The sequence below is a fragment of the Megalobrama amblycephala genome, linkage group LG20 (assembly GCF_018812025.1).
Source record: "Megalobrama amblycephala isolate DHTTF-2021 linkage group LG20, ASM1881202v1, whole genome shotgun sequence".
Lineage (NCBI taxonomy): Eukaryota > Metazoa > Chordata > Actinopteri > Cypriniformes > Xenocyprididae > Megalobrama > Megalobrama amblycephala.
The window spans coordinates 33,321,405-33,391,950 of record NC_063063.1 but is presented as its reverse complement, the minus strand read 5'-3'; the positions used below and the strand labels follow the sequence as shown (position 1 = coordinate 33,391,950).

Here is a 70,546-nt window from a genome sequence, read left to right as displayed (position 1 = left end):
ACCTGTTATAACAAGGACTCGTGACATAAGAGTGAAACTACGTGGAGAATCACTGTCTGTTGTCAAAAAAAACAACAAAAAAAACACCCACACATGACATATCTGATATTATCTGATAAATGTGCAAAATTTTTACAACGGACATAAATCTGGCACCTCTGCCCTGAGGCGATATACCTGCACACCTCACATTAAGCAAGAAACTACAGAAAAATGTGTCGCACTTTGCTGTAAAGACATTAGAGCGTATGACACAAACACTGATTTTGTTCTCTTTTCGAGAGTATCGTTTGCGGCTCCATTCAAAAACGGCATGTCAAAAACAGGAGAGAACATTAGAAACTTGCTGTTCCAGAAACTCTGTGCATTTGGAATAGACACGTCTCTGCTTGTTGGCCGTGTTGTGTTTGTGACTGATCATGGAGCCAACATAGTGCTGTGTGTGGAAACACCAGGCTGAACTGCAATGTACATATCATGAACGTCATCCTGTCCAGTGCATTTGCTCCAGATGTGTTGGTCAAGTGCTATTCATCAGTGCAAAAAAAAAAAAAAAAAAAGGTAAAATATTTCAAACATTCAAGACTGTAGAACAGTAAGAGTGAGAAGAGATTTGATAAGATGTCTCATAATGTCTCCTGAATCCTGATTGGAAAGCACACAGTATGTTTTGTTATATTTTGGTTATTGTTTATAATTTAAGGTACTGTGTGTATTGATATGTATTGATATTTTTAATAAGCTATGGGCTTAATCAAACAACATAATTGAAATTTGATTGTAATTTTTATTTAATTTCAGTTTTTTCAGGGTGTTCATTTGATGTTTGTGATGTTGACTGTCCCAACTCTTGAGAGGAAGACATTAAAATGGAAGGAATCGAAGAAATCAGTTGAAGCGTGTTTTTTCCTGTCACAGAGAAAAATATTAAGTTATAGAGGTGCCATGTCCTTATTTCTAAAAGGCATGTAATTTCTAGAGAATGCCATTCTCTTCTCCATGTACACACCATCCTGAATGCACTTTTCACATTCATGGTAACCTGTGTGCCACATTTTTTTAAAACGCACATGCAGGTGCGTCACAAACCATTGAGGTAAGCTGCATCTTAATCATCCAAACTTTTTTCTTAGGAACAAAATGACCGTAGTATAATAGCTACAACAAATGAAATACTGCCAAATTTAAATGTATCAATACCAATCATTAATTTGAATATAAAGCATGTGATATTATTCATTTAATGAGCTAGTGGTCACATGAGGATTTTCAAAATGTATTTCACGAGTTCACACTTGCAAATAAGTCAGATAAATAAATAGTATGCATATTTGGCGTGCTGTCCAAGGAGAGGGCTCCGAGCTCAGTGTTTGGCCCGAACCCAGAGTACTCCCCCCGTATTATGGTTAAGGAAGATAACCAGGCGAGTGTGAGATTTGGTTAGGAAGATAACCAGGCGAGTGAGAGATTTGGTTAGGAAGATAACCATGCGAGTGTGAGGAGATGGGGTCGTGGAGGGATGCTGAAAAACTGTCAAGGAACATGGGTGAGTCGACTGTGTATTTATAATGGTCTCCACTTATGCTGATTGGGTAGACTTGTTGATTACTGATTGCTGACAGCTGGTTGGAATGACGTGATGATTGAAAGGATCATTTGAAAGTGCTCCTCCCGAATTTTGTCAATGAAACATCATTTCACGAGTTGACACTTGCAAATAAGTCAGATAAATAAATAGTATGCATATTTGGCGTGCTGTCCGAGGAGAGGGCTCCGAGCTCGGTATTTGGCCCGAACCCAGAGTACTCCCCCCAAAAATTGCGACTAACTAGGGACAGCAGCCAGAAAATGATGTTGATAACCCCCAAAATTTGCAGAACGTGAAACTGGTCGCCTATGGGCAAGCTCCTGCCGGAGCGGTGGCTGTGGATCAAGACTTGGATGGAACAGAGCTCCTGCAGGAGCAGGGTAGGCGATGCTGCCATCCAATAAGCTAGTTGGATGAAGAATGAGCTCCTGATGGGGAGGTTGCGATGAAACTGCTGTGGCTGAGGAACTGAACTTGCTTCAAATTTGCTTTCCAATCATCCAGTGAATTGGTTGTACAGAGTCGTCTGTGAAGAGTGGGTCAGATGGGAATTTGGCCTGCGAGCTCCTGAAATGGAGGTAAGCTAAAAGGGATTGGTATGGCTGGATTGGTGATGAGAGGTTGAAAATGTAGATAAAATGGCCTTTCCTTGTTTGATCTGTCTTACTTTGTTTGATGAAATAAGAAATGGTGTCATCATCTAGCACTGATAAATCTGAAATTGTCGGGTGGACCTTTGTGAGCTCTGAGCATCTTAGAAACCCGAAGAAAGTTAATATGAACATTGCATCCAGTGTGCGGGCAGTATTGATAGAGTGGTAGCCTCGGCGGAGAATGGTGATACATCTGGTGAGTATGTCTAGTGTTATTGGTTGTCTGGGGTCTGGGCGGGTGGGTTGGTTTTTTTGGATGCCTTTAATCAACATAGATGTCTGTGAATTGGCTATTTCTGATGAGGGTGAACCAAAAATGAGTTTGTGAAAAAAATGAATTCCGCTTAGATAACCCTTGATGGAGCTGGCTTGGAGGTTCTTAATCCTGATGAGATAGGATATGAATAAAGTGATGGTGAGCAGTGAAAAATCAGGAAATGGCAGGTTGTTCGTGGAATGGAAAGACTTAAAACATTTCCAAGCGGTTAGGTAGGATTGGATGGTTCTGGGGGAAACGGCTTGGATAATGGAATTAAGAGAGGCGTCCAGCAGGGGTTTCAATGGGTGGTTTATGGGAACATCAGTTCTGAAAAGTGAGGTACTGGGGTTGGGAATAGGTCCGCCTCTGGTGCCAGCAATCTGAATTTCTGGAAAGCAAAACGGGAGAGCATCAGCTATTTGAATTTTTTGACCCAGGAACATGTTTTGCAGTTATGATGAATTGATCACAAGCTGAAATCCAAATGAGGCATCTTAGGAGAGGCATTAGTGCGGGGGAGTGAGAACGGCCTTTGTTAATGCAATGTACGGTTGCTTCATTGTCACAGTGCACTAAGATGCTGTTAGTGGACCATTCTTTCCCCCACAGGAAGGCTGCTACAACTAGTGGATACAATTCTAACAGCGCTGAGGTTGTTAATGACTGCGGTGAGTCTAATAGCTGGGGGGGCCACGTAGATGCGAACCAACGGCCTTGGTAGAATCCCCCGAAACCGACAGAGGGAGCTGCGTCAGTAAAGAGTTGAATATCCATGGGGAGAGAAACGAGAGTGTTATAGAAAAAGGACAGACTGTTCCATTGTTTAAGGAAATTTATCCATAAACTGAGCTCGTTGCAACATGAATTAGTTAGAGAGATTTGGTCCTTTAGTGCATGAACTAAAGACGCGAGGGTGAGGAGATGTGAGATGAAAGGGCGGCCTTGCGGGGTGATGCGCATTGCGAAGTTTAAGTGGCCAAGCAAAGATAGTAGCTCGCGTTTAGAACAATGTGGATTGTCTAGGAGGGTGGATGCTTCCAGAATAATCCTGTCGATTTTTTTCCTTGGGTAGTGAGGCTTGGAAATTAACTGTGTCCAAGTTAATGCCCAGAAATTTGATGGATGTGGCTGGACCCATGGTTTTATCCTGGGCGATTGGAATCCCGAGCTCGGAAATAACCTTTTGGACTGTGAGAAGATGAGCGGCTGGGATGGAGTCGGGAGGCGAGATGATTAAGAAATCATCTAAAAGGTGAATGACATAAGGAATTGCATAGTTTTTAAAGAGAATCCAGCAAATAGCTTCTGAAAGCTTGTCGAAAATCTTAGGGCTGCTTTTGCATCCAAAAGTTAGACGGACGGAAAAATAAAATTTTCCGTGCCAGCGTATGCCGAATAAATGCCAGGAATCTGGGTGGATGGGCATCACTTTGAAGGGAGAAGTGATGTCGACTTTGGCCAGCCAAGCGCCGCGACCCGCGTCTTTGATCAGGGTTATAGCTTGATCGATGTTGTGGTAATGAAGAGAAAATTCTTTAAGCGGGATAAGGCTGTTTATGCTTGGAAATGGGGAGTTGTGCGGTGCCGAGAGATCAATTATTAATCGTTTATTGCTTGAAAATATCCAGGTAGCCACTCCAATTGGGCTGATTCGATAAAATTCAAAAGGAGGAATGTTAAATGGGCCGATCATGAAACCTGACTCGATTTCTTTTTTAATTAGAAGGTCGACTGTATCAGGCTCAGTGAGAGCAGACTGGAGATTGTTACAAATAATGCTTTGCGATGGGAGGCTTTCAACACCGGGTTTGAAACCGTGTTCGAGACCAGACAGCAAATAGTCTGTAAAGTTAGTGTCGGGGTGGTGAGACAATTCAGTAGACAAACGAGAAATATTAACAGGAGTCAACAAGTCATTTTTAGAATCTTTATTTAAAGACCTTTTAACAGGGCATATCGTGTGGGCGTGAGCGCCGCCACAGAAGTTACAAATGTGCATGTAACGACAGCGCTGCCTTGCACATCTTCCTGAATTGAAATTATTGCACACTTGACTGTTTGAAGAAGTGGTACGACTTTTGAAATCTGAGTCAAAGTTGGTGTTTGCTGGCCGCGGGACATAACTGGTTGACTGGTTGAATCTGAGCAAGGAGGAATTGACGGGTTGATTAGGGGACAAGCTGTGGTAGAGTGAGTGACAGATCTACATACCGTGCAGGAGATGTTACGGCATCCTAAGAACACTCTGTTGTGTAACTCAGTGTCTAAAGCACCCCAGTAAGGGCACTGGTTCCACTGAGCCACGCGGACGTCACATTTGGCTGAAAAAAGTTTATGGTAAGTGTAAAAGTGTGTTCCTCCGTATGATAATGTGAGCTCTGCGATTATTGCGAGGTAGTCATTTAATTCTCGTCTCCTGTGGGGAAGTGCTGCGCAAATGATTTCGCTATAACGGCTGAAAGCAATGGAGAATTCAGAAAAAGAAAGAATGCGGGGAGAATTGAGCACTGGATTTTTAAGGGTAGGCTGCAGTGGACAGGTGGCCACTATCGGTGTGAAGCCCTCGTGGACTCTGGTGCCGAGGGAAATTTTATGGACATTAACTTTGCTCGCAAGTTCAACATCCCTGTGAAGTCACTGGCTCATCCTGTATCTGTCAATGCACTAGGTGGACACCCACTGTCATCTATCACTCATTTCACAGTGTTGGTGAGTCTTCTGGCAACCACACGGAGAAGATTACATTCTATCTCACTGACACAGCCTTGGTTCCAGTGGTACTGGGGCATCCTTGGCTAACACTCCATAACCCTCACATTAATTGGAGTCAGAGAACAGTCTTTGCGTGAGATGAGAAATGTCATGCGTCTTGTTTGGTGTCTGCTTGTTCTCCTGTTTCTTGTTCTTTGTTGCAGGATGAGTCGGTGAAAATGTCTAACGTGCCCGAGGAGCACCTCGACCTGAAGGGAGTGTTCAGTAAGTCCAGGGCTGCTTCTCTTCCTCCGCATCATCCCTATGACTGTGCAATAGACTTATTACCAGGTACATCTCCACCTAAGGGCAGGTTATACTCACTTTCTGCTCCAGAAAGGGAGGCCATGGAGAAATATATTTCTGACTCTTTGGCAGCCAGGCTCATCCGTCCTTCCTCTTCTCCCGCTGGGGCAGGATTTTTTTTTTGTGGGGAAGAAGGATGGTTCCCTGCGACTGTGTATTGATTACCGGGGGCTGAACAACATCACGGAAAAGAATACCTATCCTTTGCCGTTGATGTCTTCAGCCTTTGAGCGGTTGCAGGGAGCATCCATCTTCACTAAGTTAGATCTACGCAATGCCTATCATTTGGTCCGCATAAGAGAGGGGGATGAGTGGAAAACTGCATTTAACACCCCTAGAGGGCACTTTGAATATCTTGTTATGCCCTTTGGGCGTTCCAACTCCCCCACGGTTTTCCAAGCTCTCATTAATGACGTGCTGAGAGACATGGTCGATCAGTTCATATATGTCTACCTGGATGACATATTGATATTTTCCGCTTCTCTCCAAGAACATGTTCAGCACGTCAGGTGAGTGCTCTAGAGGCTGCTGGCCACTTTGTTTCAGCTCCCATTCTCATCGCCCTTGATCCTACACGTCAGTTTGTGGTGGAGGTCGATGCGTCAGAGGCGGGGGTAGGCGCGGTTCTTTCCCAGCGCTCTTCCTCGGATGACAAGATGCACCCTTGCGCATTTTTTCTCATAGATTGTCCGCTGAACATAACTATGACATTGGTAACAGAGAGTTGCTGGCAGTCAAGTTAGCATTGGAAGAGTGGCATCATTGGTTAGAGGGTTCGGGGGTACCCTTTATCGTCTAGACAGACCATAAGAATCTCGAGTACATCAGATCTGCTAAACGACTCAACTCCAGGCAGGCTCGGTGGGCACTTTTTTTCGGTCGTTTTGATTTTTCCCTTTCTTACCGTCCGGGGTCCAAGAACATCAAACCCGACGCCTTGTCTCGCATTTTTGACCATTCTGAACAACCGTCCACTCCCGAGTGCATTATACCTGAGAGACTAGTTGTCTCCTCACTCGTATGGGAGATCGAGTCGAAGGTCCTCACGGCCTTAGAAGGGCTAACGCCTCCACCCGCTTGCCCACCGAGTCATTTATTTGTGCCGGAAGGGTTACGGTCTGACATTATTTGATGGGGTCATTGTTCCAATGTCGCGAGTCATCCAGGAGTGAATTGTACCAGTTTTCTAGTTAAGCAACGGTTCTGGTGGCGCTCCATGGCTCGTGACATCCAAGATTTTGTTTTGGCCTGCTCAGTTTGTGCTCGGTTCAAGATTTCCAATCGCAATCCGGAGGGGTTACCCGCTGTCTGTCCCTTCGAGACCCTGGTCCCACATTGCACCTGATATCGTCACAGCCCTCCCACCATCCCAGGGCAATACAGTCATTTTGACTGTAGTGGACCGGTTCTCGAAGGTGGCTCATTTTATTCCCTTGCCCAAATTACCCTCTGCCAAGGAGACAGCGGTCACTGTCATTGAACACGTCTTTTGCATTCATGGCCTCCCGATGGACGTGGTTTCTGACAGGGGACCCCAATTTGTATCCAAATTTTAGAGAGAGTTTTGTTGTTTGCTGGGTGCGAGTGTCAGTCTGTCTTCTGGTTTTCATCCACAGAGTAATGGTCAAACTGAGCAGGCCAACCAGGACCTTGCCCAGTGGTAGTCCGCCTCAAACTTCCTCCGGCGTACAGGAGAATTCACCCCGCCTTTCATGTCTCTAAAATAAAGCTTGTTTTTCATTCTAACATTAATCCGCCTGTCCCGGTCGATGATTACAATCGACAGGTAAGTGCTCGTAGGAGGAGGGGTACTGTCACGGTTCATGGGTTCACTGACGCATTCTCACGCTGTCTATGTGTGTGTGTGTGTGTGTGTGTTTGTGTTGTGGTGCTGTCAGTGTCAGTTAGTCATTAGCGTTGCTAGGGTGATTAGCTACGCTGATCAGCTCACAGGTGCGTCTTGTTATCAGTCCTACATGTAGTCCTGTGTTTGCTGTGTTTCTTTGTCAGATTGTTTTGGTGTTCATCCCTGTGGTCTCGTGTCTCCAGCAGTTCTCCCTTTGTCCTGTGAGTAGTCTGTTCGAGTACGGATTCTCATCCAGCAGTGTGTCTCTAGGAACTGTCTGCAAGTGTGGATTATCATCCAGCAGTGTTTCTCTGGATTGCTATCCGCTGGGGTCCTGTCGCCACTCGAAGCCTGTTTCTGCAGTATTCTGCTTTATTCTTGTGGACTCAATAAATATTATTAACATTCTGAGGTCTGAGGGTATCGCCGGCGATACCACTGTGGTTTTTTTCTTATCAGTGTGAAAGAGACTCAAAATACTCCGTCAATGTTGCACATACAATTAAGAGTTATACACCATTTTAATCTGTGGAATATCTTCTTTCATTTGTGTACACTCAGAGTAAAAACAAAATGTTGTGCTTTTTGTAAAATAAAGAAAACTAACATGATGCGTGATCACTCGTCTCCCTCTGAACGAAGTCCAATCTGATAGTTCTTAGAAAATGAACTGTAACTTAGTGAATACTAATGACAAAAAAAGTACACTTATGTCTAAAAAAACGTTAAGATGTCAGGTTTTAAAACATATAAGTCAAATCGAAAACAAATTTCTCCAAATGTGTATGCTTTTAAGCATATTAAGAAATTATGGTCAATATAAGATTTTAAGAGTCAAAATGTGAAGATTGAGTCTTAGATATTTTTAATGATGTATAGTTTGTCAACTGCACATCAACATTTAGGCTCTATAATATAACAAATATAGTAGCCTATATGAAATGCCCTAGAGGTAGGAATGTTCAGACGCTTTGCATCACAGAAATACATTATATTTTAAAGTATATTAAAATAGAAAACCATTATTTGGTTAGAGACTTGAGACTTCTTTTAAAAACATTATAATGGCAATGTGTTCAATCTTTTGACTGGTAGTGTAATTTAACATAGGCCTATACAAAATTTTCTTCATATCATGTGCAATAATATGTGCATGCATGAGATCACAAAAATCATGTTTTTTTTTTTGTCCTGAGTGTACTTTAATCCTGTTATCAGCATGATCACAGAGGGTTTTTTCACAGCCTACCTGACTGAAAGGCCTCATTAATATGCAAGTCATTTCAGGTCATTATTATTCAATTCTTTTGTCTTCTCGGGTGAGAATCACCCATTATACATGAGGATTCACGCCTCCATGCATACTGTGTTTCTTGACCAAAAGTGTCTTAGAAAATTTAAATCTCTCTATTGTTTTATATGAAGGAGTAGGAAGGATAATTTTTACTTCATTCTGAAGCAAAAACTCTAGTCTACAACCTCCAATACCCAGAATTCTTGTGAACACAGTTTTAATATATTTTTTGGCCTTATTTCAGTGACTTAAGTTTTTTGTTTTTTCAATAACCACGCATAAACGTTATTCCTTCAAAAACACAAACATGTACATACATGTTCCTCACATATTATTGTAGCCTAGTTTGTGCTGAATACAGTGTAATGACACTTTTGTCATTAATATGTTTATGAACAACTGAAAAAAGCACAAATGTCAGGGCATGTCAAAACTTCTCCAGGGCTCCAAAAATCCTCAGACCCCTGAGGGTTAACTCTCGCTATTGGATCCAGTCTTCCGTGACATCATTTGTTTCGAATCAGTGGTTCAGAGTGACAAAATCACATGATTTCAGTAAATGAGGCTTCATTACGTCACAAGTGTTTTGATTCAAAACAAAAGATTTGTAAAGCTTCAAAGATTAATGAAGCAGTGTTCCCTTTTGAAGGGAACTTCAACTCTGCGTTGAAATCGCATTGGGGAACGTCACACGTGACCTGGTGTCTGAAAGCCAACTATCCAACAACTCCAATCCCTATTGGCCGGCGACAGCCTATGACGTAATATCCGAGTATGGGCTGGTTGAACATGCTGACATCAACATTTTCTGCATTTATTCTTAAATTTAAAGACTTTAGACCTTCAATCCAATCACTGCGCTGTAGTATGCATGAGATTATAAATACGGTATTATGCATGAGGAAGTATCCCTTCTCTTGCCTCGGTCTCTTGTCATTCAGAGACATGTCGTTGGTGTTCGTTTCCTCAGTGCTATAACACAATGTGTTTTCCTGCGACGCGACCAGAGCAGAGGTTTGTGTGCATGTGGATTGTTTTGCTGTAATCTACCAGCACAAATGGAAAAAATGTTTGCATGAGATCGCATTACAGCGGAGAATTCAAATGTCACAAAAGTGCTGTTCATTCAACCTCTGCCTGCTCTAGCTGCGTTCAAACACGCGTGCCGTAGACTGTTTCCCTCAGCACAGCAGCATATGAGGGTTGTTTGTATTTTGCCCACAATGTGGTCAGAACTGGAGTTTGAATACGAACACATGAAAAATACGACTGTTATGATATAGACACGGAGCGTGCATATGATCGTGTCAGCGGAGCTCCGTGATGAGTTTAACTCCCTCGGGTCGGCGGTCATGCCGGCGTGATCACCGCGTTTTTTTTCTAACCAGTGTGAAAGAGACTCAAAATACTCTGTCAATGTTGCACATACAATTAAGAGTTATACACCATTTTAATCTGTGGAATATCTTCTTTTATTTGTGTACACTCAGAGTAACAACAAAATGTTGTGCTTTTTGTAAAATAAAGAAAACTAACATGATGCGTGATCTCTCGTCTCCCTCTGAATGAAGTCCAATCTGATAGTTCTCAGAAAATGAACTGTAACTTAGTAAAAACTAATCACAAAAAAATTTGACTTATGTCTAAAAAAACGATGAAATGTCAGGTTTTAAATCGTGTAAGTCAAATCGAAAACAAATATTTTGTGTTTATGTAATCTGTATGAAAAGAGAGCCATGTCAGAAGTCTGTGATTCAGCTCATTATCCGCTAATGCGGCCACGCCCACAGAGCCAGCACTATTCAGACGCAAATTCAGTCAATACATGCATACATCGTCTCAATCGTGTATTTATTGTCTTGAAAAGTGTTTTTCTGTATGTTAAAGCGATCTCTGGCCTCTGTTAGTTTGGTTAGTTCCTGGATTGCCTATTCTTCTTTAGCAGGCATTTGTGGACAAAAGGGGCAGAGCGCCCTCCGGCTGCAAGTATGAATTGAAAACACAGTATCCAGCGCTCATAGTAATGACAATAAATCCTGAATAAATATTACTCCTCTGTATAGAAAATTGACAAACATATGAGAATCCATCAATATTTCTCTAAATGTGCATGCTTTTAAGCTAAAAGGCTATATGAAATGCCATAGAGGTAACATAACTGTTCAGACACTTTGCATCACAGAAATACATTATATTTTAAAGAATATAATAGAATACCATTGTTTTAAATTGTAATAATATTTCACAGTATTGCTGTTTTTTCTGTATGTTTGATATACACCACATGATCACAGAGGGTTTTTTCACAGCCTACCTGTCTGAAAGTGCTCATTATTTATGCAGGTCATTAGAGCTCTTTATGTGATTCTTTTGTCTTCTCAGGTGAGAATCGCCCATTATTCATGATGATTCTACAACCTCAAATACCCAGAAGTCTTGTGAACAAAGATTTAATATATATTTTTTGGCTTTATTTCAGTGACTTAAGTTTTTTGTTTTTTCAATTACCACGCATAAACGTTATTCCTTCAAAAACACAAACATGTACATACATGTTCCTCACATATTATGGTAGCCTAGTTTGTGCTGAATACAGTGTAATGACACTTTTGTCATTAATATGTTTATGAAAAACTGAAAAAAGCACAAATGTCAGGGCATGTCAAAACTTCTCCAGGCCCCAAATCAGCCTCAGACTCCAGGGGGTTAATGTTTGTTGCAGGAGAATGTGTGAAATTAAAACTTTAAACACGGATACTTTATTCTGTATGAGCTGATCCACTTGGCTAGTGTTGTTAACCAGCACGGTGTAGTTATGCACACATATTTCATCAAGTCTTCTTCAAATGAATTATATGTGCAAACTGGACACTGATACAGTGGTGTAGATTATTCTAATAGACAAAAGACTGATTTTGAGACTGCAGTGCTCGTAAACATAATCAAAGTAGCCTATTATTAAATATTCTTTTGCATTTCTCCCTTCTGCTTGGAAGTTTTATGATGTTTTATTAACAAAGTTTGGGAGAAGCATGTTCTGATAATTAACCTAATTAGAACAGGTGGAGATCATTCAGTTAATCAACTCAACCAATGTCAAAAGGTATAAATTCAGCAGGCTGACTTCTGTTCATCTGAGAGTTTATCAGCATCCCTCCTCCACCCCATCTCCTCACTTCTAGTTCTATCTACTTTTACCACACCAGGGGGAGTACTCTGGGTTCGGGCCAAAATTCTGAGCTCGGAGCCCTCTCCCCGGACAGCACGCCAAATATGCATAACTCTTACTGTACTTAATTATATGGATATGTGAACTCGTGAATTGTCATTTTCTCCGTGCTCATATATTAATATTCTTTATTCTGCATAATGAGTGTGTTCTATGTCTGTGCTTCACTGGCCCTTTAATTGTGCTTTCAGTATCTCTGTTGTTTGACATCACAATTATTTCAACAATGTGAAACAGTTTGTGTCTGTAGTGACAATATTCAGTTACACATTTAGACAATGATTTATTTCACAGTTCTTCATACAGATGTGGCCGTTACCATCACAGGGAAAGGGATCCCACGACCTGCTGTAGTGAAGTTCTCTGACACATGAAGTAGATTACCAGCAGGGGGCAGTTGTGTTTCATAAATTATATTGTTTATGTACAGCTCAAATAGAAATAAAATATTAATGATTCCGTTATGAATGTTTTTACATGCTTGTCATGGGCGTTTGAACATTACTGTAGAGCTTAAATTGTGACTGTTAAATTCATAGGATTATTTAAATTTTAGTCTGGTGAACACTACTAAGAACAAAAAACAGTGTTACAATAACTTGTTTAGCAACCTTAATTCACACATTGTGGAATTATTCTGTGAATTTAACACTATGGCCTACATGTTATCCTTTATTAAAGTTTTTATCAGTAGTATTTTACATAGCTATTGTTATTATTACACATTTGACCTAGGGATGTGACTGTGAGGAAATATTTCTACCTGTTAATCGACGTGTGACAGTGTAGTACTTCTGAAAATAAGTATAATAAAGATGAATAAAGAAAAATAAAACAAGAGCGCTGCAGTGACGGTGTAATTATTCTGAATGAATAATAAAAGCATATGCATATTAAGCTCAGTACATTACAGTATCAACACGTCACTTTTTTTTAATCAGGGTATATAATATAATATTCAACAGTGCTCATCGTTTACTCAACCAGTACGATTCTAGCGCTCGATCAGAAGTTCAGCTGTAGTATTAATGTAATGAAGAGACTCTCTAACATCTCACTGTCAGTGTCACTATTACCTGTATTTCTTTTGTCTTGTTGTTTCTGTTTTTCAGTTCCTGTGTTTCTGTTGCTCTTGTTAATTCCCATAGCAACCCTTGTTTGTAACCATGACAACTCATCACCATCAGTCTCTTGTTATCTAGTATATTTAAACCCTCAGTCATGTTCATTGTCGTGTGTTAATGTTTCCTGCTGGTGTTTATTGAATATAAGTGTTCATCTTCTTTCTGCGTCAAGCCTCTTACCTTGGATTTATGATTTATCAGTCACTGATTCATCATGAGCTCAAAGCATTATGGGTAGAATCTCTCTACCGTCTATTCTGATTCATCAACACAGTTTCACTGATGATTGAGACCAAGCCCCAAACCCAGGATAGAGCGGTTGAGTGAATGTGGTCTGGACTGTGTGGATGAGGATCATTGTGTCTCCAGAGACGCTGTAGAAGGACAGAGTTCCTGCACTGTGATCCACATACACTCCTATTCTCCTGCTGATGATGGGCTTTACAGGGAGTTCAGTCTGTATCTTATTGTGTCTGAATGAGTAACTGGAGGAAGAGCAGAACAAACTCCAGGACTGATCATTATATCCAAACAAACACTCATCACCCCATCCCTTCCTGCTGATGCTCTTATATGACACTGATATACACACACCATCATCTCCACTCCACTCAATCTCCCAGTAACAGCGTCCACACACACTCTCTCTACACAACACCTGCTCATAATAATCAAATCTGTCTGGATGATCAGGATACGACTGATCTGTGTTAGTGTGTATAATCTCTGTGTTCTCCTCAGACAGACGGAGGCGTTTATTCACTGTGTTCAGATCCAGATTGAGCTGATGGGAATCTGATGGAGATAAAACACATCAGAATCATTAATCTGATCTTTTTTTAATATTATTATTATTTTTTTTTTACTAATTTGTATTACAGAATCAAATCTGAAATTGATTTAGGATTCTTATCCATTCTTACAAAATCTCATTTTATCTGAAGTTCTGAAATCTTGAGTTCAGTACTCAACTCTGTTACCAAGCAACCAACAAACATGCGAGAGAGAGTGTGTATGTGAGTGTGTGTGTGTGTGTGTGAGTGAGTTAGTGTATACGTACATTTGCGTACTCCTGCTGTAATTCTGATCTCTCCTCCATGATCCACACTACAAAACACATACAGTGTCATAGTTAATCAGTAAATACACACACACACACACACACACACACACACACACACACACAGGTTTGTTTTTGTGAATTGTGGGGTCATTCCATAGGCGTAATGGTTTTTATACTGTACAAACTGTATTTTCTCTCCCCCTACACTACCCCTACCCCTAAACCTACCCATCACAGGAAACTGTGCACACTTTTACTTTCTCACAAAAACTTCTGTATGATTTATAAGCCTTTTGAAAAAGTGGGGACATGGGTAATGTCCTCATATTTCACCTCTTTTTGTAATACCCATGTCATTATACACATTTGTGTCCTGATATGTCACAAAAACAAGTACACACACACACACACACATCACACTTTAGTAGAAAGTGTTTCTCATCCTCACAGTGTCTACAGATCCTCTGCTCTCTCACTGTCCATGTTTGTCTATGTCTTCCTCTCTCTATTTCTAGATCATGGTCACTTAATCTAGATTTGGAAAGGATTTGTCTTTCTTTAAAGTCTGTGTGAACCAGAAGTTGCAAACAACTTTTCTCCAGTGTTGTGATGTATTTCCAAGTGAAACGGAATATTGAATAGAGGGCAGAGTTTTACTTTAAAGTCCCTGTAAAGTCATTTTAAAGTATGTGTTCTGAGTTTGTCACACCGCAGAAAAATGTGTTATTAACCACCCAGCCAGATCTGAATGATTAAAAATATCTGCAAGTAAATGAAATAAGTTATCAAAATCTCGAAAAAATAGGCAGCGCTCTCTGCTCTCAAACGCTGGGGGCGTGTCCGCTGTCGGCGCTGAAACCACGCCCACTCACGAGAGCTGCCGTCTCAACTTGTCTAATGAGTCAAACATACTGATGCATATAAAAAGAATCATTTAGAAGGTTGCAAATTTTAGTAGAGTTACTGTGGACTACCTACTAATTATAACATAAGCAAACTCGGCAACTTACACTCATTGGTGGGCACGTACTGCCGACTGTTGTCGAGTCGACAAATGACGGCGCCGCGAGACGGGAAGATGAAGGCCGGGACGGGAGAGACTCTGTCCGGCCCCATATATCATCGGTTATCGGTGGGACGGTAGGAAGGCCGAGGCGGGAGGGGGGGCCGAGGTCTGTTCAGTCACATTCACCAAAAAAAGCGGATTATCTGTGAATCCCAGCTGTCTGATTAAAGTTTCAAATTATCCGGTGTAGAACGAGCACTTTAGAATCCTTCATATCACCGTTTTAGGAAATTTAAATAAGGAGACCGAGCATATTGTATATTATAACAACCATGTAATATGCATTTGCGTGACAAAGGCATTACTAGTAAATGTGCAAAGGGCTGTATAACTGTAATGACACTCGAGATTGAGCGAGTGAGCTGCTGTAGAGTTAGAGGCGGCGCCACGCTCGGTGCGTCATCGACAGTTATATAGTGTTAGGGGCGGGGCTATGCTCGGGGGTCCAAGTGCGTCATCAGACCCCCGTTTTAGCTCCGCCCAAAAAATCCTGAGCAGAGACTTGGTGAAAAACTGTTTAACACTCTAACTTCACAATTAAGCATTACACAATTCACAGTCTTTGTAATGTGTTTCAGCAATACATTTGTAACATTTATAAAGTGTTTAGAAAGAATTCTCAGAATTGACTTTACAGGGACTTTAATGCTCCTCCTCTCCATCTCCCACGCTCCTCCTGGTGGAGTGGTTTACGTGTTTTCAACCCAAGCCGTTAAACTGACGTCATCAGAGAAGGAACGCCATTCCAGACCGGAAGTAACTTTTCAGATTTTGATTAAAGATTACCACGACAAACTATTTTGTTCTGTGTTTTAACTTGCACGGATTAATTGTTCACCACAAGACTAGTAATATGCACTAACAAAGTAAATAGGGTCGATCTGTACTTTAAATTTCATTAATAGATAATTTACCAATTTAGTGCTTCTACTTAGGGTTGAGTAACATTGGAGTTTATTTTGGAGTTTAAAATGTGCTTTTAGTGATTCATCATGAGAATCTTTTAGATTTTGTCAATTTCTTTAATTCACGTGTCAGTAAACAATCTATACAGTCTTTTAATACTCAAGAGTGATTTACTAAGCATATAAGAAGCTAGCTAATATGAAATTTACTTTTATTCAGAGACAAGTTTTGCTGAACTCTATTAAAAGAGGCTTTTCGCTTTGTATTCGCATATCAAACGAAGCTACAGCAATCATAGATTTTGTACAGCACAGTGTATAACAGATTCAGACTGCATGTTAGCAAACATCACCAGCAATAGATCGCTAGCAGATTTTGTGGTTAAGTAGACGCTGTGTTTGCTTACTATTTGCACCTTATGATTAAATGCAAACAATGTATTCACCTATTTACATAGCAGCTGCATTTAGTTGATTAAATCTGGGGCTGGGCATATACAATTTCATAACTATGGGACGAACAGTGATTTATGATAATGACGTATTTGTCAGCATATTTGTAGGCTTCACTTCTGTCATCTAATATTATTTCAACTTAGTGTGTGGCAGTTCCAAGTATTCTCAACGAAGCAAGAGCACAGTTGATGCTGTAATTATATAATTTTTGCAAACGTTTTTACTGGTTCTTTGGAGGGTGTTTCTATCAGATGTTCATTATATCAGTTAGTCACTTACTGCTCAAACACGGTGTTTTCCCATTTTAAACAGAAATGGGAGATTCATTGCATATATGGACCGTATTGATGGTATATCGGGACTCAAGCTCTGTTGCAGTTTTCAAAGCACTATCACACCAAAGCTATAGATATAGGAACTTTGATCACACGCTGTGCCGCTGCTTGAATATAGAAATATCAATACATGTAAGTTCATTGTGATAAAAGCTCCGAGTTTAGAAGCGTTTTTCTGAAAGATTTCATGAAAGCCTCAAACGCTTCAGAAAGTTGTTTTCCTATCACTAATTTTAATGGCTTATTGATGCAGCTGCACTTCCTTAGACCGCTTGGGCTGAGATTGAGCTAGGGGTCTTTGCACACTCTCGTGGCCATATGTAATTCATGAAATAAAGTGTTCATACTGACAGTCGGTTGCATGCTCCAGGGTTTTATAAGTGACCTCTACGTATACGTGGGATTTAATATCAAAATGCATGGACTGACATAACATTTGCAAGGGACAGAGATATGCCAAGTAGTAATGCATTAATGTTAACTCTGACAAATAGTACATTAGGCCTATAATAGAATATTAATTTCAGTAGCAGTTGCTTGCTCAATAGTATTTGCATTAGAGCACCCTCACTAAATTTGGGGAAAATTCTGGAATCCAGAACAGGGCTTGGCATTCACATCTAAACCTTTTCTTTTAATCTACAAATTATTAAACAAAGCTTTATTTGTTTTAAGGAGGGTGTTTACAGTTTTGCATAGAGGAGTAAAATACAAGCATATAACAGTAGTGCTACATATTAAGTTTATGCAGCAGCATCAAGCCATCTACGTAAATTACTGCGACTAAGCATAGTGGACATGAGATGTTTGGTGATGTGCTTTTTTATGTATAGACATTTACCGGGGCTCAACTATTTTCAAAGCCTTTTCCAATTGGCTGATATTTTCATTTAACCATGTGTTTTGGGCTGGTTTCAGCTGAATGAGTGTTGGACACATACTATAATCTGTCCAAATGACCTCCACATTTACAATAGGGATATAGAGGGTTTGTTGAAATTTTGTTTTAATGGTCAGTGGTTTGCTAGTGTATGGCAATGAGCTGCTATCCGTGCCTGCTATCACCTTGTCAACTGCTCTGTTGTAATTGAATTCATTGTGATAGCTGTATTCTGTGGGGAAAATGCTAGTCTAGAAACATTGATTTTGCAACAATGAGGAAACCGTTCATATTAATAAGGGACCCTCTTCAGTCCAGATTACAGATTTGAAGTTGCCTTATTGGTTCAGTCATGGTTAAATTCATATTTCAGGCTGCACACATCCCATGCTAAACACCCAATTGCTGATTCTGTGTTGAATTTCAGAAATTCCACCTCCTGTGTCTAGAGGCAGACTATGGTCTAGAGCAGGGATTCCCAAAGTGTGGTGCGCGCACCTCCAGGGGTACGCGAGCTACCACCAGGGGGTGCGCGAGAGGAAAAATGTAATGGCCATCTGTTTTTTTTAAGTGGGATTTTTCCATAAAAAAAAAAAAAAAACATGAACAGTAAACATTTCCTTTGTAATCGCTTTTATTTTAAATAAAAAACTATAATTCATGGGCATCGGAACCTGTATGTGGGTGGGACAAGACCCACCCACTTTTTAAGACAAATGATATTGGACCCACTCACTTTTACCGTTTCTAATTAAGCATTTGTCTGTTCATTTTTTCAGAGCGCGTCATATGTCAATGCCCTCTCAAAGCACAGAGCCCGATGATGAAATAACTTTATTAAACTGACTTGTTTCCAAAATTTCTAGTGCTTTCCTTGTTCAATGAATATTTTCCTTGTTTCTATTTTAATGCACTTTTAAAGACAGGATCACCATTTGTACAAAACAGACTTGCTTCTTGTGTCTGCTGCAAGTTTTGCGCATGAGCCACGCACCTTGCTTATCTATCTATCTATCTATCTATCTATCTATCTATCTATCTATCTATCTATCTATCTATCTATCTATCTATCTATCCCTGCTTCTGCTGAATTATTTTTATCCCCGGTGGGATAAAAAATATATATATATATCCCCAGTGATACTACTCCACACACCACCAACAGAGCATAAAAAATACCAAAAATAAAAATATTTTTTAAAACATTGACAAATAAAACGTTGCGTTTAAAAAGAAATGTCTCTTTACGACCATAGCAAAAGGGACACTTTTCAGACGCGCATTCCAACTTCACCTCAGACACAGGCAGTTGAACAACAGTGAACTGCGGTCAGATGAAATGTTGTCAGGCTATGTCAGTAAAACTCCAACCCGCCGTTAGGCTATAGCCTACTGTGCTCGAGGCGCGAACTCAAGAATTGCTTGCGCAAATGCGCCGGCGCGCGCTTCATAGATTATTATAGCTTAAAAGCGCAAAAGAAATTACAGGCATGCACCGTCGTTATTCTGTTGTAAATTAAGTAATGAAATGACCAAACATGTGATTAAAGCTGCCTCAAAACTGTGCATGAATGTATGTATTTGTTGACATGGTTTTAAAGTTATTGTTATCCAATTTGTTGTCCTTAAAACGTCTTAAAATGCACATTTGTACACCAAGGAAATCAAAATTTTGGGGGGAAGACCCACCCACATTTTTTTTGCTTCCGACGCCCATAATTTATTAGTTTTTGATAGAAACGTAGAAGAAGACAGCAGCTGGCTTCTTTTATGCACTGCAGGCTATGCTCTTTGTTACTTAATTATGTTGTGGATCATGTGTAGGCTAATTTTATTGTCGTACTTAAAAAGTTTCAGATTGATCCTCGTTTTTATTTATTTTATCTATTTCGGAGCTTATTCTCTTTAATGTTGTGGATCTTTTGTAACTTCATTGCAATTTAATTCAATGTACTGTCGTTCTAATTTCCATAACCGTTGTGTTATGATGATGATGATGCTAGCTCCACGGTCATTTAATAGGCCTAGCCTATTGCTGCAATGTTTCTTTTACGCGGCTGAAAATAACCGTGCTTTCTGTTACTGAGCCTGTGTCTGTCACTAGTCCTCTTAAAAGTGGAAGCTTGTGCGTAGCGTTGTTGCATTATATTGAAACTTTGTTGATGTTGTTATTGTCATGCGTGTTCTGGTTATTTGCGCATGATTAAACATGAGTCGATAAATGGCGATAAAACAAAGCTTTGTTGCTTTTTTTTTTTTTTTTTAGTGGGGTTTGGGGGTGCGCCAACCCGGTTGGGACATAGAAGGGGGTGCACAGGAAAAAAAGTTTGGGAACCGCTGGTCTAGAGGCAGTGCCATCAGCCTGGTCTGCACCCCTTTCAGCCAAACTGTACTCAGGGTATCCGCGGGTCCTTAAAAAGTCTTAAATATATTTTTCCTAATAAAAGTCCTTAAAAAGTCTTAAAGAGATTCAGATACGATAGGTCTTAAATATTTTTCGTTGCATTACCGCAAAAATTTCTATAGTCTGACAGACCCAGACACTGACTGATCATTGGACAGAAGATTTTTTTTTTCTCGCGGTAGTTATTGCGTTGCATCATCAGAGCGAATTGAGGTAGAAGCCAGGTAGCCGTAATAGGTAAGTGCAAATTTAATGATAAATGGCTTGAGAAAGATGAATTCTCCTGGTGGTTGAGGCCAGCACTGGTAAATGTCTACAAGGCAAACTGCGCCGTTTGTAGAAAATGTTTTAAACTGGGTACAATGGGCATCAAAGCGGTCGCACACGGCGAGCATCTGAATGCATCTTTTGCAGTAATGTGACGGAATATATCCGGAATTCCATTTTTTTAGGTCTAAAATCATGAGTCATGACGCATGTGAATCATGCAGATCAGTAAGATGTTTTATATGTTTTACGTATGTTATGTTTTATGTTTTCTAATAGGTAATTGACGGAATGGTCCAGCGCGGTGCCATCTGCAGGACAAAGGTCAGCAAAGATGTAGGAATATCTGATCAAAGCTACTGCAAGTGATTTTCCAAGCCGGAAATTCATATATCATTTGCTGAAACACAGAGACCGCAGCTCATGGTTTCGCTTAGTAACGGCAGACGCCACCTCAGCGCCAGAGCACTTTGGAAAGGAGAAAGTCAAGTTTCTATACAGAGGAGTAATATTTATTCTATATTTTTTGTCATCACTGTGAGCGCTGGATACTGTTTTCAATTCATACTTGCAGCCGGAGGGCGTTCTGTGCACCTTTAGTCCACAAATTAATCTAAAGAAGAACAGGATATTCCAGGAACTAACGGCATGTCTTCCAGAGGTTGCTAACCATGGCTTTAACATCCAGATAAACACTTTCAAAGACAATAAATACACGATTAAGATGATGTATACATGTATTGCCTCAGAATTTGCGTCTGAATATTGCTCGCTCCGTGGTCGTGGCCGCTTTAGCGGATAATGAGCTGAATCACGGGCGTCTGACATGTGTCCCTTTTCATACAGATTGCATAAACACAGATTTTTTGGTTTCAATTTGACTTACACGCTTTAAAACCTGACATTTCATCGTTTATTTAGACATAAGTCTCATTTTTGTGTCATTAGTATTCACTAAGTTACAGTTCATTTTCTGAGAACTATCAGATTGGACTTCCTTCGGAGAGTGTACACAAATAAAAGATATTCCACAGATTAAAATGGTGTATAACTCTTAATTATATGTGCAACATTGACAGAGTATTTTGGGTATCTTTCACACTGGTAAGATAAAAACCGAGGTGGTATCGACGGCGATACCTCCTACTCCAGAGCGTTAAAGGGATAGTTCACCCAAAAATGAAAATTTGATGTTTATCTGTGAATGGGAACTTCTACTATAAGAGTAAATTAAACTTGCTTAGACAAATCCAAATTAAACCCTGCAGCTTGTGACGACACATTGATGTCCTAAGACACGAAACGATCAGTTTGTGCGAGAAACCGAACAGTATTTATATAATTTTTTACCTCTAATACACCACTTTGTCTAACTGCGTTCAGCATTGGCTTAGTGAGGTCTGATCGCGCTCTGACAACGGCAGTGATGTCTAGCACTCACTGAAGTATATGTGCGAGACATCACTGCCGTTGTCAGAGCGCGATCAGACCTCACTAAGCCAATGCTGAACGCAGTTGGACATAGTGGGGTATTAGAGGTAAAACATTTAATTTAATACAATAGTTTATATGATCCTGTTATCGACATGTGCCTTTGACTCTCATTTATATTGTTAACTATATTCTAAATAAACTACTTTGTCCTGATGGTCTTTCTACCTCACATACCTGACTGAAAGGCTCATTATGTGGGTCTTTGTCTCCTCAGGCGTGAATTACAGCATTATTCATGATTAGTCACACCTCCACACATACTGTCTTTCTAAACAAAATATCTTACAAAATTTAAATCAATATATTTTCTCATGTGAATGAGTAGGCAAGATGATTTTCACATCATTTTGAAGCAAAAATGTTACTTTTTATACAAAAAATTTCAACTCTAGTTTTTGGAGTTGCTTAATCAAAACTCTTCCTGTTCTACATACTTTAGTTTATCCAGTCTGTATTTTGGATCCTTCAGCTTGGCATTGAGCAGCTTGACTCCTGAATCTCCTAGGTGATTGTAGCTCAGATCCAGCTCTTTCAGATGTGAGGGGTTTGAACTCAGTGCTGAAGACACATAACCACAGCCTTTCTCTGTCACCATACAGCAAGATAATCTACAAAGGCAAACAGCAAAAGTCCACATTACATTAGTTTGGCAATCAGATTAGTTACTATCACACACTGACCTGTGCTGTTTGTATTTGCAACTGTTATTTTCTGTAGATTCAGTCACAAAAGTAACAAAATGTCTGTGGGAGTGTACCAGAGTAAAATAATTCAATTACTTTTATAATTGTAGTTAAGTCATCAGACACATTTACATACTTATTTGTATTATAGAAATTGTAGTTGTTAATAAATTCTTTGTTTCCCTAAAATATCTTCAAATACTTTATTAAATAACTTTAAATTTAAAATAACTAAAGCTTATATTTTAACGTAACAGCTTATATTTTTAACATAGCTTGCTGAGGATTTCTGTTAAAATATTAACTAATGACAATAAAACACCAGTGACAACACCAGTGACCTAATTGTTGAGAAGAATTATAAACAATTCTCATTACAAAATTGGGAAAATATTTGGCACAAGTTGGATTTTCAGAACCATGTTATGAGTGGCCCAAACTCACTTGCAGGAGTTCATGTGGAGTAGCATTTACTGCAATAGACTCAAACTTAGCTCCTGGAGGGCCACAGCCCTGCTGAGTTTAGCTCCACCCTAATTAGGCATATCTGATTTAGCTAATCAAAGTCATCAGGATTACTACAAACTTCCAGGTAGGTGTTTTGGAGCTGGCTGGATCTAAACTTCTTCGTATGCCGTTAGCTTGATTACCTGGATTTGACTGATGAAGATTTGGCATGATCTTGGATTGTTTGGTTCTTTGACTCTCATCCTGGACTTGCTGCCATAGCAACAGGTCTGTAAGCTTAAACCTGCTCGTGAGCAGGCTTATTTCATGTAAACAGGATTAGATTAAATCTTTTTAAGCAGAATTGAAGCTCTGTCCCAGCCACTGCTAATTTATTTCAAGAGTACTCTACTTATCCAGGGACAATAATTTAAAATAATAATAATTTACAAATTAATTAAAAAAAAATATTATAATGTTGTGTAGTCTATAACACTATAGACAGCCAGTTTTACTCATTGAAAAATTTATTTGTGATGGAATAATAACTTTACAGTTGTTTTATGAGTCTTAGACACATGCTGTACAATTATTCTGAGCTGTGCATTAATTTGAATGGTGACGCTATTATGGGAGTGGCTTGATGCAGCGCAGGAGATGCAGATAACTTGATTTTGACTTTAATTAATTATTAATTAATTTTTAATTAATGCCGTTATGTAACAAATCTGCTTTAAAAATAAAATTGAATGAATTGCAAATTACAACACAGAAATAAAAATGACTGTATAGATGCTCATGAATCTAAATAATTGTGAATCATGTAAAAAAATGCACATTTCATTTATCTATTATAACATGTATGTTGTTCTTTGTTGTTGTTCTATGTTGTTCTTGTTGTTCTATGTTGTTTTTTGTCAGGTGTCTTTTCTAATTATATTATTTCATTACGTTGCTGCCTTGCCACCAGCCAATCGCTGCATTGCTGATCGTGGTTTCGAGTATCGATACATCTGCCCTTCTTAAGGAACTTGAGAATGTGCAGAGATCTCAGACAACTTAATCCTGATATTTTAATCCAATCCACAAATTTGTTTGAATAGCCAAATTAGCCAGAAAACAGTTATTATGATTAAAAGATCTAGCATCTGTCAAATCATCTCAGATGTATTAAGCGAGGTACGAATAACGGGCCCCAGGACAGACTGAGTTTAAAACCACTGATTTGTTGTGAACTGAGCCACCCTCACACAAAGGATCATGAGTTGCTTCACAAGTTTTACAATTTGATATTCATACTAAGCCATATCCTGTTCTCTTAAACATACATTGTTAGAATTCATAAAAAAAAATTACCCAGCCAACTGACAAGTAATACCATTTCATTTAATGGCCTTTTGGTGTGTGGTGTTAATTTTGAACCTGATCTGGCTGAAATGCTAGGGTGCCCTGCACACAGCCACTAGATGGCTAGATGTTTTACATACCAAAGTGTTACCCCACAAAATATTTACCTATATCACCATGCATGTTATTTTCTTTTGCAATTTTTTTTTTTATTTTACAGTTTGTAAGGTTCTGACATCCTAACGTATGTAACACTAAGCAATGTAAAATGAAGTAAGCCTAAAACAAATTCTGTTAAGAAATTATTGTATGTATATTGTGTATATTCTACTTTCTCCTATCTGCATTTCACCTCTGCTCTAGCTTGTTCACTTCTAATAATCCTGACATTATATAGGCTCTGTGATAAACTGTTTGTCATGTTGCTAGATTCATCCATGCTGATGGCCTGCACTCCTGTCAAAGAAAATCTCAGGCTAAAAACCATATGACTAGTAAGCCCTAGTGAAAAAAAAGTATACTAAGTATACTTGCAGCAAGACTAATTATTAGTATATTTCAAGTGTGTTAATGATTAGTTCATTTAAAGTGTGTTATTTTGAAACAACTAATTTTGTACTAAGTATATTTAAGTTGAAATTAAGTAGTATTAAAATACAACTTTAAGTATATTTAGTATACTTATGTGTACTAAATTGGAACAACTTCAAGTATACTTAGTACACTTTAAGTATATGTCTGTGTAGGGACTAATTACATGCTTGATTAGTGATATTAAAGTGTACTTAATTTGTGTTATAAGTATACTTTATTTGTGTTATAAGTATATATTTTTTGTTACAATATAAGTTGCATTATAAATATACTTTATTTCTGTTATAAGTATACTTTTATTTGTGTTATAAGTATACTTTATTTCTGTTATGAGTACACTTTGTGTTATAAGTACACTTTATTTGTGATTTAAGTACATTACAAAATAATTATGAGTGTCTTCACCTTTGGCTTATTCCAAATACTAAAAATTACACACTTTAGTCAATAACAATACACTTTGTTATTACTTATACTTTGTATAATATAGTCAACATTTAAAGCGGATCAAAACCTTTAATCAAAGTTGTCCTAACTTTTTTGATCCACTTCAAATGTTGACTACTGTACTTTGAATTACATAATCTCACACAATACAGTTGTGCTACTATTTAAACAGTTTAACACATTTTCCCAAAGTTGAATGCATTTGTTTTCAAGGCCATTCAATTAAATAAAATATAAGAACATCACTAATGAAGAGACATATTTCATTGACAAATCCAATAGTTTTTATTTAAACTTAATATAGATTCAGCATAACTTACCATGTTTTTCATTAAAGAAAAAACAAATATTGGACCATGGTGACCCTCTGTACACAAATACAAATTACACATTATATTTCATTTTCTGATGAGCTTCTCATTGTGTCTGATGGCGTGAAGAACAGCATCTGTTGACAGAATATACAAAGATATAAGACAGCATGTTCAACTCTTTATTCACGTTTACAATAGTCTGTCTAAATCCTACATTGAACCAATACTATTTTTGAACAGTAAATGAGGATTAGCAGCTGGGAACTGTATCAGAATGGCATGTCGATATTTTAGGTACATAGTCAAGCATAAAACACTTTATGAATTAATATCGTACAGAATACGGGCCGATTTGACCAATCATATGAATGTTTTGGTGCTGCATTCAAACATGTTCCATAAACCACCACACACAAACTCAAAAAGGAGATATCAAGCCGAAATATCGCTCTCAGTTTGTTAAAGAAAACAAAATAAAGTTTGTTAACTGGTAGACTACAACTCACCTCCCAATAGCAGCACTTTTCTCCGGTTCTTTCAGGATCGCGTAGGCCATTAGATTAGCCGGTTGTCGCCATCACGGTCAGTCTGTGATGTCACTTGATTGAACTGGTCAGAATCCCCAAGATTGAGCGATGTATTACGCTCTCAGTGTTTTATTAAATAAATTATACATTGCGACATTATACTTCACCTGAGTGACTGAGCGAGCGATTCAGACGACGACCGTGACGTCAGCAGCTCTGATTGGCTGAAGGCAGTGAGCAACAAAATCTGATTGGTCACAGACCAAGTTGAAGAGACATTTGAATTCCGACAAGTTTAACCACTCGACATATTTTTTCGCAAGTAACATTACTTGTGCTGCTGGTGTGTTGTTTAATATAGATTTGTGTGTACGACTGTAAAATGATTCTGCCAGTGTAAACTTATTAAACATTTACACATATTTGGAAATTGTATAGGCTACACTGCATTTACTAAATGGGCTTAATGCATTCATACTGAAATAAATAAGCACAAGTATTATAATGAATTCCAAGGATGAATAAGTAAACTTAAAAAATATACTCAAATTTAACTTTAGATACACTACAACTTCAGGATATTAAATAATGTATTTTTTAAATATACTTCCAGTGCATTGTTACAATGATCATTTTCAGCACACTGTTAAAATATACCTCAAATATATTTTTATAAAGTGCAAATAAATACACTTTTAAAAAATAAACTGAACTTACACTTCAAGTATATTTTTCTAAAATATATTTTTTAGAAAATATACTAAAGTACAATTATTTCAAAGTGTGTTAAAAGTTGCATTGTGAAAATATGATACTAATATACTTTTTATATATTTAATGATAGTACATTTTTTGTTAGTATATTTGCAGTGTACTATAGAAAAAGGGAATATATTTAAAATACAATAAAGTATACTTTTTTTTCACTAGGGAGCACAACATCAAACATACACTATTGTACACTATTGTCTCACATTTTAAAATCATTAACCCCAAGTTGTTTCAGTGAGACTGTCTGTGAGAAGTCTTTAGGGTAAATAATCAGAAAAATGAGTTGAGTTGACAAATTTAATGTTGTATTTATGATAAACTATTGTGATAAAAGGATGTCATGGTCATTAATATATTTTCTCTAGGTCTGTTTTGAGTTTCTTAGACACCATACTACAGTGTTCCACTCAAAGTTATTTATTTGTATGTATTTTTTACTGATACATTCTTAAATACTTTTTACTTAATACTTGGTAACACTTGACAATAAGGCTTATTAGTTAAACATTAGTTAGTTACAGTATTTACTAATCTTAAGGATTTACAGCTTTGCAACGCCCACATATCAGCCAGAGAGCATTCCTGATCAGATGCCAACGTCTGCGACATTTTCCCAATTAGCAAACACTCCCTGAGCTATATCTTGGCAATGGAACTTTGTGCATTGGATCAACAACGGCCCGATGTACGTGTGTTATCTGGGTAGTTAATTATTTTAAAACCATTTACCTCAATATCTCCAGCTGACAGTTTGAACTCTTCAGTCCATCAGAAAGAAGCTTCACTCCAGAATCCTGCAAGTCATTGTTACTCAGGTCCAGCTCTCTCAGGACAGAGTTTGAGGATTGTAAAACTAAAGACAAATGTTCACAGGACTGAGCAGTGAGATTACAGTACTGTAGCCTGTGTAGAGAACAAAAACAGAAGCAGTAATGCTTATTATGAAGCATTTGTAATCAGGAAAATCCTTTGAATGTAGTGATGTAAGCAAAGCTAAAACAATTTTCTCTTCATAAAACCTTGAACCTGTAGTTATATCATCACACAAATAACATTTATTCATTTTTCTCAACAGTCTAGGCCAACAAGTCAACAATGTAAAATGAAGGCCCAATTACAAAAGACCAACAGTGTATATAAATGAATTTAAAGAAGACTCTTACAGTCCTCTTCTGGTGTTTTTGATCACTGGCAGCAGTCTCATCAGTGCTTCATCAGATCTTTTGTATTTCTGCAGTTCAAACTTTTCTTGAGTCTCTTCTAAAATCAAAAGCACAAATACAAGACCAGACCACTGAGCAGAGGACAGCTTCTGTGCTGAAAGATTTCCTGAGCTAAGATTCTCCTGGATTTCCTCCACAAAGTCATCTTTCAGCTCACTCAGACAGTAGAAGAGATTGATGGTTCTCTCTACTGATTTCTCCTTCTGTATCTTCTTTTTGATATAGTCAATAGTGTTTTTAACACTCTCTGTTTTTAGTTCCAGTTTTGGCAGTAGTTCCTTCAGGTCACTCTGATTGCACTCCAGTGAGAGTCCCAGTAGGAACCGGAGGAAAAGGTCCAGGTGTCCGTTCTCGCTTTGTAAAGCCTTCTTCACTGCAGTTTTATGAAACTGAAACAGTGGCTTTTTGGACAGTTTCCATGTGAGTTTTTCTCTCCAAGATAGAAGAAATAGGTCAGCTTTCTCATCTTTGCCCATCAAAAATGCATAAAGAGCAGCAAGGAATTCCTGTACACTGAGATGTACGAAGCTGTAAACGTTTCTTGCCTTTTCCTCCTGAAACATTCGAGTGCATAACCCAGAGTACACTGACCCTTCCCTGACATCTAGTCCACATTTCTCAAGATCTTCTTTGTAGAAAATTAGGTTTCCTTTCTGCAGCTGTTGAAAGGCCAGTTTTCCAAGCTTCAGAATAATCTCATCAAAGGACCTTGCATTGGCTTTAGGTTCAGGGTCATCACAGTATTTTTCTTCCATCTGTTGCTGCTGAGAAATTAAGAAGCTTGTGTACATCCCTGTAAGAGTTGTGGGAGTTTTGTCATAGTTCTCTTGAGCCAGTAGAGGCTGAAGAACAGTGAGAGAGATCCAGCAGAAGACAGGGATATGGCACATGATGTACAGACTCCTGGATTTCTTTATATGACTGATGATTTTTTCAGAGACCTCAGTAGTGCTGTTATTTTTGAAGTATTGCTCTTTCTGCTCATCCTTAAATCCTCGCACCTCCGTCACTTGATCAATGTAGTTTCGGGGTATCAGACTGGCTGCTGCCGGTCTGGATGTGATCCAGATGAGAGCAGAGGGAACCAGATGTCTTTTGATAAGGTTTATTATTATCTTACTCACTGTTGTTTTTTCATTCACATTTGTAAACATCTCATCTTTGTTAAAGCTCAAAGGAAAGCGACATTCATCCAGCCCATCAAAGATGAACATGACCTTACCGTCACCTTCAGGAAGAGAGGGCAGCTCTTTAGGACTACTAAAGAAGTATTTGTTAAGCAGTCCCATGAGACTGTACTCTTCTTTAATCAAATTCAATCTACGGAATGGAAGTGGAAATATGAAGACTATATCCTGATTTTCTCTTCCCTCAGCCCAGTCAAATATGAATTTATTGACAGAGACAGTTTTTCCCACTCCTGCGATTCCCATTGTCAGCACTTTTCTTTTTCGTCGACCCCTATCACACTGGACTTTAAACATGTCATTACACTTGATTGGCTTCTCCTTGGCAGTCAATCGGTTGTGGTTTGATTCAATCTGTATCACCTCATGGTCATTCACTCTTCCTCCAGTCTCATTATCGACCACATATAAATCAGTGTAGATATCAATCAGGTATTTCTGATGACCCCTCTGTGAATTACCAACCAATATCTGCTCATAGTCCTGTTTCAATTTTTCCTTCAGATCAAGTCTGGTCTTTGTGTAATCATGGAGAGTAGCTTGAATGTCATCTGCAGCTGAGCCTTTAAAAAATAGCAGAAAAACTAAGAGATCATGTTTTTCATAAGTTCATGCTTCTACTATATTCAAATTAATCACACTCTTACTGCATGTTGCACATCTTACACTGATTATGCTGAGGTTTTTAATATATGGTGATGGAACTGCCTTGACTAATGCAGACTCAAATGCAATTGGCTTCAATATTAACATTTAATGATAACTTTCTTTTTCTAATTCCTTCCAGGTCATTTATTAGTTTGTCACTATTAGACTCGGATCAACTTAAGGCCATGCTGACCAAAATTATTAAAAACTTTTTGATCAAACCGTTGACCCTCTAGCACACCACACAATACATGAGACTGTATAAGGCTTAGGTTAGGGTTATTGCAATGGCCCTTCATATGTGGAAGTTGTTAGTGTAACAGATGTAGGCTAGTGAGAGCTGTGCATGTAATCCTTACTTCCTTGATCTAAAGAGGTGCTCTAGCGACTGACGCTAGAGACCAGTCTTTAGCCTCCTTGCTAGAGCTCCCGCTTCCCATGTAGATGGGCCCGGGTTTGAGTCCCACTTAGAGCAGGTGGTTCGAACTGGAGGGGCTACACTTGCAGAAGTTTTAATTCAGGGTGTAAGACACTTGTGAACAATTTGTAAAATCATGGCTAGACACTCTGTTCTATTAAATGTACATGTATAAGATCTCTCACTGTTCTGTAGTTGTTGCTTGTTATATTTTATTTTGTTCCCATGCACAGGCATTGATTGTTATTTACCCCGTATCTCTTTTGAATGAGCTCCAACCGTGGAAGATGTCTTCATATTGCCTTCATCCTGATCTGCATGTGAGAGAGAAAGAGGATCACTCAATGGAAAACATAAATCACAAAATAACATCAGCAGAGCAAAGAGCAAATATTAAGTCAAACCATCACACTGGCCAACAGTCAATTACAGTCACAGTGAATTAAACATTACCTTGCTTGTGATTGTTCTCCAGCTGCTCAGCTAGATTATTTTGGTTAATCTTCCTCATGATCTCCACCATGATCTTCACAGCTTCTTCTGGTCCAAAACATGCTACCATCTTATCCACTGTGTCTAACCTATCTGTATTCTCCATATCAGAATTTGATATACACCTATGTTTTTTTAAGTGCCACTGAAACTTCTTCAGTTCAGCTTTATTCAGTTCATTCAGTGATTTCTCAAGAAGTTCTTCAACAGATGCCATCGCCCTTCAGAGATTCACAGCTGCAGGAAAAAAAGAAAAAGATCTGAAGTAGTTTCACTCTTAACATGCTAACAATGAGAACCCCAGCAACCATCCCAGAATGCCCTAGCAACAAATAAGCAACCATTTAGCAACACCCTAGCAAGTTAGCTGCTGCTCCCCACCTCCTTTTCCAGAAGTGTTTCCTCGGATACTCTGCCAACAGCTAATAAAACATTAGCTTGTATTCTTTGGAACTTAAACCTGTTACACCAAAACTTTTTCACAAAACTAATAGAACCAGTTTTCAAAAGGACTCATGACACAAGAGTGAAACTGTGGAAAATCACTGTGTTGTCAAAAGACCCACAAACAATATATCTAAATTGACAGGATATAGATTTCCATGAAATAGTTTCAAGTCCCAGAATTAACGCTCCAGATAAATTATTTGTTATTAAAGCCTCTATGTTCATAAACCACTGTCAATTTCAACATGAAAGCAAGCATTACTGTATGTGTGATTTGGCATGGCAGTCAAAACAAATAATAATTAACAACTGCCTTACCTAATGCAGCAAAATCCTGCTTTTTGACAAGGCCTGGTTGCAGAATCAAAACGGCTGCTTCTGAAATTAGTGAGGGTATTTCTCATCCTTTTCTATATGATGATTATTGTGTCAGTCATCGCAATTTTGAGAGTGAATCCTGTATTTATATGGGACTATGCTTGTAGAGCATGGAAAACAAGTTTTATCCAAATTTGGAATATTAATTATTATACAGTGGGTACGGAAAGTATTCAGACCCCCTTAAATTTTTCACTCTTTGTTATATTGCAGCCATTTGCTAAAATCATTTAAGTTAATTTTTTTTCCTCATTAATGTACACACAGCACCCCATACTGACAGAAAAACACAGAATTGTTGACATTTTTGCAGATTTATTAAAAAAGAAAAACTGAAATATCACATGGTCCTAAGTATTCAGACCCTTTGCTGTGACACTCATATATTTAACTCAGGTGCTGTCCATTTCTTCTGATCATCCTTGAGATGGTTCTACACCTTCATTTGAGTCCAGCTGTGTTTGATTATACTGATTGGACTTGATTAGGAAAGCCACACACCTGTCTATGTAAGACCTTACAGCTCACAGTGCATGTCAGAGCAAATGAGAATCATGAGGTCAAAGGAACTGCCTGAAGCGCTCAGTGACAGAATTGTGGCAAGGCACAGATCTGGCCAAGGTTACAAAAAAATTCTGCTGCACTTAAGGTTCCTAAGAGCACAGTGGCCTCCATAATCCTTAAATGGAAGACGTTTGGGGCGACCAGAACCCTTCCTAGAGCTGGCCATCCGGCCAAACTGAGCTATCGGGGGAGAAGAGCCTTGGTGAGAGAGGTAAAGAAGAACCCAAAGATCACTGTGGCTGAGCTCCAGAGATGCAGTCGGGAGATGGGAGAAAGTTGTAGAAAGTCAACCATCACTGCAGCCCTCCACCAGTCGGGGCTTTATGGCAGAGTGGCCCGACGGAAGCCTCTCCTCAGTGCAAGACACATGAAAGCCTGCATGGAGTTTGCCAAGATGGTGAGAAATAAGATTCTCTGGTCTGATGAGACCAAGATAGAACTTTTTGGCCTTAATTCTAAGCGGTATGTGTGGAGGAAACCACGCACTGCTCATCACCTGTCCAATATAGTCCCAACAGTGAAGCATGGTGGCGGCAGCATCATGCTGTGGGGGTGTTTTTCAGCTGCAGGGACAGGACAACTGGTTGCAATCGAGGGAAAGATGAATGCGGCCAAGTACAGGGATATCCTGGACGAAAACCTTCTCCAGAGTGCTCAGGACCTCAGACTGGGCCAAAGGTTTACCTTCCAACAAGACAATGACCCTAAGCACACAGCTAAAATAATGAAGGAGTGGCTTCACAACAACTCCATGACTGTTCTTGAATGGCCCAGCCAGAGCCCTGACTTAAACCCAATTGAGCATCTCTGGAGAGACCTAAAAATGGCTGTCCACCAACGTTTACCATCCAACCTGACAGAATTGGAGAGGATCTGCAAGGAGGAATGGCAGAGGATCCCCAAATCCAGGTGTGAAAAATTAAATGATTTGACACAGATATGTACTGGATCATTTGCCAACTCTTTTTCTCTAATAATAATATATTATTATGAAGAAAACAGATCCTAGACCAGCAGTTATGGATAGTTTTTCCCTCTAAAAGCAACCAGAAGCAGCAGCAGGCAGTGGTTCGTTTGAGTGAGAAAACTATCAAGTCTGTCTCCCTCTGTCTGTAGGGGGGCACAGGGATGTCCGTGGAGGGGCCATGCCTCCCTGGTCCCCCCTCTGGCCCAATTCCAAAAAGTTTTCTTATATGAAGGAGAAAACAATGGAAAAACTACTGCTTCACAACATTGTGCTGTGACATTAAAAACACTGAAATGGAGAAATCTCCTTATCTCTAACTTGTGAAGACAAACATCCCTTCAAACCACACAATCATAAGATTAAACAACAAAAGAAAGCATTGCAAGAGCTAGGAATATTAATTTTAATATTATTAAATGATCAAATGAATAAATGATATAAATGTAATCAGTCTTAGTAACCTGCTCCGAGCAGGACTCAAAGTGTGGTTTCTGGCATGGGATTCGGGCGCTCTAACGAGGAGGCTAAAGACTACAGTCTCTCGCATCAGTTGCTAGAGCACCTCTTGTGATCAGGGGAGTGACACACACAGCTCTGACTGACCTCATCTTGAATGCTGCCCATCCCTGAGCATAGATATATTTTCACTCACTGAACACTCTGACTGAGGGCTTGAGAGTTTTGCTCCATCAAGTGATTTACTATTTCAGTTCAGCTCAATGCACAAGCGTCCCTGTATTTGATGTACTGCAAACTCTAGTGTGAAGCCGCATGACTCGCCATAACTTTACTGAGAGCACTGTGTTTCTCACACACAAGCAAAGAGAGAGAGAGAGAGAGGCCATCTCAATTTGAAGGATCCTTGGAAGGCAGCCTTCATTTCTTGTCCTTCATTCGGCCTGTTTTGAAGGATGAGTCTGGCAGACCGCAGACGATTGTCATTTACTGTATTACATTAATAAAAAACCCAGTTAATGTAAAGATTTGTAATACAAAGTACCTTTCCAAAATTAAGTTTTAATAGTATTTTTGTGACGTGACTGCAGAGGCGGAAACATTTCTGGCGCAGCCATGCACACTTACTAGACCTGAAATCTCATTCTAGCGTTTAATTGCTGAAGAGAACACTAGCCTACAAACCTCAGAAGGACTGGACTAGAAAGAACACAGTCTCAGTAGGATGCACCCTTTTGTTTGAGAAACACACTAAAGGCAAGTCAAATTTGGACACGATTTGGTTGTCTGAGACAAATTTTGCCAATCCTAAAAGATTCCTTTAATCCTAGCCTAAAGTCTTTGATCGCTAGTTTAACTTGTTCACCGACAGCCAATTAATGACCGACAGTGTCAGAAGATTTGGCACACAGTCCTCCAGTGTGACTTCTCCTATGACAAGCAACAAATTGCCTTCTTTTTTCAAGATAAGCTGTGATCGAAATTAACGCTATTGATGTCTTTGTTAGCCACCATTTCAGTCCCGTGTGTAATGCAGCTCACAGACACCGACCGCGTGTGGGTTGATGATGTAAAAATTTTTATGCGCGTGTCCGTTTTTAACTGTCGTACAGTCTGAATAAATGACAGCTAAGATCCCACAGTGTGACATGAGGATCTTGAACGTACAGTCTGACAAGCAACCATTGTAAAGGACTGTTATAAATCGCACAGTGTGCACCCGACTTTAGTTTGTATTCATCAGTTCCTGTTTTCCTTTGTTCAGTTTTCCCGCTACTTCTTTGTTGTCATGGTTAGTATTTTTTTATTGTAACAACTTACAAGCAAACAAACAAACAAGGTACATAATCAATTCACTGAATATCACAACATATGATCATCCATAGCAAATAACCAACAGAGATCACAATAAAACAAACTGACAAAAAAAATCAAATAATAAATAAATAAACAAAATAATATATATGTTAAAAAAATTAGATAAATCAACTTGAGGGCTTTCTTGTTTTTGTTTTTTATCAATTCTAAAGATTTGCACAAGAGTTTAACTTCAATTATCCATTGGTTAAAGTATGGTTACTAATATCACAACGTTCACTTGTGTTACCCTCATTATTGTATATTAGTTCTTGTGTTTTCAGTGTTCTTTGTCCAGTCTCGTTAATGCTATGTGACGTCTGTTTGTAAATACAGCTTCATCAGCAGCTGCATGTTCAAATCTATAGCAGCAGCAAACTTTAATATTATACAGCGACTAAATATGAGGATGTTCAGAGTAATGGGCTTCTTGCATATACACCTTCAACAGGGCTTATTATTTGCTCAACTCCAACACACTTCCAAGGCTGATTTCAGTTATCCTAGTGTGTTCGGGCTGGTTCAGCCGAAGCGCGTTAGAATTTTGCTCCATTATCTCTGTGTTCTAATGACATCAATTTCACACAAAGGTTTTAACCAATGGTTCAGCTGAAGGACAACTGTCACTCAAGACTGTCACCAAGGGAATGGTGGCATGTCCTGATATTGCGGAGTTAGACGCGTTCCTGGGTCAACATATTTTGTTGATCCTGGAACAACATTCTAGTCTGAAAATTTAGTCTTAACCCTATTCCTACCCCTAAACCTAACCCTACCCATAAGTTATCCCAAAAATCAGAGGGAAATGATAGATGAATAACACTGATGTAGAAGTACCAATTCATGATTTTAAGCCTAAACTTGACATAATCTGTAAACTTGTCCCTCAAATCTGATTGGTTGATTTGAATGTTGTTCCAGGATCCACAAAAGTGTTGACCCAGGAACATGTTGAACTCAGCAATATCAGGTTATGCGGAACGGTGACCATTCCACAGCATTGGTTTAGCGTATGGGTCTGTAACGTGATTAAGGAACGACTCAAAAACCCGAAAGACTCAAGAAATGAACTAATCAATTCTCTTTCTGGCTCAGACTGCATTGACTGAAACAGGTGATCTCCTACTAGCAGTACAGAACCTACAGAATATTACACATGCGCGACTGAACGAATCAGTTCAGTTGTCTGTAGACAACTTTATTGATTTTAATGGAGTGTTGTGTGAGGCCTTGAACTGAGATGAGTGACAGCTTTTTAGTGATTATAAATTGAGCGCTCTTTATATAGCTATAATCCATTGAATAAATGTACTGTTTTTCATGCTGCTAAAAGAACTGATGGCCACTAAATTTTGAAAATAACTAAATATAAAAACAGGATTCACTCTCAAAATTGCAATGATACTAGCAGGGGACAAAAATATGGCATGTCAAAATCGATACACGCAATGTAAGCTAAATGCAGACTAATAGTTTACTAGAAAAATATTAGTATCAATGTATTTTTAAAAATTCTATTTCAATTATTGGTAAAAGCAATGACATACAAATGATTTTAAATATCTCACGGTACAGTGCTGTTGTTACGGAGCTGTGGCTTACACATTACATCTGCACTAATTTCAGATGATATAATAAATAATCGGAATAAATTTAATGTTAGACAGGATATCATGACTACAGTGTATCGGTCACTTGTAGAATCTGTCATGACGTTTAATATTGTTTCTTGGTATAGTCTACTTTCAGCTGGAAATAAGGAAAAATTATCAAGAATTATTAAGCAGGCATCAAAGATTATTGGGGTCTCACAGCTTCAGCTTTCAAATCTTTATTATGTGGCAGTTAAGAGGAAAGCTGTTTATATTATCTCAGATTGTACACATCCTCTTTATGAGGCTTTTCAGTTACTTCCATCAGGATGCCAGTTTAGAATTCCTTTGGCTAGGAAGAAGGCTTCCAGGAATTCGTTTGTGCCCAATGCAGTAACTATTTTAAATAAGGTTAAGTGATTGTGTGTGGGTTGTTTTTTAATTCTAGGGTGTTTTGTTTTAAAATGAACTGTGTGTTGTGGATTGTATGTATGTAGTATGTTGTATTGTATGAGAGCCTATTAACCAAAGAAAAATTTCTATCATTGTTGATAGACAATAAAGATTCTCTGAACTCTGAACTCTATGATTTTATTTATAATTGTCCATCTCACAGTAAAATTAAAATTTTAAGTTTTAGTAACTTTAAGCTAAAGTTCAGGTAAATGTTTAATTATCCATCTGATTAATAAAATAAAAATGTAAAAATTAACTCTGCAAATCCATTAAACTATAACAACTGCAAACAACAAATGAATTTTTATTGCAACATGTTATTTATCATGATACATAAAATTTAATTTTAACAAAGAAAATTAATAAACAGACAGTGACAACAATAATGTGCATAATTCTGATTTAACGTCTTAACATAATATAACTTATTCTTAATCATAATATAGTTAGTTTCAATTAATATTGAAGGCTATATGTTAAATATGTAGCTCTGTTGGACTCATTGACTAAGGAGTCCTTGCCCTGAAAAACTTTGAAGTTTGATATGTGCTGCTGACCACTGATTCAAAACAAATGACTCGCAAAAGTTTCAAAGTTTCACAAAGCAGTGATTCGTAAGCGCTCATCACTAGAGTCAGGGCTGCCAACTCTCAGACATTCAGTGAGACTCACACAACTGACACTGTTCTTACGCCACACATCCATTATTCTCACACAGTGAAAACTTGCAAAGCAAAGACGAGACTGGCACCGACAGACAAGACAGAGCAGGTTACTATGATATGAAACAAAGTCTAAGCTTTCAAATTCTGTCAGTTTTATTTCAAATTTAAACAATAAATACCATTTTGCCACTCTTAAATGTGACATAACAGATCAAGCAGCACATGAACCAATCATCTCTTCTTTACTACTAGATAAAGTCCCAGTGAACCGGAAGTTGCAAACGACTTCAGCGCTCCATCTCTCGCTCATAGCAGACTATCGGTTGGAGAGGAGAGGTTTAAGTGTTTTCAACACAAGCTGTCAAATGGACCTCATCGGAGAAGGAACGCCATTCCAGACCGGAAGTAACTTTTCAGATTTTGATTAAAGATTACCACAACAAAACATTTTTTGTGTGTATTAACTGTTCACCACAAGACTAATAATATGCACTAAGTAAATAGCTAGCTAGAAAAATTAACTATAGAGAGGAGCATTTTGTTAAATATCTGCACTATATTACATATTTATTATATTTTTACTCATATCATAAAAACTTCATTATATTAATTTGAGTTACTAATTTTAAGCTTTAATAATAATACCAGCTGACAGGATCAGAATTCTTCCTTGAGAAAAATTAACATGTAGGTACCGTACTTGATATTTATCCAAATTAAATCTGAGCTGAGAGACATATCTGCCCAGCAAATAATTACTTTGAGTTCTGTTAACAATCAAAAAAGTAATAACATTGTGTCAATACTGTATGTTAAGTCTCGATCAATGTGAATAAATACATGATACTTTGAAATATATATATATATGTCAGTATTTTATGAAGTAGCATGTACTAACCATGAATAATGACGATGTAGATGTTTCTTGTTCCTCCATTGAACTTGTGTCTTCAGTAGAAGTTATTATGAAACTCCTGTCAATTTTACATTTACATAAAAGACTGTGCAGGGTGGAGTTTTCTCCAGAACTTAAACATGTTATAACAGATCTTTCTCTCAAAAGAACTTGTGACATAAATCTGGCACCTCTGCCCTGAGGCGATATACCTACACACCTCTGTGGTCAAAGCAAGCTCTCATTCCCCCTTAAAGCACTTCCTGCTCACGTTAAGCAAGAAACTACAGAAAAATGTGTCGTACTTTTCTGTAAAAACCATATGACTTTGTTGCTGGGAAAGGCTTTGTTGACATAGTTCAGCACTCTGTTAACGTTACATTTCATGTGAGAGATGTTCTGCCACATCCAACCACTGTGTCTCGACATATTGAGGGAAAAGCACAAGCCCTGCAGTCATCTGTGGCACTGGAGATAAAGCCCCTCATTGAGACGCATGAGTGTGCCATTACAGCAGATATATATGAACTGAGAATTACCATGAAACTTCATTCATGTCCAGCACCATTCATTACACAAACAATGATTTTGTTCTCGTTTCGAGAGTATAGTTTGCGGCTCCATTCAAAAACGGCATGTCAAAACAGGAGAGAACATTAGAAACTTGCTGTTCCAGAAACTCTTGGAATAGACACGTCTCTGCTTGTTGGGCGTGTTGTGTTTGTGACTGATTGCAGAGCCAACATAGTGCTGTGTGTGGGTATGAGGTTCCATTTGTGCCAAAATTATGTCGACATGCTGTCCGTCTATGCTATGTGTCGTCTCCGCTTACTCCTGTCATCGGTCCTTGTCGTTTGACTTTGTCGTCTTGCGTGTCAATGCTGCATGTGTTATGACTATGTGTCGTCTTCCATGTCGTTGCTATGCGTCGTTTCCCTCTGTCGTTACTGTGTCGTTGCTATGCGTCGTTACCCTCTGTCGTTACTATGTGTCGTCTTCCATGTCGTTGCTATGCGTCGTTTCCCTCTGTCGTTACTATGTGTCGTTACTATGTGTCATCTTCCATGTCGTTACTATGCGTCGTTACTATGTGTCGTCTTCCATGTCGTTACTATGCGTCGTTACTATGTGTCGTCTTCCATGTCGTTACTATGCGTCGTCCCATACAGAAGTCACATAGATCGAAATATATTTAAAATAAATACATTTATATATATTGAAATATCTTACATTTAACGACACATAGTAATGACATGGAAGACGACACAGTAATGACAGAGGGTATCGACGCATAGCAACGACATGGAAGACGACACATAGTAACGACATGGAAGACGACACATAGTAACGACAGAGGGTAACGACGCATAGCAACAACATGGAAGACGACACATAGTAACGACAGAGGGTAACGACGCATAGCAACAACATGGAAGACGACACATAGCAACGACATGGAAGACGACACATAGCAACGACATGGAAGACGACACATAGTAACGACGCATAGCAACGACATGGAAGACGACACATAGTAACGACATGGAAGACGACACATAGTAACGACATGGAAGACGACACATAGTAACGACAGAGGGAAACGATGCATAGCAACAACATGGAAGACGACACATAGCAACGACATGGAAGACGACACATAGTAACGACATGGAAGACGACACATAGTAACGACAGAGGGAAACGATGCATAGCAACAACATGGAAGACGACACATAGCAACGACATGGAAGACGACACATAGTAACGACATGGAAGACGACACATAGTAACGACATGGAAGACGACACATAGTAACGACAGAGGGTAACGACGCATAGCAACAACATGGAAGACGACACATAGCAACGACATGGAAGACGACACAGTAATGACAGAGGGTAACGACGCATAGCAACGACATGGAAGACGACACATAGTCATAACACATGCAGCATTGACACGCAAGACGACAAAGTCAAACGACAAGGACCGATGACAGGAGTAAGCGGAGACGACACATAGCATAGACGGACAGCATGTCGACATAATTTTGGCACAAATGGAACCTCATATGTGGGAACACCAGGCTGAACTGCAATGTGCATGTATCCTGAACGTAATCCTGTCCAGTGCATTTGCTTTCCTAAAAGTGTTTCTATTTTTACTTAGAATAGATTTTATATAAATTACATAACAGGAAAAAAAAATATGAGCAGTTCTACCTATTAAAGCCATAACGGTCATATTGACCGCTCTAAATCTCGCGCAATTCTATTGTTCTTTCCCGCGGTTTATTGTCTCTGTCAGAGTCTCCAGTACTATTAGCATATGCTCATTTGATTATAAATACAAATTCTTGAACTACAAATTATTATTGCCTTTTAAAAAATAGATTTATAAAGAGTTTATAGGGAGCCTTTAGAAAATGTCTAATACAAATAATAGAATGAAGAGAAATATGACTTTTGCCGAGGCCTTGGAAATGCTTCACAATCTGGACAGTGATGACTCTGATGCAGGGGCGCTGTCTGAGGTGGAAAGTGACAGCGACCTTTCCTGGGTGCAAGACAACAGTTCATCCTCATCAGAGAGTGAGTCAGAGTCCGTAAAAAGGAAAAAGCAGCGGCTACCTTCCTCGGAGATTAGGGAACCAGATGTTCCGTTCACAGCTGACGTTCCAGGTAAACTTGGATGCCCATATTTACTATTTCTGCTGTTCATATTATTTGTTCTGCTCCAAGTTTACTTGTCACTTGTATAGTATGTATAGTTATGTAGTTTTGGTGCCCCCCAGTGGCAGTTCTCCAGAAAAATAAGTGACTACATTTCTCATGCAGTCAATATATATATGTATATATATATATATATATATATATATATATATATATATATGTATATATATATTATATATATAGCCATATATAAATGAAATTAGGAAAACATGGAGTCATAATTATATGTTATGCGTGTCTATCATATCGTAATAATGCTTTGCGTACTGTAGGTTTTGGCATGAAAATTGATGAGCTTGCCAAGCCAAGAAGATGCCCCTGGAAGAAAAGCATTGTTAAATCACCTTTACTGGTGTGGAGACTTTTCATCATCAGGGAATTTCACAAATGATTTAAGTTTTGTGTTGTGTCAGGTTTCAGATCAGGGACGTAACCATTGAGGGGGACAGTGGTCATCAATGTCAAAATGAGATCAAAGAAGGCGGGCCTTAGAAGACAAGTGTGAATTCTAATTTGGTTGGCAGACCTTGCTCCTGTTGAATTAAGGTCTTTATGGTTTTATCTTTATAATTAATCTTCAGTTCAGTTTTTCCGCTTGCAAATTCCGCCATGTAAACTGCGAATCCGCCATGGTGCAAGCACAGCTGGCTTTTAAAGGCAATGAGAGATGAGACTCTGACTGGTTTATTTCACATTACGCCAAAAACAAACCTGTTACTCATTAAGAGAATAGGGACAACCCTTTTAGACCATGCAGCGGGCGTGCCGGACGTGCCGACTGTTTTTCCTGTCCTTAAACTAGCAAAAGTGGATTTGGACATGCACTAAGCGCACTTGCGCTGTACACTTTAGACCAAAGACCACTTCGTTTTGAGTTTATACACAGTTACAGTGGTGAATTTGAGTAGTGTTATCTGTGATATAAGTTGACTGATACTGAATTATCATGTGTTACCATTCATTTTAAATCACTGAAGATCACAACAAAGAAATTTTAAACAATTGACAATTGAGTTAATAGAATAAATAAATTAAGCAAATCTAAAATGTGGTTCAGTGTCAATTGATTTATTCTGTTAACTGGCAAAACATTTATAAAAAATTGTAATCATTTTCCTTTGATTTGTGGTATTTGTTGTTGATTGCAACATTCGGTTTTTAAAGGATTAATTCACTTTCAAATGAAAATTAGCCCAAGCTTTACTCACCCTCAAGCCATAATAGGTGTATATGACTTTCTTATTTCTGATGAACACAATCTGAGTTATATTATTAAACATCCTGACCTCCTTCAGTCTTTGCCTGATATGTCCTTTTGACCATATGGTTCCATTGTTTATTATTACTTTTTAAATCAATCTTTCTCATTCATTTGCAAGGGTTATGTAAACGTAAGAGCTTAATTTTCACCCAGCATTTTTAATAGGTAAATCAATGACCTACACGAAGAGCTGTGAGGGCTGGGATGTCTGTCAAGAAGTGTGTCATCATCATGGACTGCTTCTGGGCTTCTGCAAACTTTTCCAAAAACTCAAAACGGTTCATGTCTGCGAAAAGGCATTACTCAGAACTGTTAGTTCATACAAACAGCAAAATCCTCAAAGCAAACGAGGACTTGGACAAGGGGTCCGTTCTCCGTACGTCGCTCAATACATCCGAGATGATTTGACAGATGCCAGATCTTCTAATTGTGATAACTGATCTCTGGCTAATTTGGTTAAAATATCTGGATTAAGTTGTCTGAGATTGCTGCGTATTCTTGTGTTCATTGGAATATAGCCTATCGATACCTAGCGGCAGGACAGCAACGTAATGACATCATGTTAAAAAAGATATAATATCATTGCGCCTGCTGCAGCCATGATACGGCAGCAAAGTTCCTTGATTATTACGCCAGAATGAGAGTATAGTTCTTAGCCATATCAGCCTAGAAAATCGCAACTTTTCATTTTCCGTCGGTCTTAGTACACGATTTAACTACAGAAGAGTCAAGTTTTAAATAGGAAAAATATCGAAACTCTTTGGTCATTTTTAAGCGCGATGCTAACGGTCTAATCAGATTCAATGAACTATGCTAAGCTATGCTAAAAGTGGTACCGCCAGAACCGGAGATTGGCTGAATGGATTCGAAAATGGTAAAACTCAACTGTTTAACTCTAGGGGAGTTGGAAAATGAGCCTATTTTCAAAAAAAGTGGAGTGTTCCTTTAAAGGTGCGTTTCATTTCGCTTTCTTATATCGTGAATCAGTTTATCATAAACACGAATTCAGTTACTGTCCCGAGTAATGATGGAGTTTCCAAAAGCTCCGTTTCACCGAGTCAACTGAATCGCTTCGGAAAATGATTCAGTGATTCATAGCGTTCTGTTTCTTTTATAACCCGATTTCTAAAATCATTAAATAACCAAACTGTATAGTGTCTGTTTAATTCGTGTTCTTTTATTAAATTGTACCGCTAATTTTGATTGTGTTTTGTCTAATCAGTCAGATCATTCAAGTCCATTAACTCTGACTGACTCTCTTACCAGTGCACTGAACTACTGAACTAGATCTGATTGAGACACAGAGATTTAGATTGGATGTGTTTTCTTTTCTGTTAATTATTCTCATTTTAAACAGAAAAACCCCTGGTGAAGCGACTGAGATCCATGTGACACACTATAATAAAGTTGGCGTTTATTAAAGTGGATAGTGAAGACCTGAAGATTGAAGATGTATTCAGTTTGAAACAAGATACTGAGAAACAAAGATGGAGTTTAAAGAGGAGAGTGAAGATATGAAGATTGAAGAAGTTTTCAGTTTAAAACAAGAAAAAACTGAGGAACAAACTAAGATGCCGTTTAAAGAGGACAGTGAAGATGTGAAGATTGAAGAAACATTCAGAGTCAAACATGAAGAAACTGAGGAACAAACAGGTTTGTTTCATTCTCAAAGCTGAACTCAATCATTTGATCCTTATTAAAATGTCCAGCTCTACAGAAATGAATGATAATTTTGAAGGATGTCAATTAATGCACTCTTATTTGACATGGAGCAGGTTGCCTCATGGACAGACATTCTTAAAAGCTCTTTATTAACATAAGATACTTGAACATAAACAGGTCTGTGCTGTCATTTTCATAACAAACCAAAAATATTTTAAGTCTTAAAAGTCAATTCATCTTCATTTATATAGTGCTTTTTACAATACAGATTGTTTCAAAGCAGCTTCACAGTGATAATAAGAAAAGTAATGGGCAGATTGTTTAGTCTACAGGTATGTGTGTTTGAATATGTATGTGTGCAGACGCTTAGTCTTTCTTTACAAAGTGATATCACTAAATTGCTTGTCTGGTCTGCGTAATGCAGAATTATTAGTCGTTTCCGCGGATCCATGTGAACTGGAATCACTGTGATTTTTATCTATACATAGGGAAAGAAAAAGGAAGTTTAGTTGACACTTCGGTGTTGTCTTCGTGTCTAGGCAAAGGTCCTTCATCTCAACTGGATACGGCCTGGATCTGGCAGGCTACGGTAAACCTCGGGATAAACAGAGAGAGACTATTATTAACGTAGACGCCATTATGGGAAGTGTTCCTGGTTCCAGCTGTTTATATGCAACAATTTACATGATTTGAATTATAGAAGTAGATAATGTGTTATGTGTATGCCAGGTTAAAGAGATGTGTTTTTAGTCTAGATTTCTCTTTCACACTGGTTCGAAAAAAAAACGCGGTGATCACGCCGGTGTGACCGCCGACCCCAGAGTGTTAAAGTCCACATGAGAACTCACACTGGAGAGAACACCTACAATTGACAACAGTGTGGAAAGAGTTTCGAACAACTTTAGAAAAAAAAAAAAATCAACAAGCAATTTACATTTTGGACACAAAAAAAAAGTGTTCCCTACTGACGTTTCATTTCATTTCATTTACTAGTGGCCAGACGTTCGTCAACATTTCTGTGCCAAGAAGACTGCTATGGAGATTGTCTAACTAAAATTATGGTTTTCTTTTTCTGTTTGTGTACTCTGTTAATTATAATAATAAAGAGTGTGCTGTCTGCGAATGTCATTTCTGTGTGACACATGACTTGTGTGAACAGCAAGACATGCGTACCAGTATTGAGTTACCGTGATTTTGCCAAGACACGTTCCTGGATCAACATCTTTGTTGATCCTGGAACAACATTCCAATCAACCAGATGATTCCAATCAGATTTGAGATTTGACAAGTTTACCATTTATGTCAAGTTTAGGTGCTTCTACATCAGTGTTATTCATCTATCTTTCCCCTCTGATTTTAGGGATAAGTTATAGGTAGGATTAGGTTTAGGGCTAGGAATAGGGTTAGATTTAGGGATAGGAATAGGGTTAAGATTAAATTTTCAGACTGGAATGTTGTTCCAGGATCAACAAAATGTGTTGATCCAGGAACATGTCTTACTTGGCAAAATCATGGTGACCAGTTGGCAGCAATCTCTCTTCAGGAAATAACTCTTTATATATTTGTCTGTGCTGATACTTTTCTTTCTAATTATGCAATGGACTCATCATTGTGAACTGGGACAACAAGAAGTTCTACAACAGGGGTGTCCAACTCTGCTCCTGGAGGGCTACCATCCTGCAGATTTCAGCTCCAACCCCAATCAAACACACCTGAACTTACTAATCAAGGTGTTCAGGGTTGCTTGATAATTGCAGAGAGGTGTGTTGGAACAGGGTTGGAAAGTAAGTCTGCAGGATGTTAGCTCTTCAGGAGCAGGGTCGGACACCCCCCTATTCTACAATATCTTTCAGGTCCAAGAGAATCTGCCATGCATGCTCATGTTCAGGAAACTGAAAATCAATTAGAAGTAGAAGCAAATGTAACAAGCTCCAGTTCTCATGAGCTTTACCTCCTATTGTTTTTCATCTTGAGGCAAAACATGAGGCTTATTGATCTTATTTGTCCATTTGTTTGGGAAATTGATTTGTGGTTTTCATTCAAAGTAATGTACTTTTTTTGATATTATGAATGTGAGACACTGTGCGAGCTCAACAGGTACAATACCCTCAAAAATATCATGGGCAAAGTCTGGAGGGCATCCAGCTAGAATATCATGAGAAAGCTTTTTTCACTCATACTACGTACATCTCGGAGACGTCTATTTGATGTGCGTGTTTACGTCTGGAAGACGTATTATTTAGGGTGTTTGCTCATCTGAAATACGTCTATAGGACGTATCCTGTCAGATGTCAAATAGACGTTTAGAATTTTTAAACTTTAAGATGTTTATGATTTAGAATGTATGTAAAACTGACATCTTAAAGACGTCTATTAGATGTTTGTAAACAGCAGATGCTTTCCAGATGAAGTGATCTTTAACAGACGTCTTGCAGACGTACGTGTGCTATGCTGGTTATCTTCAGCTGGTTTCACATGAGCTATGTGGAGATCTTTTGTTCTGAGTTTGAAAGCACCTGTTCTTAACTCTTTTGACTGAATGTCTAGTTTGCTTGCAGTACAAAATCGACAAATATAATGCCTGGAAAACTTTCATTAGTCTGCTAAACCATGAGCTCCTAAATTGTATGCAGCAACATTATCAACTGTACCCTTTAGTGTTTTTCCTAGCTGTGGTAAGCAAATTCCATTTTCTTTCAAGGATTTGAGGTCTTTTAGGAGTGGTTCTAACACTACGTATAGCCATATGTTTTAACATCATCAGTTTTACATAGTAGGGCCAAGTATATGGAGGACCATGATGAATTGGACCCTGGAGGTAGGTTATTCAGCACCCAATAGACTGCACAAAGCTTGTGTTTTTTGCAGGGATGTCCCCAGGGGGTTGCAGAGCTCAAAATCATCTATATATTTTAATCCACAAAGTCTTAACTCCTGTCCTGAGAAGAAGTTATTTTGCTTCAATTGAAGACCATCTTTAAAGACTGATACAGACGTTTCTTGTGTTTTCAGATTCTGGAAATATAACGCCTTCTGATTTATTTTATTTTTAGAAGAAAAATAAACAAATATTAATTGTCTTTTAATTGTCTCATTAATTTGCATCCAGTTTAAGGGTTATCTAACCCTTTAATTAACATTTGACTAAATTATCGATTTTAGATTTTTCTAATTCTTCCAGGTGAAAATAGAAGAACCGTGCCACATGTTGGTGCAAATGGAAGCCAGTGATTTTCTTGTGTGTAGAAGTCAATTCTTGATTGTCCTGAGAAGATCCAATGGGGGAATGCTGTCTGCACTGGTAATAAATGCCAGCATCTCCTGACAGGTTACTGTTGATTGTTTTTCTGTAAAAATTAAGAAAAAAGGGTGTAAAAAATGTGTTAAGAGGAAGCAACCACAAAATTGTACATATTGCACATATGCATGTCATAACTAAACAGCAGTTGAATCAGTTAGTTGTATTGAATCTGATTTACCCTTTCAAACTAACTGGCAATATTGTGTCTAAAATGTTAGTCAAAATTATATTTTATTGAAGCTTATTGAACTGCTATATAAAAGGCAATATCACACAACCGTGCTGTTATTCTGAATATCAGAACAGCTGTGGCATTTTGTGCCTACAGCAGAATTAAAGCCATGCTAATATTCAGAATAACAGCACGACAGTGATATTGCACAACAGCATAATAATAAAATGACAACAGTCAAAATTAACCCAGTCTAATTACCCTGAATTGCATTCAGCAGGAGCTCCCAGCAAAAAAAAGTAAAAAAAAAAAAAGTGTCTTTCTCCATTTATCCGAGGTTGCTTCCATCTTCACTCCAGCAAATTGTGAACAGGGCTCTGGATTCATCTCTGGTTAGTTTGTTCTGCTCATTTGTAAACGAGGGAAGGAAGAACTTACAGTTTTGTTCAACAAGTTGCCATAGGAGTTCATCCCATCCTTAAATTGAGCGATCATGTCTGCTGTTCTAAAATAAATAGTTTCTAAGAAATGTCTGTCACAGTCTGTTCTGTTCAGTTTCAGTTACCATAGTATAGTGATGTTACGGTCTGTGCCGAGGCTTCGGAGCGTGTGTCGAGAAATCCCGGAAGCTTTCAGTGAAGCGCGTATCGAGGCTTGTATCGCTTTAGATCAGTGACGTCATTGACGTTCGAAGCCTCGCTTCTGCCTGACTGGTTCGAATGGTTCGACTGGATGCGGTTCAAATCTTGATAGCCCCATTCATTTGAAGCCAATACGTTTATTACACAGTTATGTTATACAATCATTAGGGTATATACAACCAGAAAATACACATTACATTCAAATAAATATATAAGTCTTTGTGGAAATTGATTTTTTCTTCACCGTTATTTCTAGGCCATAACTGCCGCAAAATACTGTACAGTGTATCACAGATCACATCGGGTCATCTGTAATGTATCTGCTTGTTTTACACTCTTTGACCACCAGGTGGTATTGAGAGCAAATGAAGCCTCGAGAAATGAACCTTTTTGTGAACCACTTGGCTGAAAAGCTTCAATGCTTCATGAGGCTTCATCTCGCCATCACTACCATAGCGTATATTATATATAATTATTAATAAAAAAAAAAACAAACAAAAAAAAAAACAATATGTAGGCCTACTCACAATCCATATAATATGAGCATGTAAAAATCCTTTGAATAATTTTAATATACAGCTACACCAAATAAATATCTGGACATGAAGTACTGATTTAACTTTAAAATTGTTTTTATAAAATTATCTGTTAATCTTAAATCTTATGCTAAGAAAAAAAAGTCAAGCAAAAAGAGGAACACTGCCACAATATTACAGTAATATTAATGTTGTAGTACTCTGAGGTCATATTTAAAGCCATATTCAGTAATAATTAATTGATAATTGAAACACAATTGTAGTGTGACACAAGACACATAAAAGAAGCGCCATTTCAGTTACCGGATGAGTGGATAATGGCATCCGGTGGGGGCTTGATGGATTCACTGGTATATTTTACTGATATTAGAGATGATTATTAGAAAACCTCACAGTCTTTAATAGTTTACCAGTATTTTCAGCACAACGTGTATTTCACCAATTCATTAAACTCTGAATTTCTCGTTTGTTATTTGTATTTATATTGTGATTGTAGACAGCAGTGTGTCAACAGGACTTTTATTTTGGTCTGGTGGTGTGACGTCATAAGTCTGCTCCTGCATCTGTTGTGATTCTGCTGAAGAAGGTTTGTGTTTTAAGTGTTTAAACCGATAGAAATTTAAGCTTTAGAATTTAAGAGATGCAGAATTAATTATTTATTATGCAACATTGCATTGGTTTATCTAACATAACGTTGCGTGAGGAAAGTAAGGAAACGTTAATGAAAACACACGAGTAACATTAAAGGTGCGTCTCATTTCGCTCCCTATATCGTGAATCAGTTGATCCTAAACACGAAATAAAGAAACGGAGCTTTTGGAAACTCCGAGTCAATTGAATCAATTGCTCAGAAAATGATTCACTGATTCAAAGCGTTCTTTTTCTTTTTCTATCTCTATCTCGATTTCTGTGATCACTAAATACCTAAAGTATAATTTGTGTACCAGTGCACTGAACAACTTAACTAGATCTGATTGAGACAAACTCAGAGACTTAGATTGCATTTATTTATTTTTTTATTTCTGTTCATTTCTATAATCCTACACAGGACAAACACACAGAAAAACTCCTGGTGAAGCGAATGAGATCCACGTGACACTATTATAAAGATGGAGTTTATTAAAGAGGAGAGTGAAGACGTGAAGATTGAAGAAACATTCAGAGTCAAACATGAAGAAACTGAGGAACAAACAGGTTGGTTTCATTCTCAAAGCTGAACTCAGTCATTTGATCCTCATTAAAATGTCCAGCTCTTCAGAAATGAATGATATTTTTGAAGATTGTCTTAAGAGTGTCCTAATTAAAGCACTGTATTTGACATGGAGCAGGTTGCCTCATGGACAGACATCCTTAAAAGTGCTGTATTAACATAAGATACCTGAACATAAACAGGTCTGTGCTGTGATTTTCATAACAAACCAAAAATATTTGAGGTCTTCTTATGATAGCATCAAAATTATTTAAAGGAACACTCCACTTTTTTTGAAAATAGGCTCATTTTCCAACTCCCCTAGAGTTAAACAGTTGAGTTTTACCGTTTTTGAATCCATTCAGCCGATCTCCGGTTCTGGTGGTACCACTTTTAGCATAGCTTAGCATAGTTCATTGAATCTGATTAGACCGTTAGCATCTCGCTTAAAAATGACCAAAGAGTTTCGATATTTCCCATATTTAACACTTGACTCTTCCGTAGTTAAATCATTGGAAAATGAGCCTATTTTCAAAAAAAGTGGAGTGTTCCTTTAATGTTGTTTTGAACCATTATTTGGCATGGTGTCTGTCAAATGGAGTAAAATCGAATGCACAATATGCTTTTTTGGCCTTATCAGATCGTGACACACTGGGATTGAATTAAATCAGTTTGTTTGCGCTGCATGTTTCAAAGCGAAGCACACTCTTTGCTCTCGCGATCAGTTCATCATCCGGTGTTTTCTGCGTCTCAGAGCAGCTCATTTCACAGTGAATGAATGCAGTGAACTCCCAAATTTTACAACATTTTCTAGTATAGTGTGATTACTGTGTTCACACTGAAAATTACAAACAGAAAAGGTGCACTTTAAATACCTGGATGATGCATGAACTGAAATGTTGTGTGGAAATGTTGGACACTTAAAGGGATAGTTCACTAAAAAATTATCATTATTTACCATCCTAGGTTATATGACTATCTTCTTTCAGATGAACAGTCGGCTAAGCCTTGTCTGTAAATCCAGGCCTAAATGTTTTAAAAATTGGGCTAAAATGTTGTAACACGCACTGCCAAACAAGCATTCTTTTTTCAATGAATTTACAACATCAACATGAAACTAAAGAAATGAGACCTACACTTTCCCTGCCTCTCCCCACAGGCTCTCAAATAAAACCATTTTAGGATTATAATTAGATTTTACACACTTAAAACATCATATCACATTTCGAATGTCGCATTATTTAACAAGTTATCGTACAGTCCTAGTGTATAGTGGTGCTGTAGCATTGTTTGGGACACTACTCATCTTTACCTGTGCTGTGAGTTTAGTGTGCATTTGGGAATGTAGAGGACACCAGCTATGTATTATTTCCACATTTGCATAATTTCCAACATTTTTTGGGAGGGTGATTACAGTATTTCGCTAGATTTATAATGGGACACAAATTTAAATCCGTTTTCACAGAAACTAATTTTCCACCGTAATGAAAGCTAAAATGCAGTTCCCGTAAATATAAAAGCTATATGGCCATTCCTATCATAGGAAGAAATAATTAAACTATATTGCCAAAAGTTTTGAGATGCCTGTTTTTACGTACACATGAACTTTAATGACATCCCATTCTTAATCCGTAGGGTTTAATATGGAGTTGGCCCAAGCTTTGCAGCTATAACTGATTAAACTCTTCTGGGAAGGCTTTGCACAAGGTTTAGGAGTGTGGTCAAAAATTCCCATAAACATTCTTCTAGAAGCGCATTTGTGAGGTCAGACACTGATGTTGACGAGAAGGCCTGGCTCACAGTCTCCGCTCTAATTCATCCCAAAGGTGTTCTATCGGGTTGAGGTCAGGACTCTGTGCAAGCCAGTCAAGTTCCTCCACAAAAGAACCCACTAAGGAGATTGACAAGAGTAGTTGTTTGCAAAATAGACCATGTTATTTATTCCAAAACTCCTGAGAGAGTTGTTTGATATAATATGTAATATGTACCGCACGTTTAACACTCTGGGGTCGGCGGTCACGCCGGCGTGATCGCCGCGTTTTTTTTCTAACTAGTGTGAAAGAGACTCAAAATACTCTGTTAATGTTGCAATTTTGCAATTGCAATGTTGCAATTAAGAGTTATACACCATTTTAATCTGTGGAATATTTTCTTTTATTTGTGTACACTCAGAGTAAAAACAAAATGTTGTGCTTTTTGTAAAATAAAGAAAACTAAAATGATGCATGATCTCTCGTCTCCCTCTGAACGAAGTCCAATCTGATAGTTCTCAGAAAATGAACTGTAACTTAGTGAATACTAATCACAAAAAAATTAGTCTTATGTCTAAAAAAACGTTGAAATGTCAGGTTTTAAATCGTGCAAGTCAAATCGAAAACAAATATTCTGTGTTTATGTAATCTGTATGAAAAGAGAGCCATGTCAGAAGTCCGTGATTCAGCTCATTATCTGCTAATGCGGCCACGCCCACGGAGGAGCGCTATTCAGACGCAAATTCAGAGGCAATACATGCATTCATCGTCTCAATCGTGTATTTATTGTCTTGAAAAGTTTTGAATAGCCATAGTTGGTGATCTCTGGCCTCTGTTAGTTCGGTTAGTTCCTGGATTGCCTATTCTTCTTTAGTGCTCAGGCATTTGTGGACAAAAGGGGCAGAGTGCCCTCCGGCTGCAAGTATGAATTGAAAAACATAGTATCCAGCACTCATAGTAATGACAATAAATCCTGAATATTACTCCTCTGTATAGAAAATTGACAAACATATGAGAATCCATCAATATTTCTCCAAATGTGCATGCTTTTAAGCTAAAAGCCTATATGAAATGCCATAGAGGTAACATAATTGTTCAGACACTTTGCATCTCAGAAATACATTATATTTTAAAGAATATAATAGAATACCATTATTTTAAATTGTAATAATATTTCACAGTGTTGCTGTTTTTTCTGTATGTTTGATATACACCATGAGCTTGAGACATGATCAATGTCTCACAGGTTTTTTCACAGCCTACCTGACTGAAAGGCCTCATTATTATGCATGTCATTAGAGTTCTTTATGCAATTCTTTTGTCTTCTCAGGTGAGAATCACCCATTATTCATGATTATTCACGCCTCCACACATACTGTGTTTCTTGACCAAAGATGTTTTAGAAAATTTAAATCTCTCTATTGTTTTATATGAACAAGCAGGCAGCATAATTTTTACCTCATTTTGAAGCAAAAACTCTAGTCTACAACCTCAAATACCCAGAAGTCTTGTGAACAAAGATTTAATATATATTTTTTGGCTTTATTTCAGTGACTTAAGTTTTTTGTTTTTTTCAATAACCACGCATAAACATTATTCCTTCAAAAACACAAACATGTACATACATGTTCCTCACATATTATTGTAGCCTAGTTTGTGCTGAATACAGTGTAATGACACTTTTTCCATTAATATGTTTATGAACAACTGAAAAAAGATTTTATGCATATGGTGGCATGTTCTTTATGGCCGTTTTTTCTAAAATTGCATCCTTTTTCTAAAAAAACTAAAACAAGAAATATCGCAATATATCACCTTTCTTACAATATCGCAATATATCACACATATAGTATTGTAACCCCTGTATCGTGATGCATATCGTATCACCAGATTCTTGGCAATAAACAGCCCTAGTCATGTTGGAACAGGAAGGGGCCATCCCCAAACTGTTCCCACAAAGTTGGGAGCATGAAATTGTCCAAAATGTCTTGGTATGCTGAAGCATTAAGAGTTCCTTTCACTAGAACTAAGGATTCAAGCACAACCCCACACCATAATAATCCCCCCTCCACCAAACTTTACACTTGGCACAATGCAGTCAGGCAAGTACTGTTCTCCTGGAAACCACCAAACCCAGACTCGTCCATCGGATTGCCAGACAGAGAAGCATGATTGGTCACTCCAGAGAACACGTCTCCACTGCTCTAGAGTCCAGTGACGGTGTGATTTACACCACTGCATCTGACGCTTTGCATTGCACTTTGTGATGTAAGGCTTGGATGCAGCTGCTTGGCCATGGAAACCCATTCCATGAAGCTCTCTACGCACTGTTCTTGAGCTAATCTGAAAGGTCCACATGAAGTTTGGAGGTCTGTTAGCTATTGACTCTGCAGAAAGTTGGTGGCTTCTGCGCACTGTGTGCCTCAGCATGTGCTGACCCCGCTCTGTGATTTTATGTGGGCTACCACTTCATGGCTGAGTTGCTGTTGTTCCCAATTGCTTCCACTTTATGATACCACTAACAGTTGACTGTGGAATATTTAGTACTGAGGAAATTTCACAAATGGACTTATTGCACAGGTGGCAACCTATCACTGTACCACGCTTGAATTCACTGAGCTCCTGAGAGCGACCCATTCTGTTCACAAATGTTTGTAGAAGCAGTCTGCATGGCCTAGGTGCTTGATTTTATACACCTGTGGCCATGGAAGTGATTGGAACACCTGAATTCAATGATTTGGAGGAGTGTCCCAATACTTTTGCCAATAGTGTATATGAAGAAAATCCAGCAAAATGTTCTGGTATGTTTACCAACCCTTAGTTTCCCAAAACACTCAGGGTGTTAAGCCCAAAGTGTACTGTCAGCGATACACTACCTCCCCACAAAAAAATTCATAATCAAACTACTAAGCCATCACTGGCTACGTTTACATGGACAGCAGTAATCTGATTACTGACCTTATTCTGAATAAGACAATATTATGATTAAGGTGTTTACATGAGTTGCTTTTAGAATATTCCATTCATGTTCCCATTTTACATGTTATAGAACATAGATCGATTAATGGCAAATGTCATTACGTCCCCACAGCACGCTGTCTGACGTTCTCTACAGAATTTAACGTATCATCACCACACAGTTCGTGCCATATACAGTTTTGGGTGTTTTCATTTTTAATCTTACGAAAGCTTCAAGTGCAGTTAATTATTTGACATGCAATACGTGCAAATATATATACGGAGCCCGCACATGACATGCAATAATAAATAAATAAATTGTGTGCATGATTTACTAATTCGTTCCCTCGATTTATACATAAAGGGAACAAATTAGTAAATCGTTCGCACGATTTAGCCCAGGCTACTATTTATTTTCTCTCTCATGTGTGGGGCTCTGTAAATAGACAACGGTGGATACAAATTCTCCAGCAACAGGCCTCCTGTACTTTAATTCGGCAACTTTTATTCATGCCACCGCGACAAACTCAGCGGTACTAGAGATGAGGTGAAAGGAATTTGATTTGTGGCTTCTTGCTTGACGCTTGCTCTCTTGTTTGCCGTCAAAACGGTTGACCACTGCCGTGTGTGTATTATGTGTCCTGTGGCAAAATGTGGCGAAAACTCCCACATGACGTTAATAGCGTGATTAAGGTGTGTACATGTGTATAATGCACTCCAATAATGCGACTAAAATAGGAATACTCCACCTGTCTTAATTCGATTTGTGTTTACTTCGAGTATGACTTTATTCGGATTAAGATAATAAAACATCGCTGTTTACATGGTCCTTTCTTAATCAGAGTATTGTCTTAATCGTATTAATATCGGATTACTGCTGTCCATGTAAACGTAGTCACTGACAGAAATAACAAAATAGGTATCATTTTAAGCTTAGAAACTCAGCTTTTTAATGCATCCAACAGTTTTGTTCAACTCTTAATGAGAGCTGAATTATCCCGTTAAACTGGAGTGTACCGCCCGTGGCTGCCACCTAGCTAAATTTTTCAAAACTAATGTCCTGATCACCACAAAATAGGTTTCATTTGAAAGCTTAGAGTATAAACTTTACAATGAATGTAGCCAATTTGATAAACTCCTAAGTAGTGCTGAGTTATTTGCTTAAAAAAAAAAAAATGAAACGTGGTCTGATTGTGGAAATTTGCACATCGTTTGCAGCAGATTCTCACGATTAAAATGAGTCCAACATCAACATAATCCCTTGCGTCGATCACAAGATATTCCTCGTGAAGGAACAATTTTAAAATTTGATGTATTTTTTTAGCATTTTCTCAGCGCGAGAATGTCCACGTTTATTTCATTTTTATTTTAAAATTAAAGTTTTCTTTCAAACAATACCAACCTTTTGACTCTAGCTATAATTTTGCTCTTTAATTTTTTGTATATCGCTCAGAAAAAAACAACTCTGAAAATGTCTTTAGGGCTTAAGGGTAAATAAATATAAACTGGGTCTGTCATATTACATAACATTATAATGAAAACACTATTGTATTAAAACATTTTGAATTCTTAGGTTAGCTGTCGTTTTTCAGCGTGCTGTTACACAAAGACCGCGTCCACGACAGTTACACATCCTGACTAGCAGTCAAGTTCCCTTGTGCATCATTTTATGCTGAAATAAGTTATATGCTTGTTGGATAAATATCAAAAAAATTTTGATGTCTGCTGCTTTGTGGCACAAAACTGGAATTTCTTTTCTCTTTTTTCACCTTAGACTTGATGGCGTTGAAAGAGGAGAGTCAAGATCTAAATGAAATGGAAGAGAAAGATCTATATAAGACAGATTGTGATGTCATAGCTTGAAGAAAAATCTTTTAATTGCTCACAGACTAAAAAAAGAGCTCAAAAGACAAGTAATGAAAGTTATTTCGCCTGCCAACAGTGTGGAAAGAATTTCAGTCAAAAAGGACATCTAAACTGTCACATGAGAATTCACACAGGAGAGAAGCCTTACACATGTCAACAGTGTGGAAAGAGCTTCAGTCATCATGTCAACCTTAAAGTCCACATGAGAATTCACACTGGAGAGAAGCCTTACACCTGCCAACTTTGTGGAAAGGGTTTCGGTCATAAAGAAATTCTTAACAGGCACATGAATGTTCACACTGGAGAGAAGCCTTTCACATGTCAACAGTGTGGAAAGAGCTTCAGTGTACAAGCAAACCTTAAAGTCCACATGAATGTTCACACTGGAGTGAAGCTTTACGCCTGCCAACAGTGTGGAAAGAGCTTCAGTACACAAGCAAACCTTAAAGTCCACATGAGAGTTCACACTGGAGAGAAGCCCTTCACATGTCAACAGTGTGGAAAATGTTTCACTCAAAAAGGACACCTGAACAATCACATGAGAGTTCATTCTGGGAAAACGTCTTACATATGCCTTCAGTGTGGAATGAGTTTCACTCAAAAAAGAAGCCTTGACGGGCACATGAGAATTCACACCGCAGAGAAGCCGTTCACATGTCAACAGTGTGGAAAAAGTTTCACTCACAAAGGAAACCTTAATAAGCACACGAAGATTCACACTGGAGAGAAGCCTTACACCTGCCAACAGTGTGGAAAGAGCTTCAGTGAACAAACACACCTTACAGGCCACATGAGAGTTCACACTGGAGAGAAGCCGTTCACATGTCAACAGTGTGGAAAGAGTTTCAGTCATCAAGGAAACCTTAAAGTCCACATGAGAGTTCATTGGAGAGAAGAGCTACAGTTGACAACGGTGTAGATAGAGTTTTAAACAACACAGCAATCTGATTTATGGCCATTGACACAACCGGCTTAAAGTCGTGACAAATAAATGAAGGACATGGCAAAATCTGTAAAACAAAATACAACATGGTCATCCATGCCTTTAAGTTGCATGAGTGTTAAGGCCCTGATATACTTCAAACGAAATCGAAGAACGAGCTGATGTGACGTCATTTCGAACAAAATTGTGACAAAAAGAAATTCGTTTTTTGTTCTTTTTGGAAGTTCGAAACGGCTTGCCAAAGCAAACATCAGGAAAAGTTCGCTCCAGCTTTGTTTGATACTGTAAAACTGCTTGATTTTAAGCAATCTATTGAATAAAGTGCTATACAAATAAATGTGACTGGTGTGCTAATTTGCAGAGCTCATGCTGACATGATGTTATGATCAGACGCTTTTCTTATGCTTTCTATAAAAAAATGCTTGCTGTTTTCTCATTTTTGTTGTTTATTTTGCAGTGTGGTGTCAGATGTTCGATTACAGTATATCGCTGGTCACGCATTTCGAACTCCGTTTACCCCTAACCGAAGAACGAAAAAGAACTTTTGTGTCAACTTTTGGGCCTTTTGTGTCGAGCAAATAACAAAACCTTAAATTTAGACTGACCACACACTTTTTAAGATTTTAAGCCTGACTTTGAGCCCAATTTTCACCCTAAGTGATTGGGGGCGTGGCCCAATTTGATGCTTTTCGCAAATGACTTTTTGTCGAAAAAATCCTCAATTGTGTAGTGTCATTACGATTGTTTTACTACCCGATCACGTTGGAGCCAGCACAAACATGTTTGATATTTCCGACTCTTGATCTGACTGCCTCTGATGTGATACCCACGATAGCCAATTAGTGCGAGTAAGCTTCACCAACCAGATGTTGCATGCTTTTTTGCCGAAACTTAGCAGCCACAAACATGCCACGAAAATGGAGTACTGAGAAAAAAGTTCACCCATATTCTTTTTTTGTCCTTTGGTTTTCTTCCCATAAAACAAATCTCGTGGCATGAGAACCAGATGACATATACAATTTTACTCTGTTTGAGATTTATTCATGGGGAAATAATTACCTAATCATTTGATTGGAGTGTTACACATATGATGTACAGTTAGACTAAGCCGTGCATTAATTTGAACAGCTATTATAGGAGTGGCTTAATGCAGCGCAGTAGATGCAAATAACTTGGGCCCAATCCCAATTATATTTTATACCCCTTCGCCCTTGCCCCTTGAAACAGAGTGACAAGGTGTAGGGGTGAAAATATTCCCCTAAGAAATGGGACACCACTACTACACCATTACACACATCATCATACCTAGTTCCTTTTATTAGTGTCCTGTAACATTTAACCAGTATGAACAGAAATGAAGTGCGCATATCAACAGAAATCAGGCGCGAGCACGCAAGCATCCCTATTTTGGACGGCGCTCGGTTTCAGTTCAAAAACATATGAGCCTTCGAGTTTACCAAGACTGGTGAAGCCGCTTTTCCATTGGGCCAAGCTGTTTGTTCAACCGTTGCATTTCGTGCCGAGTCGACAGGTATGGATATGGTGTCGTTTTCTACTGTGGTGCTGTGATAACTGACTCGTTTGTTTTACATTGCAAAGAGCTCCGTTGTTGCCTTGGTAATGCAAGAGATTACAGATGATACGAGATGCAAATAGCGACTGCGTTATAAAGGATGACAGATATTTCTTTTAACTATATTATTCAGTTGTGTTCACATCATTCAAATGACGGAGAAACTGGCAGCCAGGTAACACATGAGTGATCGATCCTGAGTGGAAATATCACTACCATGATCACTACACGCATTCTAGCAGCACCGTAATCGGTGTATGCAGGGAAATTTCTCATACCCCTTCGTTCAAAGTGTGGTCCTGAAAAATCTTCATTTGAAGGGCTATCTGGCCATACTTCCCCTTACCCCTACCACTCCAGCCAAAAGAGAATCGAGACACCCCTACCCCTTCACATGAACGCGCAAAACGAAGGGGGAAGGGGTAGAAATGGGTTAGCTAAATATTAATTAGGGCTTGGCAATTTTTTTTTACTTTTTAGATAAATCGTTTTTTAAAATGTGGTTGCCACGAATCAATCCTCTTATTTACCTTGCGTGATGTTATAGCAGGCACTGTTAAATTCATTCATTGCTTGACATGGTGGATGCAGGTGTGCCTTTCAGTGTAAAAGAAGTTCTGCACAGTTGAAGGAACTGAAGGTGTCCTGGCCGGGCCCGCAATGCATGGTCACTAAAGTTTATCATTGGCATGCATTTTCAAGCCTTGCCGATTTAAACTTCCGCATGAACCGGAAGTTGCAAACGACTTTTCTCCAGTGTTGTGACGTATTTCCAAGTGAAACAGAATATTGAATAGAGGGCAGAGTTTACTTTAGCGCTCCTCCTCCCCATATCTCGCTCATAGAAGACAAACGTTTGGAGGGGAGTGATTTATGCATTTTCAACCCACTGACGTTATCAGAGAAGGAACGCCATTCCAGACCGGAAATAACATTTCAGATTTTGATTAAAGATTATCGCAACAAACTATTTTTTTTCTGTGTTTTAACTTGCATGGATTGATTGTTCACCACAAGACTAGTAATTTGCACTAACAAAGTAAATGGGGTCGATTTTGATTTCATCTGTACTTTGAGCATTCAAGGGGAAGAGAACTTGGGTCGGACAGTGTGCAAATAATTATTTATCTTTCACCTCTCCTTGTGCCTAAATGGTCAAATTCACACAAATTTATCCCCAAATGCCCGCCTTTTCTTACACAGAAGAAACATGCACAGGGATGATTATATGGGTGGCAATAAAGGTGCTCAAATCGGTGAAGGTGGGCATTCTGGACAGGCCTGTTCCAGCCCAGGCCTCCTTTAAATTTTTAAAACCAGTACGCTGTGAGGTGTCCATAGAAGGACCACTGGTCTTTCTTCTCGCTGTGCTTCTTAAGGCGATCTACACAGAGAAAGAGAGAAGCGTTAAATGGCACATGGGATGCCAAAGCCTGAGAGGCAAGAGGAGTCGAAAACTTAGCCAGAATCTGAGGGATCTTTGTTTTTGCAGATGCCCGGCAAGTCTTGGCCTGTTTGAGGGCCACCTCATGAACCACCATCTTGCGCCTCACAAAGCATATCATATTGCGGATCTCTCTTCTCAGGGAGACCATGGCAGTATGGGAGAGTCAGCAGGCAGGCAGTGGGGTCTCGCATACGACAAAACTAAGCCACATTCTTTAAATAATTTTGAACGTTTGGCTCAGAAATTTCGGAAATCTGCATTTAGCCAAGCCCTCATTTTGGAGGCGCAATTTAAAAATGTTAAGCTAGCCAGTGGACATGTACGCAATTAAGTTCTTAATGTTAAATATTTGGAAGTCCATATTGTTGATGAGCTTCGGTGAGGGGTAGGGTTGTGACGGTAGGCATGACAACCACGGTGGTGAAGTTGCCACCGCGGTCGTGGAGTGTCACCGGCGGTAGTGTGACATTATTTATTTTTATATATATATATAATATATATATATATGTATGTGACCTGCCACGGAAACCAGGGACACAAGTCGGCAGCACAACTATTGAGCAAACTGTTTTTATTGTGCAAACGTTTTTTTGCAGAATCTGTTAGTTGAGATCATGAAGAAGTATCTCCGTGTTTTAGGTAGCAGTATTGGTTTATTTAAAAGCGTACATTTTGAGGTTGAAATCGGCTTGTTTTTCTGGGATTCTATCTCGCAGTAGGGGTGTGTCATTGTCTGTTTGTATTTCCATACTGGAATCGGATACGCCGGCTTTTGTTTCTTTTGTTATCGCCCCCGCCCTCCAAGGGAAGCGTGGCTACTTATTTATGCAGCGCTCTGGCCGGCTCTAGCTGATATCAAAATTTAATGAAGATGGACCGCAAAGAATATCGCAGACGAGCTGAACCGTGGCCGTTACACCGAAAATGTTTTGAAGTACAACATACGACTGGATTCTTTAGCTGCGGAAAAAGAGTGGCAGGACATGTGAATTATTGGACATTTAGAGGCAAACAGACGCATAGTGCAAACTTAGGAGATGGTTACATCCACAAAGAAGACCCGACAAAGAGAAAGTGTGCCCGAACAACTTATTTCATTGGAGGCAACAAGATCTTTCCTGTTCTTATGGGGTGAGTTTCCATAAACATCAAAGTTTGTCGTTTTGTGTTCATTCTAAGAACACGTAGGCTACACGTTATCTCATGTGTCTTTTGCTATTAGCTAGCTCAGGAGTTTCATTTTAATTGTAATCGTTAGCATCGTATCACTTGCCAAAACCCCCCATTACTATAATGGGCTTTTAGATGGTAATGTTAGCATCTGCTATTAATTTGAATAACGCTTCAACTGCTTGAATTGACTGGTGTGAATGACTTAGCTCATGTAAACCTTACTATTCTTGAATTGAATGTGACGCTAATAATTTTAGCCAGTTACTACTTCTTAACAAGGATTTACTAATGTAATAGTAAATGTATCAGATTAAATTCCTACATAAGTAAAAGTATAAAGTATCCGTAGCCGTAAAATGTGCGTTATAAGTCAAAAGTAAAAGTATTTATTGAAGAGTTTAATGTACAGGATTTTTTTAATCCTTTGACTCAAACCAGGTCTAACCACTAACTGAGGTCTAAACCAGGACTATAGTGACCAAAATGATCACGGTTATCACAGAATCCTGTTCAAAAAGTTCTAATGTCAAAAAAGATAAATTACTGACATTTACAATGCACATTATCCTTTATTATTAATAGTATGCGGTCCGATTTTTCCCGTTGCGTCTGTCGTTGCTCTGCAACCATGCAGCTTTACAGGGGGTATGGCTTATCTAAATGAGATGTAAATGAGCCCTATTGTCACTCCCAGCAGGTGAGAACAGGCGAGAACTGCAAAATCGTTAGAGGTCATTTTCTGGGCTTAAAGCTTTTTTGAGTGCCTACCTTCAAATGGCCACAACTTCTCCAAATATTATCAGATTTCCATGTGTTACACATCATTGGAAAGCTTGGAGACTACACTTTCAGAATCTGTGAATAACTCAAAATGCCCCAGAACCGACTTGTGTCCCTACTTTCCGTGACTGGTCACATATATATATATATATATTAGAGGTCGCGACTCGCGTTAACTGAAAATTTTCCGTCATTGATGAAATTTTTTTTAGCAGTGACGGAAAAAATCTGCAGCCCGTCTGTCATTTTGACAGATTATGTAGCTTCTAACTGTAATTCCCACCTCTGTCCAGTAGGTGGCGTGTGCGCTCCAGTATGGCAGCAGAGCGCGAGTTCAGTCTCCAGAATAAAATGAAAACGATGCGCTTGATTACACACAGACGAGCACCCAATTTAAGTCAATTTTATAATAATAAAGTTACTTATGCTTACTTATATAATTAAGGTTTATTTTTCTTGCTGACTATAAGTTTATGGTAAACGACTGGCTTTTCTGAGGTTTAATGTTATGTGACATTGTTTGCAACACTGATTGAACTGACGTGATACAGATTTCAGTAAGCTAGTATCTTTATATTTTTTTTGATTTTCATTCATGTTTATTTCGTTCTGTACAGTAGTAAAGAGGCAAGGATGATCGCGTTCACTCACAATCCGTTACAAGTGTTCAAGATGAAAACTGAAAAGTGATGCAGTCTTTGATCAACTTTCTTTTCATAATATAAATAAATGCATAGTCTATGCCTATTTGCTTATCCTGTAAGTTCGTGAATAAAAATGAAAATGTGGACGAAATCAGAAACTATTAAATGACTTATCAAAATATAAAAATTCAAATGACGGGTAATTATTGATTATGATGGATTTTTTTACGATCCTGTCCATCAAAATGACAGCGAAACGCAAGTCTAACGCAACCTCTGATGTGTGTGTATATAATATATATAAAACGGGGGGGTTTGGTTGTATTTTTTTTTATATATGTATATATATAAATTACAACCACACCCCCCCCCTTCCCTTTGGACCCCATCACCGTGGTGATTTACCACCGCGGTAGTAAAAATTTGCCACCGTCACAGCCCTAGTGAGGGGTTACCACCCTCCTGGTGCCCCCGAAATACCTCTGTGAGCTGATCTGCAAAAAGAAAACACACAAGAAGGACCAGGTGAGTCAGGTCGAGGGCACAGAGTAAGAGTAAGAAGGGACAATTGTCATACTCACTTATTCCCACCACATATTCTGGGAAAGGGTGTGATGTGTTGGCGGACTGGGAGGGCCTGGTGCGTTACCTCTTTGAGGGCCCGGCAGCTCTTCAGGCCCGGAAACTGGCTGCTTCGAGGGCTCACTTGGTCCTTCTGCTGCCTCCTCCTCCTTGGGGGTGCAGAGAGCAACTTTCTGGTCACTTTTGTAACCTGACCAAAGGGGGTGGAATGTAGGTGCCTCTCTATTATATGCATCAGTATGTTTGACTCATTAGACAAGTAAGTTGAGAGAGACAATATCTTTCTTACAAGTAGGCATGGACTCAGTGCCAAGAGTGGACACACCACCAGCGTTTGAGAGCAGAGAATGCTGCTTATTTTTTAATTTTAAATTCTTTAATTTACTTGGCGGGTTTTTTGTCATTTAATTTGGCTGGGATAATAATACATTTTTCTGTGGTGTGACAAACTCAGAACATATATTACTTTACACTGACTTTAAAAAGTAAGCAGAAAGAAAGAATAGGCAACTAGGTAGATTATCGGGGCAGGCTAGTGTGTGACATGATACCAGTAGTATAATACAATAGGGCAAACTGCCAAAACACCTGATTTTTTATAGAGGTGATCATGCTTGCTGATGATCAATTAATCAAAGCATTTGTGTAGCAGCGTCTGACTGCTACTTTACCCTCTTTATTCCTATGAAAGCAGTAATTTGTCACACAAGGCTTCCCCATTTTGGCCCAATAATATGTGGTGTTGTTCATCTGAGGTTGCATTTACTTAAGACCTACTAAGGACCAGATGATTTTTTATGTCCTTACACATAAAACTATAAAATTCAAAGAGGGTGTACTTTTCTAAAATATAAAAAATAGAAAATATATATATATATAATATAAACGGTTTCAAAAATAGCAGTTACAGGCTCCCAAAACGCCGGATCTGTCTGGAGGAAACGGCGACACGATACAAGATTGTCATGTATACAGCTAAACGAGTCTCCGTGTGGATGGGCTCTAAGTGACATATCATTATTTTAAAGTGAGAGTGGTCTGTTTCTCACTTTAGAAGACTTGGATTCACTTGAGTTTGAGATTGTGCTGAATTAAAAAAAAATCAAATATTGTTAATTGCCATGAATATAGCCATTGCTGCTGATATGGCTTTAAATCATAAATAAATAAAGATTGTGGTGCATTTTAAACTCTGGTCACTCTGGATCTACAGAGCTGAGATACTCTTCTAAAATTGTGTAGTATTCAGCAGCACAATGCAGGTCAGACAGATGTGGTAGACGTGAGGGTAAATGATGAGAGGAATTTCATTATTAGGACAACTGTTCTTTAATTGTGCTTTCACACCACTATTTCTGTTTGACGTCACAATTATTTCAACAATTTGAAACAGTCTGTGTCTGTAGTGACAATGTTCAGTTACATGTTTACACAATTATTTATTTTACAGTTCTTCATTAAGAATCACAGGGAAAGACCTGCTGTAGTGAAGTTCTCTGACACATGAAGTAGATTACCAGTAGGTCCTAAAAAGACATTTGTGGCATTTGCTACTAACACAGTGACACTCAAATCTCATGTTCTTTGCAAAAAGAATAGGATATTCGGAATTTACATGTATATCATATTAATTCACTCTCAACAATGGAATAAAGTAGCTAAATTGATGATACAACAATATAGCTGGGATATTAACCACTTGCTCATTTCTAAACACTGTTCAATTTCTTGATGTTTTTCATACAATAAAGACACATAAAAGATTCACTGTCACGATTGTGAAAAATGTCGCCATTATAGGTCATTTATGCTGAATCGAAAATTGCAACAAGAGCTCACATCATCGTTCAGGGAATAAACTGGATGGTGTAATACAATTGTTGCCTTTTATACATGTAAAAACACACTAAGGGAAGCAGGCTGAGGAGGTGACAGCCGACGATGTATAGCAAATGTAATGTCACTGATTGAACCCACTCCCTGTTACTCAATAAAAGAATCACATTGCTGAGTGTTTTTGAAAGTTTTGTTTTGGTGTAATAATTAACATTACATTTGCGAGTATGACTCTCACTCTGCTTGTACGAGTATAACCTGCACACAGCCACTTCAAAACTGTTCACAAGCTTCTATGGGTTTGAATTTGGTTGTCATTTGTTGAAATAAATACAAAAAAAAGGCTGTCTGTCCGCTGAATGACCCTCCGAATCTCCTCTGTGGTCGTATGGTAATGTGAATATTTAAAAAGACAACATTAAAACTACACTTACATTTAACGTAACCCTTAACATTAACACTCTTGCAACAAAGAAATGGATTGACTTCTGTCAGCTTTTTAAACATTTATTTATTTGGACATTTTCTACCATATGATGGCTGAAGCAGCAGCGCGTGACACTGTTCTCATGGTAACCAGATCAACATTGTGAACGGAATTCTACAAAACTGAAGTGAAAACATCAAATTACCATTCAATGGGCTAAAATATCTTCTCTTCCCTGCAAACGATACCATGAAAAAATGTGAATATTTAACCAAGTCAAAAACAAATAAGGTAAGTAGGTATCCATATTAGGTATCCGTATCCAGGTATACATTTCAGTATCAGCAGATGCAAAACGCTATAAAAGGTAACTTTTCAAGTTAAAAAACTATACAAGTTATGTAAATGATAAAAGCTCCTTGTGCATTCTCAGTTTGATCGATTTGAGCAACCATAAACTACGCAAAACATATGAAATTTGAGTTTTTGATAGGATTCCTATATAGAAAAATCAGTCCCTGCCCCTCCAGACTCTTTTGCGCTGCTGCTGTGATGTCATGTGCAAACAACCTATTCTTAAAGAAAATTCCAGCTAACATTATAAACCGGACCAAATGCGAACCTAACTGAAACATCACCCGTTTGTTTTCATCAGTTAGTTAAAGGGGTACTTCACCCCTGGAAAGATGAATGTGTATTTAAAATTGGTCATTTATGTAGTAGAAATGTGAAATTATTTTTGAATTTGGAGCTTTCTAGACTGAGAAAAGGCAGAAAATGTATTTTTGACTAATGTGGATGAAAGACAACAACTCCCAGAATGCACTTGTTTTGCTGCCCTTGCGAGGCCACGCCCAAACACGCCTATCGGTTACAGGCGGCATTACCAGGAAAATTCAAACAACTAGGCTTGCTTTGTTACATATTAATTCTATAAATCGTGAGTTAGTTCATACATTTACAGCGAAATGGTGCTAAATTGCCTTGTACCTGGATGTACACCCAAAACCAGGAAAGGACAAGTAAGTTTCCATCATTTTCCGATTAAGTTCAAGATTTGGAGCGATGTAAACAGTGGCTGCGGGCCATCAAACACCCGAAGTTTGGAGATGACACCGTTATAGAAAACCTAAAAAACCACAGAATATGTAGTCTCCATTTCAAGCACGAGGACTACGAACCAAATATCCTTGCAATGAGAGAACCATTCTGAAGGACACGCGATACATCGATATTCACTTGCCCAGAGGACGAACAGCCTGGGCATCTGGTACTAAGCGTACTCGCCTAGAGGTAACTCGCTGATACTAGACTGATAACACAGTAGCCTATATGTAGTGTTGTAGGTAGCAGTAAAACTGCAAACTTAGCAAAGTAACGTTAGATAGACAATTACATAAGTTGATATAAGTTGACTGTTATCAAGTAAAGCCACTGTTCTGTAAAACTGAGTTAGTCTATTTATCTATTTATGCTAACGTTACACAAAGCCTGTTCTGTATTGGTTCAGATGACTGCAGAGACCGATAAATTTGCGAGATGAACCACTGATGTAGTGCAGACAAAACAAAGTTAATTACTGTAAGCTTAAAATATAATTGACACCCACTTTTGATAAATTTTGATATGTCGTGAGTAACCTCAAAAGCGCATATGTATGGGCGTGGTGAAAAATGCGAACTACCTGCTATTATGGCTGTATTTTAAGCCTCTGGCCAAAAAAGCCTCCGATGACGCAAAATGATGATTTTGCGTATCGGAGGCTTTTTACAGAATAAAAATGCATAAATCTCTCTCTCGGCTGATATGAAGGGGGAAAGCACGGTAATTCGAAAATACTAGTGGTATTCTACTAATACAAAGCTTAATGCTAAATCCTGAAGCAACCCTTTAAGGATGAGTGAGTTTCCTTAAACCTTCTCTGACTTTTCTTTTTATTTAGCAGGGTATATGATTGTGGCGAGGGGGGCGTGGTTCAGCGAAGTCTGCAGCGGGAGAGAGAGTCAGGAGACGAACGGTGGCTACGTTTACACGTGGGCAGCTATTTTCATAAACGGACATTTCAACCTCTCCGTTTTCAAAAATAACATTGTGCACACATGCCAGTTTTCAGAAAAGTGTTCATTTACACGTACCCGTGTACATATGCCGTAACGAGAAGCTCAAGCCCACGTAAACCAATCAGAATCCCAAAAATAGTAACGAATTACTTCACAAAATTGCTTCACACAAAATTGCTGACCTCTGAGCACTCATTCGTCTCTGCTCCTCGACATAACGGAGCAGCTGTATTTGCAAATGCAAACACATGAGAAGAGTTTGCGCCAGCATAAATGCGACTGCTACTCTGAACGCTTCCATGATCAAATGTAAACATAGGTCGCACTTTTGACATAGGTGCGAGCTCTGGCGCATACTGTGACGTTGGCTGCTAAACACCCGTTGTCTCAGTTTACACAAACGTGCAAACGAAGATTTTCAAAATCTCCACTCTGGCCGGAGTGCTGACTGGTGGACCTGCTGAGCATGGAGATACCTGTGGAGTTATAAAGTTATTGTGCTTGAGAGTGTTGTTGTGTGCTGTGAGCACAACGTTCTGTTTGAGTGTGAATTCTTTAATAAAATACCACCGTCAGCAGTCACTGATTCATTATGAGTTCAAAGCATTATGGGTAGAGTCTCTCTACAGTCTATTCTGATTCATAAACAGTTTCACTGATCCAGTATAACTCTAAACCCAGGATAGAGTGGTTGAGTGAATGTGTCTGGACTGTGTGGATGAGGCTCATTGTGTCTCTAGAGACGCTGTAAAAGGACAGAGTTCCTGCACTCTGATCCACATACACTCCTATCATGATGCGCGGGTCAATGTATACAACCCGCACCCGACCGACGTTTTCAACTAACCCGCCCGCAACTCGGACCGGCAAAAAAAAAAAGAAAATATTGTACCCGACCCGCATTTTTAAAAGTAGTAAATGCTCATCGTAGCATCATTGGGCCATAGACATAAGAACTAGGGGTGCGGGGGGGGTGTGGCCGCCCCCCTCCCATACGCCCCCATCAGCCTCCCTGGCCAATAATATCCATTAATCCAGCCTGTGGAGGAGAGAAATGTTTCAGGCCCTGATGTGGTGCGCTCAGAGGTGCAGCGGCGAGAGCAGGCAGTTCTTGAGGCGGCCCATCATTTTCCATTTCAGCTGTCTAGATGCATATTATTGATGAATGCAATGTTTATGTTTCGACCCTGCTTGAAGAATTCATAAGCAGGTCAACTAAGAGAAGGCCCACTTTTGGAAAAGTGAAAGCCCTTAGGAGCGCAAACTGTTCTTTTTCTGAATGTATGATATAGCCTAGTGCAGGGGTGGGCAACAGTTTTAGTCTGAGGGCCACAGTTACTTTGGCAAAGTAAACGGAGGGCCACACTTTGGACAATTGCAATTAAACATAGTTACATGATTAAATGGTACAAATTAATGCAATGCAAATATGTATAAGGCTACTCTACAGTTACTTGACAGCCTATTTCAAGGCCTGATACTTATTTTTGCTAGGCCTGTCTGACCTAGGCTACTCTAGGTTACAATAACTGGATTTACTTTCAAGGATTATTTCCTACACTAATATTGTTCAACTGTCATTCATACCAGCTGTAGCTTTTCAAGATAGAAAACTATTAACAAAACTACAAATGTATGTGTGCAAGTTACATTAACATACAGACTTCAGGCAATCTGGCTTGGAATTATCAAATTTAATTGAGGCTATATATCAGAGGGAGACTTCATCACTGAATGAAAATATTCAGTTTTCAGTTGTGATTATTATTTTTGTAATTTCTTTCACATATTTTGTTAAAATCTTTTATAAAATAGAACACAATTTATTACTGGACAATCTGAGCATCATTTTAGAAACTTCAGAAAGGTTTAAGACTCCAGCTTCGATATTAACCACTGTTTATGATTAAACTGGTTTGCAGTGACATTAATTTCTTAATTTATGCTAGAGTGCAAAATAATTAATCTGTAACGATCGTTATTTTGAATAGAAATCATTATACTCAAACAACATTTATTCTCTTCTCCGGTTATTTGTGTTCAAATACATAAAAAATACAGCATCCGCCAGGCCTATTAGTCCAATGGTGCGCATATTTGGAGAAATAATGATTAGTTATCATGTTAGTAAAATATTTCGTCATACAGAAAACATTTTTATTCATTTTTCACTGAATTATGCGATCTGAAGAGCTCAAACAGCGAACGCAGCATGTGT

General features: G+C 38.5%; 1 protein-coding gene across 1 annotated transcript; it reads right to left on the bottom strand.

Annotated features, from left to right (window-relative positions):
• Positions 1-13,157: 13,157 nt before the first annotated feature.
• Positions 13,158-38,934, bottom strand: LOC125255517 (NACHT, LRR and PYD domains-containing protein 12-like). Its single transcript, XM_048170824.1, has 8 exons — positions 38,798-38,934; positions 30,980-31,255; positions 30,778-30,840; positions 28,214-30,023; positions 27,780-27,953; positions 22,355-22,528; positions 14,111-14,157; positions 13,158-13,845 (listed from the first exon to the last, which is right to left on the bottom strand). Exons 2-8 carry the CDS (start codon positions 31,233-31,235, stop codon positions 13,316-13,318), a joined length of 3,054 nt encoding a protein of 1,017 aa, XP_048026781.1. The 5' UTR covers positions 31,236-31,255; positions 38,798-38,934; the 3' UTR covers positions 13,158-13,315.
• Between the last annotated feature and the right edge of the window lie 31,612 nt (positions 38,935-70,546).

What these genes read in the sequence shown, in the direction of transcription:
- LOC125255517 (XM_048170824.1), bottom strand. Translation starts at nt 31,235, where the DNA reads ATGGCATCTGTTGAAGAACTTCTTGAGAAATCACTGAATGAACTGAAT. An exon ending in GGAGAACAATCACAAGCAAG is followed by an intron (nt 30,841 to 30,979) that starts GTAATGTTTAAT and finishes TCTCACATGCAG; the next exon opens with ATCAGGATGAAGGCAATATG. An exon ending in TACAGACTGGATAAACTAAA is followed by an intron (nt 14,158 to 22,354) that starts GTATGTAGAACA and finishes TGTGTTTTGTAG; the next exon opens with TGTGGATCATGGAGGAGAGA.